At 41.1% G+C, this 71,617-nt stretch overlaps 5 protein-coding genes across 6 annotated transcripts in view; 3 read left to right on the top strand and 2 right to left on the bottom strand.

Annotated features, from left to right (window-relative positions):
• LOC117498476 (26S proteasome regulatory subunit 4) overlaps positions 1–3,763 on the top strand; it is an 8,144-nt gene extending 4,381 nt beyond the window's left edge. The window contains exons 8-11 of the mRNA XM_034150600.1: positions 250–439; positions 933–1,084; positions 1,395–1,549; positions 3,431–3,763. Of these exons, the coding sequence (XP_034006491.1) occupies positions 250–439; positions 933–1,084; positions 1,395–1,549; positions 3,431–3,565 (632 nt within the window). The 3' untranslated portion in view covers positions 3,566–3,763. The remainder of the gene's footprint in view (positions 1–249; positions 440–932; positions 1,085–1,394; positions 1,550–3,430) is intronic.
• Positions 3,764–9,360: 5,597 nt separating this feature from the next.
• On the top strand, positions 9,361–21,149 carry LOC117498375 (calmodulin-1). The gene is made up of 6 exons (XM_034150419.1): positions 9,361–9,489; positions 14,330–14,360; positions 15,191–15,334; positions 18,807–18,913; positions 19,198–19,333; positions 20,083–21,149. The coding sequence occupies exons 1-6, from the start codon at positions 9,487–9,489 to the stop codon at positions 20,109–20,111; spliced, it is 450 nt and encodes a 149-aa protein (XP_034006310.1). The 5' UTR covers positions 9,361–9,486; the 3' UTR covers positions 20,112–21,149.
• Positions 21,150–45,283: 24,134 nt separating this feature from the next.
• Positions 45,284–52,776, bottom strand: LOC117498425 (breast cancer metastasis-suppressor 1-like protein-A). 2 transcript variants are annotated; one of them, XM_034150516.1, is made up of 10 exons: positions 52,512–52,776; positions 52,225–52,315; positions 51,253–51,380; positions 50,808–50,887; positions 50,494–50,590; positions 49,426–49,515; positions 49,228–49,292; positions 49,101–49,140; positions 48,749–48,878; positions 45,284–47,732 (listed from the first exon to the last, which is right to left on the bottom strand). In XM_034150516.1, the coding sequence occupies exons 1-10, from the start codon at positions 52,645–52,647 to the stop codon at positions 47,615–47,617; spliced, it is 975 nt and encodes a 324-aa protein (XP_034006407.1). In that variant the 5' UTR covers positions 52,648–52,776; the 3' UTR covers positions 45,284–47,614. The 2 variants fall into 2 exon arrangements, with proteins under 2 accessions (XP_034006407.1, XP_034006408.1); XM_034150517.1 differs by having other exon boundaries at positions 49,101–49,134.
• A 9,118-nt stretch (positions 52,777–61,894) lies between these two features.
• LOC117498424 (NF-kappa-B inhibitor alpha-like) lies at positions 61,895–64,559 on the top strand. The gene is made up of 6 exons (XM_034150515.1): positions 61,895–62,196; positions 63,045–63,150; positions 63,266–63,473; positions 63,567–63,655; positions 63,768–64,028; positions 64,137–64,559. The coding sequence occupies exons 1-6, from the start codon at positions 61,964–61,966 to the stop codon at positions 64,164–64,166; spliced, it is 927 nt and encodes a 308-aa protein (XP_034006406.1). The 5' UTR covers positions 61,895–61,963; the 3' UTR covers positions 64,167–64,559.
• Positions 64,560–65,883: 1,324 nt separating this feature from the next.
• LOC117498579 (proteasome subunit alpha type-6) lies at positions 65,884–70,430 on the bottom strand. The gene is made up of 7 exons (XM_034150772.1): positions 70,248–70,430; positions 69,439–69,533; positions 68,835–68,916; positions 68,073–68,228; positions 67,804–67,982; positions 67,539–67,633; positions 65,884–66,079 (listed from the first exon to the last, which is right to left on the bottom strand). The coding sequence occupies exons 1-7, from the start codon at positions 70,321–70,323 to the stop codon at positions 66,022–66,024; spliced, it is 741 nt and encodes a 246-aa protein (XP_034006663.1). The 5' UTR covers positions 70,324–70,430; the 3' UTR covers positions 65,884–66,021.
• Between the last annotated feature and the right edge of the window lie 1,187 nt (positions 70,431–71,617).

Genomic DNA, 71,617 nt, shown 5'->3' with positions numbered 1-71,617 from the left:
TCTTATACATATCTTTAATTCAATTGTTAATATTTTATCTTCCGTTGGGCATTTTACTACTTATTTTTATATAAATATTGTATTTTTTCGAGTTATTTTTCATTTGATGTTGTTTTTCAAATGGAGCAACTGTCCCAAAACCCAATTGTGCTTGGGAAAAATAGAATATTCTGATAGTTCTTGTATTGCTTAAGGTACACTTGAGAATGTAGCAAAGAATGACTGTATGTTGTTTTGTGCAATTACCAGGTAAGACTCTGCTCGCCAAGGCCGTGGCCAATCAGACGTCGGCCACCTTCCTGCGCGTGGTGGGCTCCGAGCTGATCCAGAAGTACCTGGGAGACGGGCCCAAGCTGGTCCGAGAGCTGTTCAGGGTGGCAGAGGAGCATGCGCCCTCCATCGTCTTCATCGATGAGATCGACGCCATCGGAACCAAGCGGTATGCAGACGTCTTCTTTAACCTATTTTAGTGCGAGAACGTGAGAGACGGAGATCATCCGAGTGGGGGTGATGCATCACCTTTTGGTGTCTGGGAGTCACAAGTGGGTGACAAGGTGTTGATGTAACAGTTTTATTTTTATTCAGTACTTAACAGCACATTAACAGCTCAGCTAAATTAATGTACTTCATCATAGAACTGAACATGAGCTTAATGATGTAATCCTAATCAACTGAATGTTGTACCTTTTCAATATGTACTTTGCAAGAGTGTTATCCAGGTGGGCATTATGTAAACCTGAAAAAGAGGACAGTTTTAGGACCAGATGCCAAAGAATATCCAAAATGCACCACTCACTCACCAGCAGCTAAATGTAAAGATTCATTGTTAGGTAGGATCTCGGCTGACTTGGCACTAATTAGCCTGGTTGGATCTTAGCAAGAAAGATAAATGAGATCTGAATATAAATGTGTACTTCCTGTCTGTTGTGCAGGTACGACTCTAACTCTGGTGGAGAGAGGGAGATCCAGAGGACCATGCTGGAGCTGCTCAATCAGCTGGACGGCTTCGACTCGCGGGGAGACGTCAAAGTCATCATGGCCACCAATAGGATAGAAACCCTGGACCCCGCCCTCATCAGACCCGGTCAGTGACTGAATCTGTTTCCGCCTCCGTTTTGATTTTTACATCTACAGTATGTCTGATACGGGAAATGGTTTCACTCTGCTGAGTCCTGGCAGGAAATGCTGCTGCTCTTTGAAACCTAGATCCGTGCTACAGGTGGTCACTACCAGATTTGTATTTACTTTAGCAACATAAAACATGTTTTAGTTTGAAAATTCTGCTAATTAAAAAAACATCTTTAGTCATATGACATGTTATTAGTTCATTTAAAGCTGTTGCCAAATCTACCTTAAAACGCTTGACTAAACTACCTCCTCCTCGTCCTCCTCAGGGAGAATCGACCGTAAGATCGAGTTCCCCCTCCCCGATGAGAAGACCAAGAGGAGGATCTTCAATATTCACACCAGCCGCATGACGGTAGCAGATGATGTCACCCTGGATGACCTCATCCTGGCTAAGGACGACCTATCAGGAGCGGACATTAAGGTAAGAGACAGATTAACAAAAATCTACTGGCAGCTCGACTTCTCACTTCTTTATTCACATCAGAAAGAATCTTAAAAACACATGGGTAGGCACATTAAACATTACAATACCCAAAAAACAATGACACGCACTGCATGATGGGTAGAGCTGGTGGTTCAAGTGAGTTGATTATTTTTTCTTTTGAGTTGTTTCTTTACTCCCACATGTGTTACTAACAGTGTCTGTGGGGGTCTTAACATGTGGATTAAGCAGCGAGGTTTTGTCCAATCAGGGTGCATGCTGGCACCGGACCTGCTTTCTGTCTGCTTTCTTAATTTGCCCCGGCCTGCTTCTGTGACCATTTATTGATTGTGTGATTTTGAAAAGGTCTTAGCAGCAAGCCATCTCACACTGGCTCAGCAGGAAAATTCAATGAAGGGGCTGATTTGCTAAGTTATTGTAGCATCAACACTTATTTGTAATTGTGTTAAGTCCTCCAATAAAGAAGATCTGATCCAAAGTTTACTGTAGATTGAACTCTTAGTATCTCACTGACTCAGCTCTGCTGCCCTCATGTGGCGTCTGACAGAACTACACCACGAGTCGGTTTCCAGCGTGCTGTATGCTAAATTACTTTGTAGATTTGAGTTCTTTAACATCCTCAATATTATCAAATACATATTATGACTTAAAGGGTTAGTTCTCACATAAGCCTTTAAGTCAGGGGTGTCAAACTCAAGGCCCGGGGGACAAATCCGGCCCGCAACTTCATTTTATGTGGCCCCACAAGAGCTTGCAAAGAATATAATGTTTATTATACGGTTACATGCTACTTTACAGAAGCACGTTGCCCATAAACGACATGTCCCACAATGCATCTCAAATTTGAATTTTTCTCAGAATTTGAATTTTTGTCATATGATTTTTTTTTCTTAGAATTAGCCTTTTTCTCATAAATAGATTTTTTTTCAAAATGTTACTTTTTCCCCAATATTTCACTTCTCTATTTCAAAATGTCACTTATTTTTTTATTTTTTTTTCAGAATGTGGCTTTTCTTTTAAAATCATATTGGGACATTCTTACTGAAGAGACTGCAATTATTTGCCCTAGACTTCTGCTTTCAGATGTAGTTAATTATGAAGTTATTACCCTATTCGATAATAATCCAATGCAGAGGCAATAATGTAATATAATACATTATTTTATATATATTCAATATTTATATACGTCTTTTTATATAGTCTTAAAGTTACAACCGGCCTTTGAGTGCAACCATAATGCTGATGTGGCCCGTGATGAAATTGAGTTTGACACCCCTGCTTTTAAGTGATTACTCTCTGAATTATAAAACACGCTGGGGGCCAAGAGAGGGATGTTCAGTTCAACCCGTGATCTGAACTGTATGCCTGTTAGAATTATTTAAAAGGTGAGAAGTTGTTATAATTGAATAAAAAGCACCTACAGCCTGGGTTCAAACTACATCCTGAAAGTTAGGGAAATGGCACATTTTAACCATTATGTTTAAAGGTTAGGAATACGCTTGACTTTAAGTATACTCCTTCACATATGCTACATACAAGAGAATCTGATTTCAATTTAGACAATAGTCAGGTTGGTTGTCCTCTGGTGGCAGAAGAATGCAGGGTGGAGATAGGAAAGCCTGAAATAATCATAATGTTAATATGAACATCTGGAAAAATTAACATAGTGACAATATACATTGATACAAAAGATGCTTCTTACATTTTATCATCAGAATACTTAATTTATCCTGGTGGAAATTGGGTTTTGTGACAGTTTCTAAAGAAAAATTCACAGCATTGTCAAATACTTCATGAGCAGTTTACACAATCATTTTCTCTATATAAAAACATGTATTAACTCATTTCCTGTGTCTCCAGGCCATCTGCACAGAAGCCGGCCTCATGGCTCTGCGGGAGCGCCGTATGAAAGTCACCAACGAGGACTTCAAGAAGTCCAAGGAGAACGTGCTGTACAAGAAGCAGGAGGGCACACCGGAGGGGCTTTACCTCTAACCTAAAAACTCTGATGTATCTCTAGCCCTCTCCCCACCAACCTAAGCCCTCTCTATCTATCGCTGTGTGAAAGAGAGGAGGCAGCAGCCGAGTTGTGTGCCTCCCTAGAGAGAGTTTTGATATATTTTCTGCATGTCTTGTATGGCTTTAATCCACTCTCCTGTTACTGTTATGTGAATAAAATAACAAAAGAATATTCGCACTGTGATTTCTGGAGCATTTGTTTGTTGACGTCTGCTTCTCATTAGATGTATATTGAGTTAATCGCTGCTATAATATCTTTATAATCGACCACATTAATTATTCAATTAGTTCAGTCTGTGTGGCTGCCTTGGTGTCGCAAATGGAATTGATCCTAACACGTTCTTCTGCCTTGCTTTTATCGCATACTTCCTGATGATGCGTGTTATTTTCAGAGCTTAGCTACGAGACAGGCCGGAAAGGAATTGCCCCATCCTTTCCCCTTTCAAAAAATTAACATTCTCCACTCATTAGAATAGAATCGGAGGGATGAAGCCCTCTTTAATGGTCACACATGCAGAGCACACACAGTGACATTTGTTCTCTGCTTTTAACCCATCCTAGTACCAGGAGTCTAGTACTAGGAGTGGGGGGGGTGTCCGGTGCCTTGCTCAAGGGCACCACGGCAGGGCAGGAGGTGAACTGGGACCTCTCCAAGTAGCAGTCCACACTCCATATTTAGGTCTGGTCGGGGACTTGAACCGGCGCCCCTACGGCTCACAGTCCAAGCCCCTACTGAATGAGCCACTGCCGGACTATTAGTAGAGTATTTCATACAAGACCCTCACAGTTTGTGACATAATTAAATCTCTGTTACAGAATTGCTTAACACACTGCATTTTAATCGGACATTACCTCCTATCATTGCACTAATGCTTCCCTCTTAAAGGGGTCTAATACAAATGTAAGTGAATTTGGGTTTGTTTTCCGCACATGATCATGAATGTTTTGCAGGGGGATGAGTGCTGTCTTCCATTCAAACGGGCCTTTAGGTTATTACGCCGCAGTTAAGTCGCTCGGAGCTGCCCTTGCTGCAGTCTGACATGCGGAGAACAGCGGCGGTGATTTAATTCCTCTTGATGTGGAGCCATGTGTAACTCAGTGCTCAGCAGAAAGTGGCCCCCATGCAGCAAGCATCGCACCACTGCTGCAGCCCCCCCCCCCCCCTCCTCGTAAAAACACTCTCCTTATTAAATCAGTCACGCATTTCAACTGCAGCTCATACAATTCAGCAAATGGAAGAAGGAAAAAAAACAAAATAGTTTTAAATCAAGCGGGGAGAGTCTTGGAGGGGAACAGGAAGAGGGGTGCGTGTGCTGTAATGAAGCGTTCGCTCAAGGCAAACTGTCCCCCCCCTCCCCCTCAAGGGAGAGCTCAGATACTGATGGGGGATGATACGGCAGGGCGGAACATGGTGTTGGCATTCTCTGAAATGTCACATCCACATGATTGCTTATTCACGATGTGTGCAGATTGTGCTCAGTTTATACGCAAATAAAAGCCTCATTTTCGAGATTATCAACTCTAAAACACATGAAAGAAATGCAAAAGAATACCAAACTGCATAATGTACTCACAATTACCAAGCTTTTTATTTGTATGGGATGGAGATAAATCCTACAACAATCCATTTGTATATTTTAAAGTAGAAAGATACTGACACTGGGACGTACTCCACCTTCATAGCTAAAACCAGCATATTTGTACAGCTGAAAATATTGTATTGAACACACTATTATGCGTTTTTGTAGATATACATTGGATTATGTGCACATGTTTACCTTTACTTCTTGTGCACATGAATATTCTTATATTCTAAAATGGAGCAGAACCCAATTGTACCCAGGATAAATAAAGTATTCTGATCCTGAATCAACCGATTTGCTATAAGTGTTGCATCTGTGCTGACAAATGCCTTTTAGAAACCTGAATGTAATTGACCTTCTATATTGGCAGTCAAGGGTTTGAGACGAGGAAAGGTGACCTGACGCAGGAAAATAAAATACAATGCTCATCCCCCCCCACCTCTGTGACTGCCAAGAGTCAAGCCATTAAAAAAGAAAGTTGTGAGAGTGAATTAGTGACTGGGAGAGACGCAAAGCAGCAAGACAAATCTGCTTATGCAATGTCTAATTTCTCGTGTTAAACAGGGCAACACATCGGACAAATTCAGCAAGAAGTCCCGATTAGTTCCACCAGATTAACAAATAAAACTTGAGTTAGAGTTTTTCTTTAAATGTGCTCCATTGTGCTGAAATGTTCATGGAGATTTTCACATAATGCTACAAGCAAGCTATATCCTCCTGGGGTCCACAGCACAACAAAAAAAAGCCTACTTCATATGATTAATGACAAACACATGAACATAAAAAAGCCACAGCACTGTAATATAATCAGCAGTAATGCAGCATGCACACTATCAAATATGCTGTCAAACAATACAAACAATACACTTTACTATTACATTATATTCTTGTTATAATAAACTATATATATAAATTGTGATGGGTTTGAAAGTCCTTTTTTTAAATGTAATGCTTTAAAACTATAAATTACGATTAAAATGATGTGTAAAGCTGATTACATGTTATTGTTTGTTTGCATAAAAATGTGTGTATATGTTCATAACACACATTTAATGGTAATATCCACTACCTATGAGCATAATGAAGTGTTGGTCAATGTATAATTGTAGAACAATTCATTATGTTTTATATTTCTCATTAAAAAGGCGTTAAGGTAATGAATTTATTTCCGCAGTGTCTCTAAAAAAATTTTTTTAAAGGCGCACATTGATCATTATTTCCAACTGTACAGTGAAATGACATCCTATTTGATATAAAGAGAAAGAATATGTGCATATAATGGTCTTTGTTGTACCATGTTAATACAAATCAAATAAATTCTCCTTCATTTCAGACGACCTTCAAAATATTTATGGCTCATTAGAAATCTGTTTTTCTGATAAATAATGGTAAATTATTCAACAGAAACAAAACAGATGACTTTAAATCATTGGTTTGGGACTGTGGACTAGTGACCTTATTATTCATTTCCACATGTCTAGCTTTAGTGACGCAAACAAACGTTTTACAGCCTTGAATTAGTATTTTAAAATATTATGATGTCCATGGGCACACAGACGCACAGACTTCTTTATGCTTAGGGTTGTTTTTGTGGTGTCTCGTTTTTTGTGTTTTGTGTATTTGTTGTTGGTTTTATGTCTCATTTGGTTGCTCTGCGTGTCATTTTGTGTTTATTTGATCGTTTTGTTTGCTTTGAGTCAATTTGTTTTCATTTTGTGAGTTTTTGAAGAAATGGGTGCTTATTTTTGTTCTGTTACTTTGTGGTAATATACGCCTCTTTGTAGTTATTTTTCGTCTCTTTTAAGTCATATTGTGTCTTTTTTGGTCGTTTTCATGTTTGTCAATTTGTGTTTGTTGTATGTCAAATTGTTGCCCTTTTGTTTGTCTTCGTAGACATTTCGAGTCTTATTTTGTATCACTTTGTGATCACGTATGTCTCTTCGTTTTTTGTCTCATTTTACTAATTTGTGTTTATTTTGTGTCTTTGTTTGTCCTATTGTGTGTCTTTGTTGTAATTTCCTGTCCCTTTTTAAGTCTATTTGTTACAATTTGTTTATGCTTGGTGGCTTAGATGTTCTTAGTATTCATTTTGTGTCTCTTTGTAGTGTTTTTGTCATTCCTTGTGGACATTTTTGCATTACTTTGTGGTGGGAACATGTCTTTTTGAGTGACATTTTGTAGGTGAAGGACAGGGGGTGAGGATGTCACATACATCTGTTTATAATGTTAGTTAAGTCTGAATGTCTTCTATCCTTTGAATAAAACAGAAACAAAGCTATGAATGGAGCCATCAAATGACAGTTACTAACATAAATTGTGTGTGTTATTACACTTTGTCCACTGGGTGGTGCTTGTGTCAGATACACTGACTGCACACACTCATACAGGCTGGAGGATTTATTCAGTATGTGTGTACATTATGACAACACAGCGATGATATCTGCTTCGCCAAATTCTGCGTCGTCATTCTACCAACCGAATTCAAATACCTTTCATTGTAGAGGCCGATATATATCCTTAGTAAATGACACGACTGCTCGTTTTCGACATACAAATGCAACAAACCACCGGTTGTGTATCCACCTACCGCTCAAATAAGTAGGCGCCGTGCTTCATTGTTAATTCCACGTAGGCCTGCACACTTTGTAGTAGCCAATAGTAAATCTGCGCACTTCCCATATCGAGCCTATCAAACATTCACCCCGCACCAATGAAAAGCTGTCGCATTTTCCACCCGTCTCGATCAAATAAATTAAAATAATGTCACACATTCATAAAGCGCTGTAAACACGGCGTTGAATAGTGTGATGGTTTTTAAGTTTCCTTTATTTATATTTATTACATTTTCATCAAGTGCCACTGCCTGGTGCAATGCAGGTCCCGTGTAGCCAATCGATGCGGCCGACACATGGAGTATAATATTGCAGGTCTGCAGCGGCCAATCAGAAACGACATCACACAACGGCAGAGCAAACTCTCCAGTGTCAGCCGGGCTGCTTCCTACACTAGAGATATCCTTCCGCGGCTGAAAACTAGTACTCCGTGTTGGGAGAATCTAACTCTCTTTCTGAAATAATAGGGTGAATGCATTGTAGTTAATGCACATTTGGAGATTTGATATTAATTATGTTAAGTTAATTATTAGATATATTCAGTGAAGTTGAGAATTCTAAAATGTATAGGCTCCAATTTAAAGGCACAGTCTGCATTTTCTTTTCTTTTTTTAAGTTTGATTATGGTGTTCACATTTGCTACAAATGGCTATATAATTACAAATAAACTGGTGGATATTGCCAGATGTAAACTTTAGTTTGTGCAATATTCTTATTTTCTCAAATATATTATCAGTCATGTTGCCAAAAGTGCACCATCTTTCACATTTGTAGCATATTGGTTTTGATTTATTTAGCCATGAAAGAGATTATCCCAATGAAAAATGGCAAGTCTTTGGCATTCCATAATGGCCAATTACTAAAAATGTTTAGTATGCTCTAGTTACATATAGGATGATGAAGATAGTGATTGAGCAATATATTTTGTTTGCCCACTCAAAGTTAATTCTGGTTTATATCTAAAACCAGAATACCACAATAAGTATTTGGTCTTAACTTCATTTTGCAGCTTCATCTAACTGGCCCTAAAAACTCTTCAAGGGGCCTAGAAAACACACACACAAATAGTGCACAAAACACAGAAAAGCTGATAAAAAAAAAAAGAGCCAGAAAATGGCCTCCAGTTGGTGATTAAGTAGAGCAAATATGCATTTGTATAAAAGTGAAATTGAAACAAACATTAATGCTATCTTTAAAGGACCTTATTCTCAAACAACTATGGCACTGTCTCTCAGATGGAGGCCAGTGGTAAACTAAGCAATACAACTTAACCTAAAAAAATATATTATTACATTATATGTTTGATATCAATTTGTAGGCTACTATGTGTTTGGTGTATTTTTATGCATTAATCTATATTGAAAAAGGCCTTCTAAAATGATGACTTTAGCCATAATTAACCAAATATCGACTACATCCTTGTTGAAGTAGTTTAACATGAGTGTACGGGTGCACTCCATGCACTGCAAGCGTTTTTTAGCGCGGTGATTGGCATGTCTCCTGCTGGAGGCCTGCGCCGCTGCAGCAACCCTGAGTTGAAACAAGGAAGTGAGTGATCAGTGCTAGTGTGGCGGAGGGATACACAGGCAATCCCCATTCTGGCCACGGCCAATATACACACTCCTAACCCGCCAGTGGAACTCCATCTAAGGAACGACCACATTCTGCCTCCACAGACCAACAAGCACACAACCCATCCGACATGGTATGTATTGTCATTCATTGTGTGCAGAGAGAACATGTGTTTTAATAGCGTGATAGCATACTTACTACAAGTGTAAACCTGGTTTGTCTTTTCATTCGCTATTCACTCATTGATTCCGCTTACGAGCGATTTGTATGCGTAGAAGAGACGGAAAACACCCGTAAACGGCATTTTACGTTTTCTAGCCATTGCATTGGGATAATGTGACGCAATATTATAGTCTTACTTGCTTCGTTTTGAGTGATATATGCGTGAAATTATGTTCACCTTCACAACGGGACAGTATTTCCTCATAACTGCGCAATTCATACAGCATTATTGTATTTGGTTGGTCGGGCCAAGAAGCTGCTTCACGGCTGCTGCATGGTGCAGCTCGAATTAATTGTTGGACTGCATTTTGTAGTAAGCTATTCTGGGTCATTACAGCGTAATTCTGCAGTCATAAAGGCATTAGGGTGCATTTAACACTCCGACTTAGTAGCACGAGCGTGTTGGGAAGCCTACCTAACGTTATTAGAGCCACGCGCTGACATTTTCACATCAAAGCCGACATGTCTCAAGACGTATGTTCGAGAGATATCCATGTTTTATTCTGTTTCCGCCGGCTGAACACGGTGAACCCGCAACTGACGCCTCCTCTCGTCATGAAAAAAACTGAGCATGCTGCGTTTGGCTTCCTCTTTTTCTATGTTGCACCATCTTGGCTCTCGAGCTGAGCCGTGCCGTGATAGGGGAATGGCACTGCTGTATCTTGTCAGTGTTCCGCAACGGAAACTGACCATAATTGCAATGTTACCTTATCGCGTGGCCATTAAAGTGTACTAATAAAACGATATGGGACGCAGTTCCGCCTTCACTGCAGCCTCTGAGGGGTTTATCTTTGGCTTGGCTTTCTATCTGTGTTATGTCGCCTGATTTGGTTGCCTCTTTGCAAATGTCGATGTTATGCAAATGTGTGCGAGTTGTCCGAGAAGCTCTTTCTGGCACTTGCCACCACAAAACATCAACAGCTGGGAAGTTAGTACATTTTTTCCAAAACAACGTAATGACTATTCTAAAGAGATATATTCCAGGACCAGCACATCCTATACATTTTTTAAAAGGTAACATATTGTTCAGCAGGAAGTCAAGAGAAACCGCAATGTTTCAATAGGCCTCAGTGACTTGCAAAATGTGCATCACAGATTTCTAACACATTTCACCAGATGATTGAGGCACACTTTCACACCAACACTGACATCTGCAAGCAGCTAATGGAACAGAGCTACGTCACATGAGAAGAAAATCTGCATGTGTAAAAGAGGCCTTCAACCCATTGATTATCAAGCCTGATAGATCATTAATGGCCCGAGGGAGTCAAGAAACTGTAAAACTCTTTTCCCCCCTCTACTGTGATCAAATATCCCATATATTGCATCGAGCTGCGATACAGTTTCACGTTGCAATGTGGCACAGTAATTGGAGTGTAAAGCGTGATTGTTATGGAGTTAGTCTGCGTATCAGCATCTCTGAAAAGTTTAATCCACACGCGTAAGCCCCCTGTCTGCAACAATACGGCCATTGAAGTGGAAACAGTCTCCCCCATTGAGGTGGAAGTATCGAATAAGTATTCGGACCTTGCTAGGGACCTATCACATTCCTGTTACACTGTTGTTTGCTGATGCATGTTTAGTAACTTGAAGGACATCCGATCCGCTGCAATGAATAATGAATATGCTTGGCGGAAACACCTAGCCATGCCCCATGTGCCCAGTGTCTCTGAGCGATAAAGTGCTCTCTGTGGTGCGGAGGAGTACCCAGCCACCCACCACCATCAGGCCATATGGTGGACCGGCCTTGTCCGCAGGGTGTGGGGAGGCTGGTGTTGTTTACACCCATCTTTTCTCCTCCCCTCCAGACACAGCCCGGGCCCAGAGGCCTCATTGTCTTTTGTCCAGCCTCAAAGACAAGAGGCGTTCAGGGCTATGTCGAGCTCAGTGCTGCTATAGAAAGGAAGTGTGCGTCCCACACTAACTCTTTGTGTTAGAATGAATGGAAGCGTGTGTGTGCTATTGTGTGTTTGTGTGTGTCACACCCTCTGTCATGGTGACAGCCGGTTGTGCATCTTTCGCTTGGTGACTATAAAGAACCTATATCGGGATTTATGTATCTGGAATCTAAAAGTGAAAGATTATTATAGGGCTTGGCAATATGGGAAAAATGTAATATCACAACCTTTTTATCGATTTGGCAATAATGTCGATTAACCATTGGCGCTTTCACAAAAATATTTACACAATGAGATTTTAAAAAATCATCAGTAATGTGGATATAATGACTAAGTGGGTAAGGGAAATAGAAGAACATCTACAACATTCTGGTTCATGAGTTCATAAAATGAGCAATTTGAAAAGTGCCTACAGCGCTGACAACAGGGTTATTAGGAAGAAGATTAGCGTTCTCTTACACCCTTTTTCATCACCTATCAAATTAAACCAGTGTGAACAGTGAGCGATGCAGTATGTTTATACAAGGGTATCAACTGAGAGCACCAGATATTTCTCACTGCCTCCCACAGTTCTGTTTGGAGCGAATTGCTGGGGCCGGCTTCCCGGGCAACAGTGCGAGTGGTTGACCCACTCGTGCCAGCAAACTGCTGCCAGCAGTGCCCCCCCGCCCCCTACAATCCCCAAACACTCACACTCCGGTTCCTCTACAAGCTGTCATAAGCCTGGCAGTGAAAAGCCCTGTCCAAAGGACAGTGTGTATGGTGAATCACAGGGAGTTTCCTCTGCACAGTATGTCATATATATGGTGAGAGAAACACGCAGAGGGGAAAGGTCTAGAGGAGGAGTTGGTGTAGGCCAAAGTCCAAAGTGCCAGGGAAAGTAGGAAGAAAGATGAAGGGATGGGCCGGTAGCTGGTCTGGTGGTGCAGCAGCACCGTGAGGCCCCAACAGCTTGGGCCTAAGCCAAGGGAGGATCCATAGCACTGAGTCACCAAACCCCACACCCGGTCCACTTAGAGAGACAGCAGGGGACAGAGAGAGGCAACAGGAACGACAAAGCATGACAAAGAGGATGACTAAGGGGAAGATAGGAATGGAGATATCAACAGAGCAAGATTGAGAAATGTACAAAAGATAGAGGCAACACAAAACACGACAGAATATTGGTCGAGCTGGGTGGCATTTTAGCATCGGGAGAACGGCTTTGTCTCTTGACATTTTCCCGATTCTCACGGTGGAAATGGAGAAAGGAAAAGGGTGAATTGAGGGAGAAGAAAAGCATTGAATCATGTCAGCTAATTGTATGAGCGCCACTGATGTTATCCGTGAAAACCCTCGCTGGGCTGGATCAATCCATCCTTTGGCTGCTGCTACTTTAGCCTTCAGCAGAGGCTTTTGTTTTTGACAAGTTAAAGGTCAGCTCGCAGTGTGTCATCTGCTAAATCTTATCCAGTCCAACCCAATCCAGTAATTGAGCAAGAAATTCAATTTACTACCTAGATTTACAGAATAAAATACCCTCACTTCCAAACATAGATTTTACAAGGCTCTGATTTCCATAGCCATGGGCATTGAAGGTTTTCTTGGCAGTATCCACAGCTGCATTGCTTGTTCAAACACACCAATGTGATGGAGGAATTTTCTTTGAGGCAAACTGGCAACTCTGACTAACTCACAGGAAACATGGGGATGGAAAGTGTTGGTGTTGAGGAAAAATGCACCTTAAGCTGGACTGCACACATGTTTGTGTGTGACCTTATGTGCACATCTGCAACTGCTAATGTTTATCTGTGTGTGTTCCTTTGCTGCCAAGTGTGGTCTGCTAACCATAATAATTAAAGAAACTGTCGTTTTACAATATAAGGGATGGGAGGGTACCTGTGGTATTTATTTGCCCCTCAAGCTTTGTATTCAAACTTTACTGCTGAGGGTCTGAAAACAGCTTCACAAAGAAGCTTGATACTTCTATGCAAAAGGCCTGGCAGTGGATGCTCGCCTGCAAGCCATTTAAAGCTTGTGTGAGTCACTATCAGCCGTCGCAAAGCCCCAGCTAGTGAAGGGGAACAGGCTGGGAGGGGAACCAATCTGCGCCAACCCAGCAGGCCGTTTTTCCTGTTGGTCAGCATGACCGTGGAAAACGCTCCCATGCTGATATGTCCCGAAACAACCCCGCCTAAACAGTCCATTCTGGTCTGGAGACAGCACTTCATCCGTTTTATTACAGCATCCCACTGCCGAGCAGTTCCTCTTGGGTGGAGCGCCATGCTGTAGCCTACTTTTCTGACATCGTGTGAGTCAATCCCACAGAGCCACTCATCAGCCGGAAATTGAATTTTGTGCAATTCCATTGTGGAACTCTTTAATGTAGTAGCTTTACGAGACATCTTGATAAGGCTTCGGTTAATTTAGCTGAGTCTGATAACTCATAGTTAGCATCGGACTTGGTTTTAAAACAAATCAACGTCTGCCTGGAGTCAATGTGGAATCCAATTGATTCTAAAATAATACAGGGACAAATGGTTTTGAGTCTGAATAGATACAAACATTTTGAAAATACATTTAAGAAAGTGACATCGAAGCATGCTCTTAACTTGTTGACGCTCCAATGCTAGCATTTGTTGCTAGCTAATGGGGCTAGTAATTCATTTAGGTTATTTTCATTGGTTAACCCGGTCAGATTCAAACACCGAGGCCAGCAGACCCCTAAACACTGTGACCAGTGTTGAGCCGCGTGGTTGTGGTTGAGTGGGGACGATGAGGAATGTAATGACGCAACAGTTCAGCATTTGCAATAGTTGCCTTGTCGAGAAACTTCATTGTTTGTAACCCTCTCCCTTTTTTTTCCTACCACAGGCTGACCAACTAACAGAGGAGCAGATCGCAGGTAAGAACAGAAAGATTTGTTCTCCTAAGATTTGTCCCTCATACCCAAGTCTTGCCTTCACATATCCACATTATCTTATTCCATACAGTATCTTTGTCACATGGCCAAGATAATACATCTCATTAGCTGTTCTGATTGCTTCCACCTCACATATAGAGAGCATGAAATTAAACAGAACATTGAATGATCTGGCAGCCGCCCTCCCTTGGTAGATCATTAGCTTTTCAAAATGAAAGGGAAATAAACGGAAAAAGCATTTACAGTATGTCATGAGTCAGGAGGAAAACACACTGAACAGAGTTTTCCAGGCGAGCTCATGAGAAGTTTCAATCACTAAGGCACCTTGAAATTCTTGATAAATAAATTATGTGGCCCTTGTACTAAAATTGGAGTCTGCACAGTTTCCTCTCAGTCAAACCCCCTCTGTGGCTAATTAGCTTCAGCTAAGGCTCCAAGGCTGATGCTCAATATTGCCTGCGTCTCCCTTGATGGCTTTTTATGGATATGGAAATATTTATATTTAGAAGCACGCTTGTACAAGCCGGTGCAGACAGTTACTACAGTAAATTCACTCAGCTTTCAAAATGATGCACCATTGTTAAGTTTTTCACAGTAGGAGATAAGACTGTGTGTTTTTAGAGCTCAGCTTATTTACAACCTCACCTCTGTGGGTCAGTTAAGAAACAAGCATGGATTTAGTCAACACGGCCGCTTTTAGTAAGGGACTGATTAACCTTTTCGACCCCACTTCAGCGTCCTAACATAACCCTATTTTGCAACCGCAGCGTAACGGATATCTAACGGCTCATTCTTAACTCCGTTCCCCACAGAGTTCAAGGAGGCTTTCTCCTTATTCGACAAGGATGGCGACGGCACCATCACCACCAAAGAGCTGGGCACAGTCATGAGGTCGCTGGGCCAGAACCCCACAGAGGCCGAACTGCAGGACATGATCAACGAGGTGGACGCTGACGGTCAGTAAACATGCTTGATTTACCCATGTAGTTGGGAGTTATTCATTACTGACATGAGTAATTCATAATCAATTCATATCAGGCTTCACATTTGAAAATAATGCTAGTAGATTTCTCTTGACTGGTCCAAAAGAGGTTAACAATCAGAACTACCTACCTTGTCAGATGTCATACAAACACACACTGCTTCAGTAGTTCATATTAGTGGGTTTCACACTATAAACCTAATTTAACACCTAGAGATATACAGTGCTGATAGTCATATTTTCTGCTAAATCATAAAAAGAAAATTGGACTAAATCATCATGTGGTGCTAGAAATGACTTTTTAAAAAGACAGCATGATTTTTTTAATCATTATTTATTTAAGTAGGTGAAAATCTGTCACTGGATATATATACATAATGCTTTAATTGTAGGTAAAATGTAAAAAGATGAATAACTGTAATCACATTTGACAAAATCTATTGTAGGAATGGTTTGACATTTAGGTTTATAAGGTGAGTCAGTTCCTATCAAGTTTAACCTTTCCAGCAAACCCATTTTTAATCAGTGAAATTATTACAGTTTTAGTTCAATACCGTGTGGCACTGTTCTTTGGGCGATTTATCCATTAATGCCAGTCATTTTCGTGGAATAGGACCATAATTCCATGTTGCATTTTGTTGCATGACTTCTGTGATAAAACCTCTGTTACAAATGCATAAGGGATTACGAATGGCATCCATTACAGCCCCATCTAGAAACACATCAGCGGTGCCGATGCCCACCTCCCTCCCCTTTTCCTACCAACTGTCAACCAACTGTCCACGCCAACTGTCTGGCCAGCTTTACTCTCGGATGACGTGTGTCTCTGTGTCAGCAGTTTAGTCACTGTGTGTTCAGCTCCATCAGAGTTGACAAAGTCAGGGAGATGTGTGCGCAGGAGATGCTTTCACTGCTGGTGAGTGGAGCAGGCTAAGTGTCAGAAAGGCTGTCAGCGTCGGCGCCCCACGCTGGGTGCCATAATATGGGCAGATTCTTCACCGAGTCTTTAACCTCCACTGTCTCCAAAAGGCACTGTGATAAGAGAGTGATAGAGAGAATAAAAGGCAGAAGAGAAAGAGAGAGGAGTCAGAGCAGTTGGCCCGTGCTCACCGTCCTTGGGCTGTGGAGTCGAGGATGTGAGCCGTCAGTGGACCTTTACCTCAGCGGTGCTCTGTCAGCTCATAGGATTTTGTTAATGGGACTGCATTGATCAAGAGGAATCAATTGCATCGCAACTTGGCTGCCTCTTTTTTATTGAAACGCCCTCCCAACATCCTCAGCCCCCCCCCCCCCCCTAAGTTTCACCCAAGAGCACACACACCATCACTAACATCCCCTTGTTCAGCCTCTGCCTCCCTTGGCTGATGCAATCTAGGTCAGACAGCAATGAAGCTAGTAATGGAAAATAAAAGTGGTTACATAAGGCCTCTCTTCGCTCTGCACATCCAGTACCCACAATCGGCAGCCATGGGATGTCAGCTGGCCCATTGAAAATCAGCTTTATTTACCAAACAAGGAGGCTGTGGCAAGGAGTTACAATGAATAAAAATGAGCGGATGGAAGGCAGACAGACAGGGAGCCGCTGAAAGAAATAGTCTCGCGGGTGATTTGATTGTAAAAGCCGAGGCGTAATTTATGAGCAGTTTGGGTTACAGTATCGAATGGCATTCCTGCTGTTTATCGCACACAGAAAACCACAGCTGCTTGAAATAATACACTGCCTTCCACATTTCAGTATGTAACAGACCCCACCGAGCTGAAATGTGTCAAAAGATAAATATGGGTGTATGACAAAAGTATTAGCTTTAGTCACAGCAAGTCATCGTTACACAACCCTGCGCTTCATTCTCATCTCAGGGATGGAAGTTGGCTTTATGATGCAGGGAAAGCGATGACCACACGCACAAGTGCGCCGAGATGCCTTTGCCTTCTATAGTTTGCGTCAGCGCCTCTTATGTGTAATCGCACCATCTCCCACTCGGTTCACTCCTTATATTCTCTCCTCTTCACAGCTCCCTCATCTCCATCTCCCTCACTACCGCCCACTCCCTCCCTCCCTCCCTCGCTTTATTCTCTCTCATTCCCTCCCACCATTTCTCTCTTTTCCTCCCTATCTTCATCCCTCCTTGCTTCCATCCCTCCCTCCATCGCAGCAGCAGCTGGCTGGAGGTGCAGTTGAGCAGATATCGCTCGAGGGCTGCTTTTCTAGTCATTGCACCCCCCCCCCCCCCCCTCCCCCTCCCATCGGATGATGGTTGCAGTCCTGCCCTTTTTACAAGACTGGGACAATCCCTCACCCACCCCTGCTCCAACCCCCAGTGGCAGCATGTGTTCCCTCGGTGCTGCTGGCTGTCTCTGTGTGTTAGATAACAGGTCCTTAGATTGTTACCCCGGGCTATGAGATCACCATCTGCCCCATCACATTACTGCATCCCTTTTTACTCGTTCCACACACCACATCCATTCTCGCTCTCTTATTCTGTCTCTATGTAGCTCTGTGACGCATGCGCCACCATTGGTTAATCTGCGTACAATCCCTCTGCCCCCATCAGTCCCACCCCGGGGCTAATCCTCCCGGGTGCTTTGCCCTCGGTGTCCCTGACCTTCTCTTCAATCCCCTGACAATTTTTTTTGTTCGGATTTTAATTATTATACACCGAGATACTCACTCCCAACATTTCCAGTTCTGAAATGTAACCCCACCCTTAGATTAACCAGCAACCCACCCTCCCTCCCTCCCTGTGGTTGCTGTTAGTGAGCTGCTGAGTTCCTCATAGATCCTTCTTCTGTCAGGAGGGTCTGATCCCCTGGTAATCCCGTCTTGACAACAGTAACATGGATATTGATCCGATCGCACGCACACACTCAACCACCAGCACAGCCATTAGCACCACCACAACTCAGTGCAAAATGTTAGAGGGAAAAAGGGACACAAAAAAGGATTGAATGTTGGAGATAAGGGATGGTGCATCTGCATAGAAGCTCCCCTGCTCCCTTTCCCTGCAGCCAGGAACACCAGAAGAGATCCTTTGATTTATCCAGGCTCCTTAGGGCCACTGTATACTATACGTCTACATTATGGATGACTGGCCATGGGTCCCCCCTGCAATCCTGCTGAGCTGTGTATAACATATGCAACATCTTCCAAGGGCTTCCCTGAGGAAGAAAGGGAAACCTCAGCCTGTGGTAGCTGTTTATCACAGGAAGGAAGGTGTATACGAAAACAATTTTAGCGCCGCTCCTCTCAGTTATGGCCAGTACAGTAATGCGATAAACACTAGTGTCATATACACGACAATGAGCACTAAATCCTCTCGGAATATTTTCACTTGGTTGCTTTTCATCAGCTAAATGCCGGGTCACATTATCTCTACTTATCCAAGTTCGCTTTTTAAGTAATTGCCATTTTTGCTGATTAAATGTGCCTCATTGGTCACCCACTGCAGGTAATGGAACCATCGACTTCCCCGAGTTCCTGACCATGATGGCCAGAAAAATGAAGGACACAGACAGCGAGGAGGAGATCCGCGAGGCTTTCCGGGTATTCGATAAGGTAAATAAAGCTTATAAGACTATATTAAAGGGACATTGTTATGTAATATATGTGAATAGTTTCCATTCTTTGCAAAGTAAAGTTTAGCTTTGCTGCCTCGTTAATTTATGTTGATTCAAGTCATGTGATAGTGGTAAAGAGATTTACCCAAGTAATCCGTTTCCAACATCCTGCTCAATTAACACCCAAGGGCCCTCAGGGTCTCCTCATTTATCACCCCGGTGGAAATTAGTCCGATAGGACTTCTGGTTTCACAAATGTAATCCCATGCCGCATGTTTCCAGGATGGAAACGGCTATATCAGCGCCGCAGAGCTCCGTCACGTCATGACGAACCTGGGGGAGAAGCTAACGGACGAGGAGGTGGACGAGATGATCAGAGAAGCAGACATCGATGGAGACGGACAGGTCAACTACGAAGGTAAATTGAAGACAGTCGTAAAAAAGAAAGTAAAGTGTCACGGTGCACAAATAGCTTTAGTTTCTAGGCCACAGTGTAAGCTTTTATTAAACAGGGGGACCAGAGCTCTTCATTTTCCAAGCTGTGTATTTCTCTGAGGGCGCCTGCGAGACAAACCAGCCACACATAATATCAGTTATTAGATAGGGGCTATAGATGGAGCCTGATGAGATGGGAGAAAGCCATCCTTCTGAATTATCATCAGTGTGCTAGGAGCCTTTTCACTCTTTTTTTCTTTTTGTTGCCTTCTCCCTTCCCCCTACATTCGCTCCCTTGGCACATTACACGAGAGACTGCGCTCATTTTCTAGAAGGCTGTTGATATATTATGAACAGTCCATAAGTTTTGTCTGAAAAGTGCCCCACTTCTATACTCCCATTGTACCGCAGACAGAATAAGTAGTCAGACAATGAAAGCCTTCTCTTATTTATTTATTTTATATGTGCGGCGTGCATATCGCTCTACGAAACTGTAAGCACAATGCGACAGCTTTTGAATCAACCGGGTTTAATGAGATGAACATGGAAGCCGTTTAGAAAGGGGACACTAATTAGGATGTGTGTTCTGAACCTGCCTAAGTTGATTAAAAACATTAATAAAGCATTTAACAATTTAGCAGGTGAGTGCTCTTACTGGCAACGGGCTGTGCCAAAGCCTTAAACCCAATGTCCTCATTGTCTTTTGTCTTCTCTCTTTCTCTCTCTCTGCAGAGTTTGTACAGATGATGACTGCAAAGTGAAGCTTGCCCGCCCCGTCCTGTCCCCTCTTAGAAGAAAAAAAAAAGGAAAAAAAAATCAAAATGTTTTACTTACCTCTTGGAAAAAAAATGTTCATTTATTCATACTGTTTCTGTATAGAAAATAATTGAATGTTGAAATAAAATATCCTTCTGTCCACACAGGAAAATATAAAAATATACAAAAAATATCTGCATGAAAATGATGGTTAGTGATCCTGTCCCCTCCCCCCTGGAGATCAGTTTAGCATCAGTACTTAACAAGTAAAATAATAATATCAAGGAACCCTGTAACTACGACCTTCAGACTAAAACAAAAGCACTTGGCGAACTACTTCCAGTTCCATTTGCTAGTGGTAAATGTCTGGACTGGCCATCTCTTCTTTCTCTCTCTGTTTTCTGTTCTTCATGCATGCAGCTTGAGACCGGAGCACTAACCCCCGCCCCCCCATCCCTCCTCCGGGCTACCAGAGCGTGCTGATTCCACTATAAGCTGTCCTCTTGTTGGTTTGGTACAGTTTTTTTGTATTTGGAGAGGAACCCTGTACTGTTAAGATGAGAGTTTACCAGGTTCTAACTCAAGCGTTAAAGTGGAATGGGACTTAATTGTATGCTAGATAAAGAGAAAAAAACAATGTACAAAAAATACATTTTCAAATGTTTGGCATGTTCTTTTGTTTTTGTTATGTTATTTGGACGGCCATCTTAGTAGTTGTGCGTCCCGCCCTTCTTAAACGAGGGGGGACTTAAAGAGTCTTACGGTGAGCTTTCTGTTTCTTTTTCTTTTCTTTTTCTTTCGCTGAGATGGAGCGTCTGTTTCTTGCAAGAGAGAATCACTGGCCTTCACTTTTATTTTTTCTTCTTCTGTTTCTCGACTCAGACAAGAGCATAGTGATGGGTGTACTGTGTTCGCAGTGCATGCTGTTCCGAGTGTCAGCGCACCGCTCTTCGCAACTGTTCGTCTGAGTTCAGTTTACATTCATTCCAAGTTGTACATGCTAGTCTTTATTTTTTTTTTCAAATAAAAGACCATGAACTTTATCACGTCTTATGTCATTTTTCTTATGCATGATCTGTACAAATTATCGCTATTGTGCTGTCAGTTGGCTGTCAGCCTTCAAGCAGAAAAAATGGTCTATGTTTTGCCAACTGGAGAAATGTGTCAATAATAGACGATTACCAGCATAGTCCTCTCCATGTGCAGTGTCATTGGGTGATGTTTAGCAGAAGAGGACTCGCGGTGTGTAATTCTGTGCTCCATTACATGGCAGTGCGGTTGTGGAGAGAGTGAGCTGCTCACACACAGGGGGAGGGAGAGGCAGCAGAGAGTGTTTGCTCTCGCGCTCAGCAGTGAATATACATACACATCTATGACGCTTCTCTTCTCTCAAGTCCCAGCGGGTTGCTAGGCAACAGGAACATGCTGTAACTGGGATGTTTTGTTTTTTTTAAAAGGCAAGTGGGAGTTTGAATAAACCCTCCTGCTTCTGCTGATGTCTCCATGTTGGCTTGTCAAACCAGGCCACAATGCTACTGCCGTGTGCACTTTTTAAACAGCACACAGAGTAGAGCACAGCAAGGTCTCTGCCATGACACTGCACTACCTTAATGTCTTAAAAAGTCAAGTTTACTATATTTGGACTGTAATTTGACCATGTTTAGAAAGGAGCAAAGATAGCCTGAGAAAGCTCTCCGCCCACCTACAGCGTGGAAGGAAGCACTTCCCCTAATCAGAGCTCTAAACATAAGCATACAGTACACACCTTATCCTTTTAACACAGAGATAGGGTGGGTTTCTGCTTTCAGGGAAAAACACTAAACACACTGCATTCCTCATACACTCATTATTTCGATCTGTTTTAAATTAGATGCCATTTACCAACTGTGGAATGAGCCTTGCAGGCATTAATCAGATAAACCGAGGTTCAGTGGAGGAAAATGTGATAAGCAGGAGGGGAAGCCCTGCCCAAATGCTGCCAGTAACTGGGAAGTATGTTTCTCATCCTCTAATTACAGCCCTTTTATTTCTGAAGAAAACCAGGCAAACTAATGCACTCAGCTTTCCTCGCCCCTCCCTGCAGCACCAGAAGAGCCAATAGGAGCAGTTGTGAAGTTGATTGACAGCTGGCCCTGAAGCTCTGCTGTTCTAAGCTACCTCAACTAGGCAGGTGGTCAAACCTGGAAATTAACATAGGAGGGAAAATAGCAGAGCTCTTTTTTGTATCCCTAATGTGTTTAACATTTAAGACATAATTAAATAAACAGTCATATGAATAAATAAAGTGAGATCTACAAATTAACCAATATGTTGCAAATTAATTCAGTTAATTATTCGAACAAAATTGATTTTGTTGTATACTTTTTTGCTTCATGTTGCTTTTTATTTCCTAATTTAACAGCCAGTTGTATGCCCCTTGTCAATGGAAACAAATACAAGACACATTTAAACAGCCACTGAATTACCTACACTATGACTTTTAAACTATTTTACTTTGAAAACAATGTATCTCAATACATTTGTTCTAAATAAACCTCTTTGATCTTAAATGTGACATTTTTGATTTGCAAATAAAAAAAAAAAAATGTTGAATGTTTATCTTGGCCAGCGATCTAGCTGTGAGCCAGAGCTTTGCAGCCAGCTAGCTAGCTAGTTAGCTTGTGTACCAAAAGGAGATAGCTAACCATCATACAACAATAAAAACTGCCTTTTTTCTCTTCACAAAGGGGTGTGTCTTTTTATGTAAGTAAGTTGTTAGAATCACAACAGTAGTTGAATTTTTCAGCTAGCTCCAACTGTCATCACAGGCTCTTCAATTTGTTGCTAAAAAAAACCTCACAACTTAACTAGTTAGCTAGTTCATTTGATGGCAGCTGTGAGCCTGTTAAACTAAATACAAGCAGAATTCCCTGTCTTTGAACTGGGTTATTTTGAGCAGCAGCTAGTTGGTTTAGTTGGAATTAGTTAATACTGTTGCTATCGCTAAGAAGGGCTAGCTAGCTGGTCGCAATGTGGTTTCTGTTGATGAGCCCTACCAAGGGAGGCAGGGGGCTCGGCTAATGTGAAAATGATGAGATGGGCACAGGTGACACCTCTAAGGAATAGCGGCTTTACAAATATACATTTCTACAACTAAATTAAAATCTAGAAAAAGAAGAATGATTTGTATGTCATGTTTAACATGTACGTTTAACATGTTAGTTTCACTACATATTAATTTGAATATTTATTGCATGGCAGAGTACTATCTAAGCTTCTGAAGGACAATCTTGGAGTTCACTGAAATGTGTTTCGCTTACCACCCAACAACTACAGCCATTACTCATTCAAATTATGCATGCTCTGACAGGCATACAGTAGGCATACAGTAAAAGTACATACCAACCCTACAATCACAAGCTCACACATGCACCCAGAGAACAGGTGGGCCCACAATCCAAGGACAAACCCACTTTTTATATGACTCTGCTGGTAGGTTTGTGACTGCTGTTAAATGCAACAACCAACCAATAAGCCACAACCCAAACGCACCCTGTCAACCAATCCCGAGACTGAAAGGTTGTGGTTTGGATGAGACTCCCAGAAAAGGCCTCCCCTCCTCTCTGGTAAGAAGGAAGGGACACTTGAGCACCCTGGGGGTTAAATTAGGAACATCAATATTTCACGTGTAAATGAAGCAGCACACTGTGGAGGCAGTAATGCGAGAAGGATTGACTGGGCTGAGGTATCACGTATCAGCGCCCCTGGAAAGAACAGGCACACGTATGAGACAGGCCTGTGACATACAGCAGGAGTGTGTATGTCCGTGTGTGAGAGGGTGTGTATCCTACATGTGTGTGTGCAGACAGGACATGTGTGCACGGACATGGAGCCCTGTTTGTTTGTTAGTGTCCAGCAGTATTTAGCAAGTTAAGGAAGTGGACGTGGTGAGCTGAGCCAGAAGCAACATCAATATGGGGAAGCTTCTGGCACTTTCTAACACGCACACACACACATAGATACACCCTAAGTCCATTAGCACCAGCTTAATGCGTTTTGGATGTTCTTATAGTGAGTTAAACAAGCATATGATTCTTTCTAGTGGTTGTGAAGGTGTCAACATTTTTAAAGAAATGGACCAAATCTCGCTAAAGTAAATGGTCCAGTGTCAGAAGGGCGGTAATAAAGTACGGCAGAGAATATTTGTTTTAATGGCTTGATCTTCACACTTCGGCACTCATGCTTTGCCTGAACACAAGTACACAATAATCTACTTGAAAATGTCTTTGTATTTCACGCAAGTATGGGCATCACCTGGGGCGACACAGACACCAGAACATTCCTCCCACTCCGTCGCTGAATCTGTACCTATAAAGCCATGCTTTGCTGTTCTTTATTTCACTGTATTATTAATACCAAAAAGCAGAAGCACCTACAGTAATTAGCCATAATGTTTGTGCAGCCTCACTGCTTATTATGGGCTTTGGAGGGTTGTTTTCACCGTGTTGCGCTAATGACGACTGTAGAGGTGGTGGAGCGAAGCACTGCAGGGGGTTTGGCTCTTCTTGCTCCTCGTACTCTGCAATGCAGCGTGTCACCCCCTCCCCACCACCACCATCATCCCAACAAACCCAGTGTAGCTCCCCTCTAAATCAGTCCCAGTGCCTTTTCAATTACTCGGAGCAGCGTGGGTCTCTCACTAACTCTTTCTCTCAACCTCTAATAGCCCATCTCTCGTTCTTTTTATTTTTTATCCCCCCCACTCTGTCATTCCCTCCATCTTGATTTCTCGCTCTGTCTCCCTCCCTTGTCCTCTCCCTCTCCCTCTCTCTTTCCCCCTCATTTGCCCAGCTCTCTCGTCTCTGCCTGCTCCATTTGTCTTACACTGCATTTTCATTTTTATGGACTCCAATCACTCTTCTAGTTCCTTTTCTTCTTCCTACACCCTCCTTTATGGTGCGTCAGTGTCCCCGTCAACGTCTTCGGGCTTTTCCTCACCGGCGCCAGGCCTTCCTCTATTTACCTAGAAGAATAGGCTCATCCATCTTTGATTGTTGTGAAATATTACGGCGGAGTCACGACAACCAAGCCTCCCTGAACCTCATGCAATATTCAGAGGCGATGATATAAGATTCCTGCTAATGAAAAAAACAGCAGGCAATGCAAACAGCCTTTAATAACGGCCTGGCAGAACAGCCTGCTCCCTATTGAGCCTCAGGAGTGCAGTCAGCTGGTTGTGGTCAGAGGCTGAGAGACCCTGTAAATCAACACCGGGCCCCCAGGGTGAAGGCACCGGCCCCCATGGACCTGTTTGCTACATCGGGTCCCACTTGCAGCCGCCATTATCAGCATTGTAGGGGCAATGTTCAGCATGGGAGTTCACTTCCATTCATTGGAAATATATATTGTACTGCTAGGGTTGGGAAACATTGTCAAAGTGACGAAGAGCCAGTGAAGCTAGAATGTCCTGTGCTTGCCTACTGATGCACGAATGCACACACATGCAAAAAGCAAAATACACCCACTCGCATGTATGCACACACTCCATATACACATGAGCAGACCTGAGGGGAGGGGGACTTAGTGGCACTGGATTGCATCAGCAGCTCTACCAATAGGGTTGGGAGAAAAAAAGAAACTGGGGGGAAGAAAAAAAAAGAGTGAGAAATAGCGAGAAAGATCAATGCAGGGGGGACCAATCCAAAGAGACAGGAAAGAGATGCAGAGGGGGGAATATGGAAAAAGGGGGGAGGGTGTGGAAAATGAAGCAGAAGGATGGAAGGAGGTGGGGGGTTGTCAGAGAGAAAGCGCTGAGCTGGGATCCTCCTGCAAGGGATTTCCTCCCTCTGATGTATTTCCCCCCCCTCTTTTTTTTTTACCGCAACGTAATCTTTCCTGGGTTCATTGCATATTCCCTGTCAATACCCAAGTGCTGCTGCACACCGCAACTCTCCCATCAAACACTACTACTACTACTACTACTGCTGCAGACCTCCCGAGTGGTCCCGCCCCGCCCCGGTCCTGCCAAGCCCCTGCAGATTGGAACCACCCTGACATTGGAGAGAGAGATGACGGAGTGGGAAAGGGGAAGGAGATATAAAAGGGCGAGAGAAGAAAGGGGAAGTAGGGGGGTAGTGAAAAGAGGGCCACTCCTGCGGAGGCAATGCAGAGGCAATTCGATGCAAATGCAAGATAATGCAGTGGTGTTGGGGGAGGCATTGCAGATGAGACAGGGCAAGGACAAGCGAGGGAAGGCTGTTACTCCAAGCCCCCATGGGCACGACGGATGATGCTGAAACACACCCTCGACCTTGATGGACGTATACTATGAATTACATATTAGTACGCAATGGAAAATGTGCAACAGTATCCGCAAATGAAAGTGAGAGCTGACAACAGATTGGTTTGGCCTGGCATCCAAATCCAACTTCTACCCTCTCCCGCCTCGAAGCACGCGCATAAACATTTATCAACCCATGCACTCACTCATATAACAATCTACACGACTAACTGCTAAATTATTCATGACCAATATACGCACCGTCTGAACAGAACACAACCGGCTCAAATGTACCTTGACACAAAGGAAGTCATTACAGGAATAGGGTGAGGTTTTAGGTAATGTAGACACGGCAATCTACGCTGACGCAGTTCGGAGTAATGCAATTTTCAGAAGTAATCTTGTTTCAAGTCTTGTTATAGAGCGTACAGTCGGAGCCACAACATGAGTTCCTCCTCCCTCAGTCTGGAGAATGTTCCCTTAAATGTTAACGTCCTCCTTTTTTGATTTAATAATTCAATAAAGCTAAACTTAAAAGGGTCTGCACTCTCTCAGGGCTGCCAGGAACAATTCAATTAACCAAACAACGTGTTGTGACAGCCTGGTTTATGCTTGGATCCTTTATTTGTTGGTTGTATTGTATAACCCCTCAGCCCCAACTACTTCTCCGTCTTTCCCTCCCTCTCTCTTTCTGTCAGTTCGCCCTGCATTGACAGTATATCAGAGCGCAGAGAAAGCCGAGTCAGACTTTTTCTGTCCCGCTGTGACGAGTCGTGGGCCGCATTTTGTGCTGTGGGGGTAACAAAAAAAAGAAAACCTGCTGTCAAGGGGTAGCTGGAAGAGACAACAGGGAGAAATGTGATGGGAATGGAGAGGCTCTGCATTTGTATAATATTGTATGTGAAAGGTGCTGACAGGCGACAGTGTGGGAATGGCAGAGCATTCGTTTCCAGGATGGGTCGGTCAGCCAGCCTTCATCGCAGGCTCATTCACAGCTCTGTTGATTGACAGGGAGCCAACTGTCAGCAAGTGAAAAAGCCTTGGACTCAACACCACACTAAGGCTTTTCTGCACAATAGCATTGCCGGAGAGCAACACTTGTCATGTATAAAGCATCAGGCCTGAAGCAGAAATGGGAGGTGACTATATGCAGGTTAGGAAAGGGCCAAGAATTCAAATGACCACGTACAGTTTTCAATACTCATGTGTCAAGCAAAAATATAAAGTTCTAAGAATAAGGACATCATTATTGTGTAGTCCATTGATTTAAAAAAAAAAAAACAGAGCGCTATCATTTAGAAGAAAGAGGGCTTGAAAGGACTAAAGATAACATCTGTTTGGACTAGCAATGTCCATCAGCACTTACATACAACATACAGTAAGAAAACACTTAAAGTAAGCACAATCTAATACAATACTAGAATATAATACAATGACATGCAATACAATATATTGCTTTGTCTTGTTTTGGTGTTTTTAGTCTTTCACAACTTACGAATATTGGCCTTAAACCGCCAAAAGTAGTACTCGTTCCAAAAAGAAAAGGGGCTAATCTTCCTGGATACTTAAAAGCTTAGAAAATGTTATTTCCATTATCAACAATGAACAAAAAACCCACTGTTGTGGCCTTTACTTGTTGTGTATTTGTTGTTCCTAGATACAATGGAAATGTCATATTTGTGTCGCCCGCCGCCATTTCCTGTTTATCAATCAACTTTGTATGGAATTGCACCGTCCAAATAACCTACCTCTAGTTGGGTCTGAACACACATCAAGAGTCAACAACGATGTTAGCAGCTCTGTGAGTTTGCACTGAGCTAAATGCTAATGTAAGACCAAAACAGAGCTAAAAGAAGAAGGTTGTGTTCTAGTACCCCTGCACTTTTGTGGTTAAAAAAAAAAGATTACTGCTGTCTTAAGACATTACAATGGATTCAAGAGAGGAGCTTAACTAATTTTCAAAAATCTCTAATAATGCAACTGGAGGAAAATGTGAGCATAATAGGCAGCAATACAAATCAAAAACGGATTCTAATACAGAATCTGATCCCGAAGATCTAATCTTTGATTATTTTGTCAGAAATAAAGCTTCAACCCATCAAATTCAAATGGTTGACAATTATTTGCTTATAAATAAATACAATAATTGGAACCCCATAGACTTGTTTTAAGCCTTATGCATATTAAAACAAATGTGTCTGTAGATGCAACCACAGAGACAAGGCTGGAAAGCAGCAGTGTCCTCTCCGCCGTGTCCACCCACACAGAGGCCTAGTCACCAGGTGGGCGGCTGGCAGTCCACTCTCATTGGCCAGCTGAGGCCTCCTGTCCACTGGAAACAGCGAGAGCATGGTTTCCCCAGCCAAAAGGAGATGATTTCCATCTCTTCATCTCCCCACACAAATGTGTCCCTGCTGCAGTGATGAGCAGAGGCTGATTCAGAACAGAGAATTACCTTGATATAAATAGATATGCCATCATCCTCCTTTGATGAGCCTTCGTCTAGGATTTAAAGCGATGGTTTTAGAATATCGAGAAATGTATATGAGTCATACCGAGCTCGGGAGGCCTGTCAGACCTTGGCTCATTCTTAGATCGTTTAAGCAAATGGAAACAGACGCATTATTGCAAAGGGAAGTCAATGGGGTCAAAAACAATAACACAAGGTGGCATTAAAAACAACTCCCTAAGTGGTTTGCTTTATATTAAACATTGCCTTTGGTTGGACAAAAAGTGATTAATCTGACACTTTCATTACCCTGGAAACTTATGAAACTTGAAAAGCACTCAAAATGAGAGGCGTTCTTTTCCTTATTGTTACAAAACCACACATTTTACACACATATTTTTGACACATGTCTTAAATGTATCCTCACATACATAGCAGTGGATCCTGTTAAGCTTTTAAAAAATCCTTTGCAGAATGAAATGCATGTCAAAAGAGGCGGAATGCAATTGCTGCAATCGTCTGGCGCTAGCTTTTTAATTCGCTTTTTCCCTTTGCTACTATCCAAATTGAAACAATAACCAGCACACAAAAAAGGATATATTTGCCTGGATATCTGTTGTTGTATTTTATGCTGGATACACCAGAACCTGCAAAAATATTGGCTGTTTCTACTAAATCGTAAATCAGACCAATAGCGTGGTTCCGAGATTGGACCAAGGAAACCCCATGTTATTTAAAAGTTAGGTACAGTATATCGTTTGTAGCATTACTAGTCCACAATAAAGAATATACTCAATCCCCTACCATAAACCCGATCAAAAAACCCAATGATGTTCAAGTTGATTTTACACAATACATAACATCATACATTCTTCATTAAACCCTCAATACTATACAGTGCCTTGTGCTGAGCAGAGTCAGTCACTTCTTCATCCCTTGTCTTGCTCTCTTTCATTCCCTCTCTCTAATTACTGCCTTGCAAACTAATGAGGAGGATACTTTGGTTAAATGCAAACAGCAGCCTGGCCTTTAATTAGCAGCCTCTCTGGCTTGTTTTTTGAAAACACAGTGGAAGAGAATAGAGCTTCTAATAAAGACTCAGTCCTAGCTGACATCAAGACAAATAAGGGCCTTGCTACCCAACATTAAAATAGGGGGGGAAATCACTGTTTTAGGGAGTGTATGTATATATAATGTGCAGTGTGTAAGAGACATCTTGTGACTCAGTACGCTGTGAAGTACATCATTGTTTGGTGGAATGAATTAACCCTTTACATCCACAAACGTTAAGCTTCATACCTTAAAGATAAGATTTGATGGTCTATACTCAGACAAAAATATGATGTAAGCAGTGTATTCAAGTATCCTTGAATCTGTACAGCAAAAGCAGACAATAAGAAACATAAAAGGTAGACGTCAGAATCATTTTGTCATGGATATCTTTTTGAGGGAAATCTTAGGCTGTTATAATTCTCTGTTCATTGTTAAAGCTACAAAAATAAGTGCACTATCATTTGTGTATACCCCAAATAATCATAATCCAGTACATGCAGGTCTAGGTAGATAGGCACTCCAAAATTATCCAATACTTATACCCAGGAGACTGCTATTGGTGTCCTGTGTGAAATCAAAAGTCACAGGGAGTTATTTTGACGTACTTTTGTTACTACGACCAGTACGTAAATTACGCAACATACATAGGCTTCATATTTCAACCCAAAGGTCAATCATTTCCTAAAGCTAACAGTAGTTATGTTTCTTGTACTGGGTGGGTTTACGCAGAGGACTCATCAAACATGTTGCTGGACATGCAAAAAAAAACTGAAAGCAGCAATGAACGCATCAACGTGCGTTGGGGGTCATGATAGGTAGCCCGTTACTGCTGCACTGCATTATGGTGACTGTTGGCGAATTGCATGGGGTGTGATTGTGCTCAAATTGAGTTCTTTACACACAGTGGCGGCGCCAGATATTTTCTTTTGGGGGTGCTGTGGGGTAGCTTGACGTTTCATAGAGGGTGCTCAAACATTTAGGGTTTCCCATTAATGTCCCAGGCGCTACAGTTGCATTTTCTACTGCAACACTCCCCACACGCACATACACAGTATACCCGCGACAGTTACAATGAAGGCTCGATAATCAGCTCACGGCATATAGGTGTAAGCAGGGGTAAAGTGCTATTTTTTGTATAAGTGGGGGGTGGACCTAACATAGGGGGGTCCGGGGGCATGCTCCCCCAGGAAGATTTGTTTTTAAATATTGAAATTAAATGCATCAATCTGGTGCACTTTGAAAGCAAAATGAAGAGATCTATGGATACATCTCAACATCCATATGAAACAGAACTGTAAACAGATTTACTTTTTCTTTATGGATATTTTACAAATCACTCCCCTTTTAAACTGTATTCTTGTTTTACTGTCATATAGTATTTCATACCTGTTTTTCATTTATGCTCTTATTTTTTTATACCTATAATGATCATATAAACGTGTGCCTCAGAAATACTTATTTACATTAATCGTGACCAAACCGTTTTGAGACCCACTGAGATCACTTAGACTAAAGTTAACTATCTAAACACTGAGAGAGTCCTTTACTTCACCTGAGCTGAGGTTATCTGAGACTCTCAGTCTGACAGGAAGAGTTCTCCCTCCACAATTGTTGTTGAAAAAGCTCCTTATATCCGTTAGCGTAGCTAGCACCAGATGCTAACCACAACGATCTCTAGTACCGGTGCGCTCTCTCGCGCACGCACACAAAATGGCTCGTGCCACACACACACAGAGCAGAGCTTGAATGAAACACAGAGACACAGAAGTACTTGTAACTGTACTGTAGCATATTATTTTCGAATCAATCCTTTTTCAAATGATGAATTTCACACATAATAATTTCCGCCGGAGCACCCGTGGGTAGCCTCTCTGACGCCGGCCAATCACAACGGCTTGCCCGGCGCCGACTGGCGAATGACAGACGGCCAAGGATCAATCGGTCGAGAGAGGGCAGCGGGTGGTGTCCCGCTGAAGTCACAAAAGCAATATTTGAGGCAGCTGAATGGACCACTAATGAGACATTGGATCCTAAATGATAACAGAATGTTTATGGGAGGTCACCGGAGATGGCTGATGAATAATAAAGGGGGTTGGAGCTTGGTGAGGGCAGGTGAACTCACCGGGCTGTGGTTAGCGCTCAGCTCAGGGCCGGAGCAGCTACAGGCCAACGTTTAGAGGCTCCGTCAGCCTCAGGAGAGGGGCATCGAGTGAGAGGGGCAAACAAATGCCAACAGGCACAGAGCCCGGGACAGCACCTGGCACCCGGCAGGACCAGGGTCACCGACACATAACTGGGATAATGAGACCCAGTAGTATGAAGGGCCGCAAACAACAAAAAATGGCACCAGAAGATGGAGGCATTGAAGCTCTAGTTGTTGGTAGTAATGGAAATGTGCGCTCATATACAGTATAGTAAGATAGTTCCTGATTTAAAATTAGAAAAATTAATTGAATTTTATTAAGTTCATTTAAAGCAATATAGCAACTTATGACACTTTTTAACATGTATGTGCTTCTCCTAGAAGAAAATGTCAATGTGTGCTTGAAAATTGCAAGAGCCATTTCTTTTCAGTGAAGATCACTATAAGTCCACTGTTTCCAAAGCAAAGTCTTTAAATTGTCATCCAAGCTCCAAGATTTTTTTAAGTTATTGCAAATGCTCACATTGATAAGCTCAACTAGCTTTTTAAAGGATAGATCATCTACAAAATAATGTTAAATGTGTTGATTTCTGCTATTTACTGAGGATTCTCAGCACTGCACCCAAACCTTCATACTTGCATCTTATTGAGAAATATTTTCCAATTCAGCTCACACTATTGCTATATTCAGGGGTGCACATAACTGGTACGCAGGTACGCATGCGCGGCAACAATCTGAAATGCGTACCGTCACTTGTGTCACAAAGCGCATTTGCGTACCGACGTACTTGTGAAGCTTTTCCAGAAGGCGGTTAGATCACCGGACGACAGAGTCGGTCTCCGTGTGCACAGACAGGGCTGCTGTTAACGTCGGTCTGTACAGCAGCCCTGCGCTAAAACAGCTGATCACAACGTCCACACGCTCCGCGGTCATGAAGCTCTGACCGCCCCCGTTGGCAATCGCGAAGCGCTGTGCTCCACTATCACCCCCCCCCCTTGACAATCGCCAGAAGTTGGAGTACCAAACACTGACTCCAGGTACTCATCTGAGTAACTCACTGAGAAAGTTGTGTGCACCCCTGGCTATATTGTCTTACACATGACACCTGAAGCAAATGAGCAGGTATGCTTAACCCTGACCGACCCCATGTAACATTAATGAGGGCAGGTGTACTCTTAATAACCCCACTGGAACTGGAATCTCAACCTTTTTGGAAGTGCACACTCCAATTATTATAATGCTGCAATAAAACATAGTTACATGAGTCTGTCTACGGTTAAAATTGCCTCGGAAGCAGAGCAAATGTGTTGCTATATAAAGCAGATTTGTCTTGATTTGGCTGGATGATAGTGAATTCCATTAGTGCCTCCTCTCTTTTAACTGCCTTTTCCTGCTTATGTAGTCTCCCTCCCCCTCCAACCCATTAAAGTTTGCACCCATTTCACAATAAAAGCCCTTTTTCCCCCCCTTCCCCATCCCGCTGCATTAGCCCGCTGACAGATAAAGGGAACAGAGCGTTGCCTTCCAAAGAAAACGCAGACACATCAGCCTATTCTGCTTAAAACATGCATGTGGATGAATGGGTCAGGTGGAGCTTTGCGCGGAGGGCGCTATGTCTTTATGTATGTTCCAGTGTGCAGTCTGCGGGGCTTAACACGCCCCCCCGGGCATCTCTGAGGCTCAATGAAGCCAGCACATAAGAGCCTGCTCCTCTGCTCGCCCTCCTTCTGAGGGTTACATAAGAATGGAAGACGCAGGCATACCGGTGCTGTTGCAGCCGGAGGTGAAAGTAGGCCTGTTAAGCCAAAGGGGTGATGGTTGCATATCTGTGTGTGTTAGAGGAAAAAACAGCTTGAAGCGGTGGGCTGGGCTGACGCAAATGGAGCCACTGCTGGACAGGAAATTCTATTTACTTATTCATAAACTCAGCGCTCGAGGGCTGCTTTTCAACACATGGTGTGTTGGCTTTTTAAAATGTAAAGCAGAAATAATTATCCACACGTGTACATGAGGAATACATCAGGTAACAGGTGAAATGTAGAACACATCATTGTCCATATCTTCTCATTGTAAGCTTGATAGAGGCAACGCTTGTATGCACAATGTAAATGCTTCCTGCACGGTCTTGAGTGACACGACCTCTCCCAGGTCCCCCAGATGCCACGAGGTGAGCCTGCTATGAAACATTGATTCACCTCAGCGGTGCACACGAAGCCTGCACCCCCACTGACCGCCCCTCCGGCAAGCCCCTGTGCAACAACACGAGGCTTTTACCAAAGACAAGAGGACCTCATGAATATTCATGTCACCAACACTGCTGGAGACGCAACAGAATTTGCTGAGATCAGCGCCGAGAAATCCCCATCGTGCGAAAACACACAAGTACACCAGTGCAGTACAGTATGCATGCATGGTGGTGCTGCTATCTCTCTATTTCTCTGTCTTTCTCTGACACACTGCCCGCCCACACACATCCAAATGTCGAAACGTACGCACGTGCAAACGCACAGACTTCCACCTACATGCTTTCATGTTTACGCGGTCTGGAATACTGTGGTCTTCTCCTCTTCATTATGAGCTCCTCCTTCCTAACACAGGATCATTTGTGTGTCACATTTCAGAAGCAAGATGAAATTCAAATGTGTAAGTGAATTATTTGTGATGAATCCATATTTCAAAAGCTGCTTCTTCTCTTTATTTATATCTGCCTATAAAGCGCTCACATGCTAGATTTGCAGCGAGACTGACCTCTGCACAACCCAATGATTGATTTGGGAAGGCGTAGCAGCACTTGGACAAATTCACACTGCGTTCCCCCTCGTGTTCATGAGTCAGTGCTTCCCATCATGTCCTCGCCTGGCTCCGCGCACCACGTGTTCAACACCTGCCTTTCAACTTCACAGTTAGCAAGTTGCTACAGTAGCTTCAACAGTACGGAGGCAGAGACTCTTGATGATAAGAGGAGATGACAGCGCATCTGATGGCAGCTTTTGAGAGTTGTGACGAGGTCGAACCTATGGGCCCAGACAGTGATGAGGACCCTCGTATTACTGCTGTATTCTGTGATCCCCTGGCAGCGCGGCTCAGCTCACAGCTGGCCATTTGGTTTGGTGTTTAAGTCAAATGTGGGTGAGACAAAAGGTCACATTTGGAAATCAACGATATACTGTTTCAAGTTGTCATTAATCTAATTGGTTTATCTAAGATTTATTTCTGAGGGCATGGGTCAGAGGACGGTTTCAACATATTGACTGGATGTGTAAAAAGTGTACTTCCTACCTAGCCTATAATCTACTGTTCTTAACAGTTAATTTGTTTGGTGCTGCTGGAAAGCATTCCTTGAGCTTTAATCATTTTCAGCAGTGTCAGCATTAATATGTGTTACTGTACAAGAGAGATTAAACAATCCGTTGATTAATCTGCAACTATCAATCAACAAGCAGCCACGCTAGCAGCTTTTAAGGCTGCACTTAGCACAGCTGTGCTTTGTCGTCGTGCCAAACGTCACATGCTAACTTTGACAAGGCTAACGTGCCGATGTTTACCAGGTTTGCCATTAGTGAATTATGTTAGCATGCTAGCATTTAAACACAAAGTACAGCTTATGGTGGGAGATGAAAGGTCAAAGAATCATAAATTGTAACTCATGCTAAAGGGGACTTGAATATTACAAAACATTATCGAAACATTACACTAAATACCACAATTGGCAACTTCGTAAAGAAACAAGAAGAAAAGTCAGAGGATCACCAAATTAATTTGGATTCATCTTGTTAGAACCATAAATGGCTCTGCAAAATGTAATGACACCAATGTAATAGTTGTTATGATATATGTCAGGTTACCAAGTGGTGGACCGACATTGCTTCCCCAACATCCATGCTGCGAGCTTGGCTTAAAACAATTGCATCTACTCTGATTCCTTGCATTTTTCTAAGCAAAAATGGCAAACATTCTCTAGTTTTAACTCACATATCAATATTTGTTGCAATTCTTTTTCGTTTGGGAAAGTAAAGGAATACTTTGGAGATTGGACACAAGTTAAGTAATCTCATTCATCTTTAGAAAACTTTGATTCTTCACAATTTCCGTTTATTATTCTTGAATAACTAGTGGAATCATCACCAGGCCTCATCATAAAGATGATGTTCAGCATTGTCATATAGAAGATAACGAGCTGTTGTGACTAGAGTGAGGCCAACTGAGGCCAACCTCAATGGAAAACATGCAAAGATGGTGTAGTATAACTTGTGTAAGCCATTGTTTATGGCCACATCTATTTAAATCTAGGAGCTCTGGTGCAAACCTATTTTAAAGCATGTGTGGTAGACACAAAACAGAGTTTCAGAATGGAGGGAATACAAAACACTGGTGATTACTAATGCTAAATGCTTAATTCATGTTATTTACCCAATTTCCCTTCTTTCTTTCATGGCACACACACATTTCACACTGAATAATTTGTTCTATATCATGAGCAGATGCCATATTTATCGCTGCTAGATTTCCAAATGAAAACCTAAAAAACACATATATCTTAAAAGAAAATAAAAGCAAAAAATCACCAACAACATTATGCTATTAGATCCGTTGGGTTCACAGTAACAGCTCAGAGCGTTATTAAAATTAACATTTGAAAATGCTACTCTATGTAAAGAAACATGAGATCAAGCTATTTCCTCTCTTATAGTCAGTAAATGAACTGCTAAAGACCCAAATAAAAGCTTTGAATCCATGAGCTTCTGTTTATTTTTGGTGGCTACGTCATACAAAAAAAAAGTACATCCTATCTGACAAAGGTGGGCTTCACTTATAAACGTAACATGTCAAGAGGGGCTAAGGCTTAGTGAAAGAGGGTGTAAGAAAGAGAAGAAGTGATGTAACATTAAATAGGCAGGCATAAAGAGGGAGCATAATAGCAAGAAAGGAGAAATAGACTGTACTTTAAAATGCCGGGTCAACCCTGATGGGTCTGTGACGCTGGTCTGCCTCCCTGCCTGCACTCAGCCTCACAGCACTTTCAACTTTTAAACTCTCCCTCCAGTTTAAGGGATTTATTAACGCTTCATCTACTCTCAATGCTGGGTTCACCACAAGCCTCAGATTTGTTTCTCTCCTCTCCTTCTCCTTCGATATGTTCTGGTGTCATAGTACATACTGTATATTTTGATCATAAGGAAATTCAGCATTTTATTTTCAGGCCATGATAAACTATTATTTAATCCATCATTTATTGTATTTTAGCTATTATTGTTGTGAATAACTTACCAACAAGACAAAGAGTCTACAAGCTATGACTCTGTAAGGATTGAATGTGCAGAGATCCTAATACACGCCTTTCTATCAACCAGACTTATTGTAGTTTTATCAGGCCCACTGCATGCTAGTACTAAAATACTTCAAATAGTTCAGAATGGTGCAGCAAGAATCCAACTAAAACTAAAAAAGTACTAAATTGCTAATGAGCAGGGTACCTATTTATTAACGAAATAAAAAATCTCGAAAATCTAAAACTTATCTTTTTCTTAAGTTTCAATTAGTTTATTTTCTAACATTATGTCGCTGGAGGCTTGGTCTCGGCCTCATTGTATAATTTAAGGCTAGTAGATGCATATGAGAATTATATAAACTTAATATTAATAATAATATTAATGTTAACTTGACGTGTAAAAAAACATTGCATTTTTAATAACCCCTTTTTTGTTTGTGTTACACAAGCACTACTATGCGTCTCTCTTTGCCTTTTTTTCTTTCTTTTAACTCAGGCTTCAGCTATGGAGGCCTAATATAGTGTCTATATTCTATTTTTGATTATGTTTATCAGGACTATTCTGTACGCACACAATCTATTGCACGTCCTTCCGTCTTTCAAGAGGGATTCCTCCTTAGTTACTCTTCCTGAGGGTCCTGCCATCCCCCCTGTTAAATGACTATACAGATTGTAAAGCCCCCTGAGGCTTAATTGTGATTTGTAATATCGGTAAAAATTGACTTGTGACATAACTTCACATCAAGTGTACACAATAGGAAAGGCCAGCTGAAGGGACCTCGTATTAAGTTAATGTATTTGTGAATTATGAGTAGAAAAAGTGCATTAACTGATATCATTGTGAGCCACCGAAGTGCTGGATAAAAGCAGCCCGAGGCGGCAATCTTTACCGTCTTTAGACATGGTTCATTTCAGTTGTTGCTTTACTGCACCTCCCCCTCTTTCACTTGAATCCCAGTGGTGCTTGCTGTCCATCAAAAGCCCTGTGTGAGTGATTGAAGTATGCCATTATGAAGAGTGGTACTATTGGTTATAGAACCCAAGGCGTTTGTATTTTTCCATTTAAGTGTGAAGCTGATTAGCAGGTGAGTATATATATAAGTATATTATACACAAAATAAATTCCAGTAGTAAAATGCGTCTAACAGACATTAGGTAGTCAAGCAGGTCACTGAGCAGGAAACACCCAGGCCAGATAAGAGGCAGAGAACACTCTCATTAAGGCTGGGCTATCTCCAGCCTCCGCATTCCCTTTTTATTGTATCCAAACACAAGAAAAACAAGCTTTGTAACTTGTCAAAGGGCAGCACTTAAGATTATTTTTTTCATGCCTTGAAATGAGTAGAGCTGGGAATTCCTCCAAGGAAATACTTTCACAAACCCAGAAGATGAAACGGAGAGAAACAGAGTACCTGTCGTTGCGATGTGCTCTGTCAGCATCTTGTCAACAGCACACAGCCAATTAGGACTGCAGCCAAATGCCTGGGTGAGCTTTCTGTTTTCTCACTCCACTGATTCTGCATCAAGCACAAACATACACACCCTCATATGCACATACACATATGCAATAAACAGGGCTGCCCAAATGAAACACGTATATGTGTCTTTGTTTACACACACATATATGCACTTGTTTTTTTTTTACAGTAAACCAACACAGCCTACATTCTAAAAGAAATTAAGCCTAAATGGTTATTGCAGGAGAATCACCCTGACTACCACGTCTCTGTAGTCACTTATCCTGTCGCTGATGCCAGTTGGCCATTTGACTACATTTCCATATTGAGCCTGCACTTGAGGCTGAGCCTGCAAGAGGAGGATAAGGTGTGTGTTAATCTGCTTGGGGTGCATGGTGATGCCGAACTCGATACCCTCTCTATGTAAAATCATAGCTAAAGAGCTGCCACTGGCTGGGGAGCCCATCCAGACACACAAATACAGACAGAGGAGGACGTACAACACACAGCCTTGCTTGTGCACAAACACACAAACATTGCCCCTGTCTGCCTCTGCCATGCTACAGTGGTTCCTGGGGCTACTTTGCATATCATACTTGACATAATGAGGAGATACTGTACAGTGTCTGAGGACAGTGGGTGTGGAGGTGGAAGGTGATCCTGCCACCACGTCTGGTCAGATAAACAACCCTAACACGTAGACTCCTGCCAGCTTTTTGGAGCCCTAAGCTATCAAGTCAAAAAATATAACTCTTGAAATGAATGATCGCAGTTATATTTCAGATATATGAATTATTTCCAAAGGGAGTTAGGGGTGATTACTTTTAAGTTGTAGGCAAAGGCAACAGTCAGAGTTCTAATATCAGAACATAGATCCAAAACAAACATTCGATTATTGGTCATCCATATTTTCTGCTACAATATCCAATGATGGATACACATTTTGACATGTCCTCTAAGCACTATCCCTGAAACAGGGCCCTAACAGCCTGGCCACTTGTCATCCTGGATATCTGCATTTCAAATTTGCATGAAGGCAAGTAGCTCCAACCTATCTAATTGGTGAAAGGAGTAGGAGGATGTATTCCCCTACACCAAGTGATGACGCTGCACCAACTGTTTATGAGGCAGTAGTTTGATCAAGTTGAATGGTACACCTCACCTGCCTGTGCTGCAAGTCTGGTCAAATACCATGGTAATGTCCTCTGTACAGAAAGGACAGAGGGATAGCTGGCTGAAAGCAATTCATGTAGACATTAACAGTTCTTTGAAACCACTACCAACAGTTAAAGCCTAAGGACAAATGCAAGACCTCAACCAACTGTAGATGCTAACATACAGATGACCTCAACAGATGTTCCACTGAGTAAGGCTGCTTTTGCACTTCTTGTTGAGTGTACACAGACAGCAGACAAGATACCCTTGCACAGCCAATGGGTGAGCCTTAAGGCCGCTACACACCAAACTGACACCAAAGAACACGTCCCGACGGACCCGACTGTTGTGTCGCCTCACGTCCCCTGCGTCTTGGACAAACAGTCGCACTGGAACACACCGCAAAGACTTCAGCCGACGGCCAAGTAGTACGTACCCACTGCGCATGCATGAGTCGTAATAACTCTCCTTGCCAGCAGGCGGCGGTAGTGTGTATTCGTCATTCAAAAGAGGCAACCAGAAGACAGACTGCGACAGCTCGAGCCAAGCAGCACAGGGATGAACTATGCCAATATTTAAACAGTATTGGTGCAGTGCCTTTTCAGTGGGGAAAGATATAGCAAATATGTGTGCCTATCCTGCTATTTGTGTTTATTCTTTTAAATCACACAGCGTTAAGATGAAATAAAAATGTGCCTACATAACTGTCAGTTGCAGCCGTAGCATTATTATTGGTTTAACTAGCCTAACAGTATATTTTTAAATGACCATCTTGAACAGCTACAACATTAAAATACTTCTAGGCAGATTGTGGACAGTAACAAAGTACATTTATTTAAGTACTGTACTGCTCCACTCCCATTCAGGCAAATAGTGTTTCGCTAAGCTGAACAGCCAATCGGAGTGATTTATTTAGCCGACGGCCTTTTACCGACAGCCTCCCGATTCAACATGTCGAATCGGCGGAGGAAGGTGTCGGCACGGCCGAAATCGGCCCGGTGTGTAGCGGCCTTAAAGTCCCTTACACACCAAGCCGATTTCGGCCGTCGATAGATGTCGGGCCGTCGATGAGCGTCGTGTCGCCCTACTCAGATTGGTGTGTCTTGGTGTGTCCCGCACCGTAGTGTCTTTTCGGCCGTGCCGACACCTTCCGCCGTCGATTCGACATGTTGAATCGGGAGGCTGTCGGCTAAAGGCCGTCGGCCAAAGAAATCACTCTGATTGGCTGTTCAGCTTAGCGAATCAGTGCATGAGAAGCGAAACGGAAGTGAGGGACCCAAACAAACAATTAAGAAGGCAAATCTGAGATTTCATTTAACTCCAGCTCTCGGCACAGGTTCGGGAAAGCCCCATGAGCTTCTCGTTGGAGAGTGAAAATGGAACGCACACGCTATTTGTTGTTTGTTTATATCACGCAGTCTGTTCTTCTTCTCTCAGTGTATCACGCAGTCTGTCTTCCGGTTGTTGCCTCTTTTGAATGACGAATACACACTACAGCCGCCTGCTGGTAAGGAGAGTTATTGCCACTCACGCATGCGCAGTTCGTACGTGCTACTTGGCCGTCGGCTGAAGTCTTTGCGGTGTGTTCCAGTGCGACTGTTGGCCAAGACGCAGGAGACGTGAGGCGACGTTCCGTCGGGACGTGTTCTTTGGTGTCAGTAGGGGCAATATATACTTTTTCTGGTCACCTCTAGGGTCATGATTTAAGAGCACTGAACCTGGAAAAAATGTCGCCTGAAAAACGTTTAATATTCACTGCCTAAAAGGTATTCTGTCTGAAGGTAGCGCCTCTCAAGGCCCCTAAATGGACCACACAACTTGTTCACCTTTTTGGATGTTGTCAGAACACATAGCAATGCTTTCTTGATGGATGTACAGCTTCAAAGGTGCATCCCTAGTGGGTATAACCGGGCAATTTCTACTGAGGGGGAAAGGAGTGTACCACAGGATGCAGCCACCTCAGAGAAATTTAGTAGAGGGTGGTTAAAAATAAACTCTCTCCAAACCCTAAATGAGAGGAAAGAGATCACTGATGCATACACCTTTATAGAGGAGAATGTAACAGACAGGAAAGAGAGAAATATAACAGATTGGGAAACTCTCCAGGTCAACTCCCCGTCCTCACAGCAATCCTGTTGAGGTTGTCCGGAGTTGGGCACTGTGCCAGTCATGCTATTCGACAAGATCCCCCAGTATTAGGGATTTTAGCTTGCGTTAGCTGGGATACCTCAGCATATCATAAACCTTTTGCCCAGGACAAGAGATTGAAAGGCAGTTCCTCCTGCCTGAGTCTCTGACAGCTAAAGAATAAAGATGGAGGGCATGCAGCTTTGGTCATGTAGGCTCATCTTGACTGGTATCTTGACTAGTAAGTTCTGCGTAAAGGTTTAGCAATCAAAGACAAAAACTGCTCGGTTGCATTCCTTGAAATTGAAATTAACAGCCATTTTTCTGGCTCTGACTGTCTTCGGTCGCCAAGGATTCTCTCAGGAGTTAGTAGGGGACCTCAAAATACTTTGCTATCCTCCTGCTGTAAGGGCTCAGGTCCTGCCAGACCTTAGATACTCTAATAGTAGTTTGCGGTTTGAGAGTAGCTATAACTGTCATTTCAGCCTGTCATCTAAGCCACTGTGCAGAATTTAAGAATCAGTTTCTGAAAGGGATCTGTTGCTGAAACAAAGGCTTTTTATTTGGATATGCCAAAACTTGTTGTTTGCTGCAATTCCTGACTTCATTTCAAAGAAGATATTGTTGGCTGCGGTTACATCTTCTTTTTCTTGGTTGTTCTTGCAGAAGTAAGTATTTGGACTCCAGAACCAAGTGGGATTTCAGGGGTGCGTTGCAGATGCCAAGAAACAGTAGCAAAGCACCATCAAGTGGATAGTTTTGTTGTTCAGCTGTCAAGTCCAGGAAACTCGAGATGAGGGCAAAGGTTGTCAAACTTTATAGACTTGCTGGGAAACAGTCTAACCAGGAATAGGGCTGGTGGGTCATGCACAGGAGCCGATACATACAGTCCAGATGTATTTTTTTCTCCTGCTCACTCTCAATCATGAGTGCCATCTGAAGTTGACGAATGCACCTTCTATACAAAACATTGTAAATGTTGTCCTTTACTAAGTGCTTGCATTATTGATTCCAACTTGAATTTGACATTTCTGTTCACCAGACATTTGTCACCCTGTGGGAGAAAAAGTTTCTTTATTTATGATTGAATTTCCCAAGAGTGAATCACTTAACATCTTTACTGGAAAATGGATTTAGTGTGGATGTCTACCCACAGCTTTGTGTCACTTGCTACACTCCAACCCTTTCAGTCAGCCAGCTCACGTGGAATAGATATTATGTAAATGTAGAGTACGTACAGTATATTTGGCCTCCAGGCTATGACCTAGTCACCCCCCACAAAAATACTTCAGGGAGTACAAAGTGACTGGACGAAACTCAACCCTTACGGCAAACTTGATTTAGAGGCTATGGTGGATGCTTAGGTTAAGGTGGCTTTTGAAATGCAGCAAAGCACTGGTGCCTTGAGAAATGAAGGTGAGCGTATCAGGGGACATTTCCAAAGGATATTCTTGTTTCAAAATTAGTCTTCAGGTATTAAAAAGGTTAATAAAATGTAACTGATACAATAGACTGCATGTAAACAGTATAGGATGAATAATCGGCTAAACCCTCAGTGCTAATGAATCATAGGCCCCTGGTTCACCAGGTGACGCCAGGCTCATTCAGAACCCAGGTTGCAGGTTGCAGCAGCATCAACTTGAATCCACCTCGCTCTCGCCTCTCCTCGTACTCCCGATGACGAGCAGCTTGCCTCATCCCTTTCATGTTAACTTATGGATGTATGCATTTAACATTCTCTTACACAATCAGCATCAAAGGTACACACCCACGCACAGGGCCCGGCACACAGCACATGCATGCATGCATGCACAAAGAGACCCAGATACACAGTCTAACTCTCTTGAAAACACATAGCGATGCACATACATCGCACAGCAGAGGGGCCGGGATATAAGTAATTTAGCACAGTGTGACACTTTCACAGTCTAATTAGCCCCTGTGTTGCAGTAAACACGTCCCAATGACCATCCAGTTCTGGTTACTCATTAAGTATAGATTGGGCAGAAGATTGCCAGAACCTAGTATCCAGATTCAACCAACATCATTAGATGTAAAACCAACAAGGAAACCCTTTCCTTTGAGGCATGCATCGTGTACACGTTGACAGGACTGTGTGAAGCTGATTCAAGGAAAGCTCTAGAGAGATGCTGTAAGGCGTGTAAAGAGACAGACAGCCCTGTTGCTAGCTGCCGCTGCTGCCTTTGACGCGGTGATGGGGATTTTCCTCTTTTCCTGCTCTCCCTCTCTCTGTTGCGGTAGCAGACGTGGCCAGCGAGCTGTGATCAAACTGTGCCTTCATCCCTCCTCTTTTCTCTCTCGCTCTCTCATCAGCTGGAGGGCTTCAGCAGCAGGGTGCCCCAGATTCACAAACCACCTCCCTCCTCCGATGGAGTGCAGAGGCCGATTCCTCTCCAATGTAGAGCACTACTGACACCTTCTGGCCAGGAGTATGGCATGCAACAAAGAAATGCAAGGAGGGCTTATGTGAAAATTGACATATATTCTCTATCATAACTTCATGGTATTGAGCTAGTGTCACCAAAGGGTAAATTCCACAAAAATAAAATGTAATTACAACACCAGTTTTGGTTAAAAAGCTCTACCTAAAAGGCACAATTTAACTAATTTCAATTGAATCCTTTGAATTTGTGGCCACCCTACCGGTTCTGATCAATATTGCCAATAGATTGATCAAAGGTTGAAGCGGTTCTGCAGGAGGTGTTGCAGAGGCCAGAGGCTAGGCAGAGGGACAGTCAAGGGGGGCAAAAAATTGTACATCAGCGTAGATCCTGAATCAATACCTGTGCGTGGAGTTAATCTAGTGAGTGTCCCTCTGGCAGAAATAAGTGACTGAGAGGTTGAACAGCAAAGCAGACCAAAGAGCCATTATCAAATAGGACTAGCTCAGCATTTTTCTCCTAAATAAGCTACTTTATTTTGGTTGGGGAGTGTAGCCAGGATTCAGCAGACCTCAGGGTTGACTTTGGGTTGAGCATAGTCAGGGACTTTCTCCCTTTGTACACCGGGGTATTATATAAGATTGTATCTGGGCTTCTCTTTGCATGATTGGCCACATCCAAAAGGATATCTAAGTTCTATGCAAAGCTGGGATATTTTTTATCGAAAGCTCTCGCGTCCAAGTAAGGTAAATTAGCATGACGCTGCATGTTGATACTGTAATCACCTAAATGCACACCTTTTATTTTTTGCTAAAATTGCTGGCAGAAAGTATTTTAAAAGTCAAATGGAAATACAAATGTTCTTTTTTCTGGATATTATTGAAAAGTTTATGTGCAGGGTTGACTCTATAAATGATACAAACAAAAATCTTTAATCAGCTGTACATGCGTTGGCACAAAGTCACATTTGTTTCTGTTTATCCGAAATGGTGAAAGGAACAATAACACATAAAAAGGTAAAAACAAGCAGAAACAACCTATCAAAAGTTATACTGAGTTGATGCCTTACCAGGCTTTACAGACACTTTGTTCCTGTTCATGATATAATGTTCTGAGCACCTCTCTTCACAACACTGTTGGCAGGTAATACTTGCAATGCATTGCTGAAAATATAAAGCACCGTACAACATAGAGAAAGATTCCATTGATTGAATCTAGCAAAATCTACACATACGATTGGACGGATTTTACACAAATAAAATCCCTTAGCCTTGATATCCCATTGTTCTGTAAATACATCAATGTTAAGAATCAAGTTTTACTGTCAGCTAGAAAGATAATGGGATATAGGTCAAAAGAAGCGCCATTTGATAGGGGAGTAACACAAACCAGAAGAAAAGACAGAGAATGGGAGATACTTTGGATCTTTCCGATGAAACACTTACACTGCAGGACTTCACCCATCCTTCCAGTTGGGTTAAGTCCAGTTACAAAGTAGAATAAAGATAAAAATACCCTGAAAAATGGCACTATGAATTATAAATGTGAGGCGAATATGAGCCCACCACCACAGACTAGGAGTCAGTTCAAACTGGTGGTGTACAGCAACTTGAAGGGATAGTTCGGATTGTTAAAGTGGTTTGAGGTACTTTTATAAGTACAAGTGTATTACCTACTGCAGATGGCAAACGGAATATGCCCAGCAAGACAGGTATACTGGCACAGAAGCTAAATATTGTACTGCAGTGGACAGGGAAAATGTATTGTAGCCACTTAAAATAAAGGCCCACCTAAAACAATCAATATCAATGTTCATAAGTGTATTTTTAGAATATTTGTACCTTACCTTGCCATCACAGCCATTTTGATGAGAAATTAAAGCCACTGGTTGGTTTTCTTCAAAGCCTCCACAGTCCATTAATAAAAACTGTTATTTAACCACGCAAAACACGGAAGCTGCTGCTCTACAATGGCTAGTTTGTTCGTGACATTGTATGACCTTAGCGGTTTATAGGCTATAGAGTTCGGATTCGCTTAAGGAAAGATGCTGAAAATATTACATACACACTACTTGGGATTATTTCAGGTGGTTAAAACACATTTTGATGCTGCCACTGTCCACAGCAATACATAGCTTAGCTTCCATGCAAGTACTTCTGTTGGTTTCTCGAAACCTTTGGCATGCTAACTGTCATCTACTGCTAGTAATACACTGACTATGGACGAGTATATTATACAAACCTACTTGAAAAACTATCCCTTTAATCCTTATCCCTGCCTCTAATGTTTGATCAACAGTAGGCACTATGAGAGGCATGAGAACATGATAAGAGACGGAGGGAAGTATCAGAGTGACGGAAAGACATTCATCTCTATATACAGGGCACCTTACATTACTGTATTTCAAAAATACAGATTGTTATCTTTAAAGTTGTTTTAGTGCATTGAATTGGCCTTGGTTTGAACTTAAAACATTATAATTCTCAGAAAATGACACTAAAAACACCTAAAAGGTAATTTAGTACAGCAGCCCCCCAAAGTATCAACAATACCCGCTTGGGGTCCTTGAATAATTCTCATTATGTTCACAATAAAATCACTCAAAATTGATTGATCATTATCCATCACAATATTAACACTTGTGCAACTTTTTTTTACGAAATGTTCTCAAACTGGGATCCCGATACGGATTAATTCGGCTCTATAGAGACATTCAAGTCTATACGGCGCGTCCGGAGAGGCAAATCAAACACACCTCTGACGACATCCTTACCTGGATCGGTTAAGGGGGGGGGACATTGACCCACTTCAGTTCTCTCGGTGTTTACACAGTACAGCGTAAGGCTTCACTGCATCGATATTGATAGTTCGGGACAGGCATCGTCTGCTCAGAAAGGCACGTTCCGCAATCAAAGTTCTCTACCGCTCCGATTCCTTGACCTTCGTGGTTTTGTTTTTTTAGCAGCACTTTGCATTGATCTCCGTTCCAGAGAAAATGACACTTTGTGACCTTGTTGATAATATCCACATACATACATATTTACAGAGAAGTTAGAGTCTCCATAGACTGATATCTGTTTGAATACACGTGGTTTGATGTGTGACTGTACATATGGCAAGAATGTAGAAATATACTAAAAGGAGATGAATATAAACAGCAGAGATGACGGTTCTTGTCTGTATGCATGTGTTTTTACGAGTGCTTGATGGTGTATTTGCCTTTCTGCAGCTGGGAGATGTACAGCTTTGACTTGGTCCCGTCGAGTCGTTTGAACCACACCTCGTCGTTGTTGATGGTGGTGATGATGGCACTGCGGGACACAAACATAGGACAATGTTAGCGTGACATCAATACCACATCATTCCGCGTGACATCACGATAGGCAGAGGTAACTGCAGTCATGTATCAACATCATGTATTCATAGGGGAAAATAACACTGTGCACCTAAGTGTTAAACGATCATGAAGGTGTACCCTGTGTTCACTGAGCATGGTGTACGGACACACAGGGCAGGACGCACAAAGAGCAGAATGTGGAATCACAATGATTCCAGCCTAAAGCCACAGTGTCTCTTTGTTTGAATCCATCCATAATCATTTCCATTACGAATGAATCCACCATGTGACCACTGTGTCACACATCTGGCCTCATTGAGCAACATGCTCTTTAATCTGATGTTGAATATAGATGCAGCAAACATTCTCAAACATCAACATTTGCTTTTTGGTATCCAACTGATTAATCCCACTTGTTCATAAATAAGAAGCATCTGGCAGATTGTTGATTGTTAACATAGGTAACGCCCACTAAACTATACTAAGGGCAGGTGTTGTGCTGTGTGCAAATACTCTGGCACATGCCCAAGAATTAAAGATGGAACTGCAAGAAGAATGAAATGAAAGAAAGAAATTAACTTTAACAAATTAGATTTGTCAGAGCATAAACACTGGTGTGGAAGAAAAAGAAAAAAAAAGCACCTCAGAGTAGTAGGAAAACTAATCATTATAATTAATCCAAAACATTTAATAATCAACATTTTGAGATATAGTATCTGTGTTATTTTTACTTTTACTTTTGACAAACAAATTGTTGGCTGTAAAAAAAAAGTTGTTTCTTGCTCTTGAACACTTTATTAAGAATGTTCTATTACCCAGGATGAGAATAAATCGTGGATATATAACAATATAAGAGGAAATGTGGTCTTATATTGCTTTCAATATGAGGCCCAATGTATTAGAAATAAGAAATTGGATGAGAACACACATTATTGAGCATCATAGCATCAGCTTTTGTTATTACAAAGACTAAAATAAACCCACACACACCTCGCTGGGTACTCGTCCTTCCTGTTGATGCAGATGGCCTGGCCCCTGCAGTACCACTGGTTGTCGTAGAAAAGTCGCCCTTCCTCGAAGCGCGCCACGTGGTGATGTCTGTCCGGCTTCACTGCAGGGACTGGAGGGAGAGAATGAGGTGGAAAAAGGGGAGAATAATAGAGAACGATTATATAAAAAAGTATGTGGAACAAGGACAAAGACAGACGAGGAGGTAGCATTTGTCTCCTTTCCACTGTGAGCACTTTTTATCTGACAGTATTGAGTCTCCGGTGAGCGTGCGGGTCGATGGCTGCACTCAGCCAGGTATTGAATGTAACAGAGGACGAGGAGAGGCTCTTACCGTCCACCTTCACCCTGTGTGGCCCCAGTGATGCCATCGCCTGCGGGGGAAAGGAAACAGACACAACTAAAAGGTCGAATCACAACACAGAGTTATTCACCGAACACTGTCCTCGTTTCCAAAATACCTTTCTAATCGCAGTCCAGTCTTCCAGGATATCAAGATCCTGCAGCATGTAGACGATATAAGGCCGTGGAAATTGGAGGTTAAGGAGGAACACACAGCGAGGTGACAGGGAACATCGGTGTTAATAACATGGGGAAATGTTCTGCAGCTGAATGATGGGAGCAATAAGACGAGGAGAGGACTAAAGGGAAAAGGATATCAGACACAACAACAGGCTTCTTCTTCTTGACAGGGCAGAACGGGTCCTTTTTCTTGTTTTTCCGCGAGTGCAATCCATCATTCCACAACTCTGGAAAGGAAAGAGGAAAAATTAGAAAGGAGAGCTTCTGTGGGAAATTCCTTTTCAATTTGAATGCCCTTTTTTTTAGATCACAAGTGGACATGTTGCATTATGTTGGCATTCTTCATATTCTTGAAATTGCAACATTTACTCACTGCTTCCTCACTAACAATACTGATTGTTCCCCTTATCAGAGGTAGGTTAGAACTTGAAATATACAATTCATTAACAGGCTTGTCAGTTGACAGTTTCTAATTTGATAAATAAATGATTTGAGCTTTACAAAATGTCATTATTTTTGTATCAAAAGCTTTTATTGATGTATTTTGAATTACCCTAAAAATGTTTTAAAAGTCTCAGAAGTAAAACCTCAACTAACGAATTCCAGAAATGAAAGAGCCATTTAAAACTTAACTAGGCTTTTTGTACTGTTTCTGTTTCTGATTTTATGTAAAGCGTCTTTGAGCACTAGGAAAAGCGCTATAAAAATTAAATTTATTATTATTATTATAATATACTGGGGCTTGGTCCACGGGCGGAGGACCCCGGTTCAAATCCTGCCTGGGATCCTTTGCTGCGTGTCATCCTCTCTGTCTACCCTTTTCAATTCTCTACAATACTACACTGGTTGCATAAAACAATCTTGAATCAAGAAGATTTTGGTTTGACTATTAAAAATGATTACACCCATCTTTTTGATATCAATGTTAACATTCAGACTTTACAACATTCTGGAGTTATTGGAAATCTTTGGATCCCAGAAGTCAGAAAAACGTCTATGTCACCACCTATGTCAAGAATTTCATTATACAAGTATTATAACACAATCATTCAAATGTAGATTTTGAATAAAAATGTTATAATTGAAAGCTTGAAGCTCCAAACTATTCAGTACAACACTATTAACTTTTCTCTATTTTTCACAACCGTATATCCTAATAGTGTGTATTAATAGGGACTCTGAACAGGATGTGACTGTACTTGTACCTGAAGTGATGTCAATACTGTGTCTGTCCTCCTCCAGTCTTCGTATCTTCTCCTCCAGTTCGCTCTGCACAGTGTCGAACAGCAGCAGCTTCTCACTCTGGGAGGCAGAAACAGGGGGGGCAGACACACACGTTAGAAAATTATCATTAAAACGTTTTTTCCAGAAAAGCAGACTGGGGTTTAATTCAGTACTGTGGCAAAAACCCAAACTCAGAAAATTACAATATATATCCCACATTGTAGAGGCAGTAATTTATTTGAGCATAATGTGTTTTGACGAAAAAGCAAACCTAAGTCATTCGTTGAGCTCTCACCTCCCAGTGTTGGCACGCGGCCTGGATCTCACACTCATACTTGTTCTTCACTGAATCCAAACAGAGCTCCCTGTAGATCCCTGAGAGGAGCATTCAAACAAGAAATCATTATGAGGCAGCCAGCAGTAAAGAATATATATATATATATATGTTTCAATATATGTGGCTATATAGCCTTTAAACTGCAAAAAAACGAACATTTAGTTTAATTCCATAGGAGTCAAATGACGAGGTATGACACCTAAAATATATTTAACACAGTATCCTTTGCTTTTACCACAATAAGGTTTATTTAATTTAATTTAAGGTTTAATTTTATACACATAACAAGTCATCCTAACATTCTCGGCACCATAGGTGGCTGACATGAACAGTCAAAGGCATTCATCCAGATCTAAATATGTAAGTATATCCCAGTAAAGCCGGTAATATTACATTGACCTACCAGCCACTTTGGTTCTGATCTGCATGTTCTCCTGCAGGTTGGCTAGAGGCTCCAGGTACTCTTGTGCACAGCCAGCCATCACCTCCTGCAGCTTGATGTCCACCTGGCTCAGGCGCTCCTTGTACAGCCTGAACAGGGAAAAATATGAGGCAAAGAAAAACGATTCATAAACATAAACTGTCTGGGGAAATGTTGTGGTTATTACCAATTTCACTTCGCACATATAAGCATATTTAAATCATTGGTAATAAATAAGGAATTTGAATGAAACTCAACAGGTCTTTAGAAAGTCTAGGCCATGAGGTAATCAGAGACCAAATTAGAATCTAATATCCCAACTCTCTGGTGTTTCTTCAGTTTGCCCAGTCCCAGGCTCCTTCAACAATAAATATAAGTATACTGTATAAAAGACATAAAACATTAGAACATGTTCAAAACAGAATTAAATAATTTAAAAAAAAATCAAAATTGCTTGGAGAGATTTTATCTAACCCAAAAAGATTTAAAAGAATAACATCTGTTTTTTTGAAATACTTAATTTGTTGTTTAGGGGGAATTGGATTCATAACAGGACCATCAAAAAATATTGAAGTAAAAGAAAAATGTGTACTACAAAACATAATAAAAATAAATATGTAAAAATGTATATATTCCAATATATACAGTAGGGTATTACTATTGTTTGTGATTGTAATGTAAAGTTTAAAAAGGGATAATGCCAAGTAATGTTTGAACATCTGTATTTTCTATTGTAGTTTGTATAGAGAATATGGATGACTATCACTCAGAAAAAGGTCCCACATCCCAAGAATCCCAAGTAATAACATGGCAATAATCTCAAGGTTTCTAGCAAGAACTTTAGTAAAAGTTCAACTTCATTAAGAAGTGTGTTGTTGTTGTTGTCTCAGATCAGACAGCAGTAGGTGGAGGCTAGCCTGTATTTTGTTGGGAACAACAGAGGGAGGAACTCACTGCTCCTTCAGGTCAGTGAACTGTTTCTCCAGGGTGGTCATCTCATCCAGGCACTCCATCCTCCTCCTCTCACAGTCCTCATCATCCATCTCTGTTGTCATAAACACAGACAGCTCTGTCAACACCTCCATACCTGCTGCTTCTCTTTTCAACACCCAACCCCATACTGTAGGTTAGTCAAAATGTCAGCAGCTGCAACATGTCATTATGAACACATATGTCTGACAGACAAGCATATTTCTCTACTATTTATCTGTGGGTGGATATTTAAGGCCTTATTTTCCTACCAGAGCTGTCTCCATCTTCAGACACAGACGAGCTAACAGTGTCCTCCTCGTCTGTGCTGCTGCCGTCTTGCTCGGGAAAGTCCACCTCCATTTCTTCGTGGTTACTTTCTTTCTTCTCCCGGGAGTGAACCGGCATTGCGACTTCCAAATAATCAGTTTTTAACGGGGGTGGGAGGGCTGTTTGTTAATGTAATACCCCGAAAAAAGAGGCAAATGTAACTCAGACAGCTAACCGGTTAGCTAGCCAGCATCTAGACAGCTGGAAATGCAAACATGGTCCCTGTCGGCCAATCACAGCGAGCTTTACTGAGTCTGTCCAATCAAATGTTAGCAGGGTATGTCCTTGCTACGCAAATAATTTAGGGACTTGTAGTTTCTTAAACTTTTTCTTCAACAACGTAGGCCTACTGTTTGTGAAGGTATACACCTAAATAGATGTTTTTGGACATCATTTTATAATAATATATATTGCTTGGTTTGTTTTCCTGAGCTTATCAGCACAATACTGAACCATTATTATATTATCGGTAGTACTTTTCTAAATCCTCATAAGATATAAATGTTATTTTTTGTAATAATTAAAACATGGGACATTAATAATAACATAGCCTAATAACAATTTATTATAGAAGGGCTTCGTATCAACGTTTATTATCATAGTTTATTATCCTTTATCATTGCATATTAACATTAATAATAATAATAATAATAATAATAATAATAATAATAATAATAATACATGATAAAGCTTTTCCTGGTGCTCAAAGCGTTGTATGAGCTCTGTCATAATGGCAGAGAGACGTTTTACAAACAAACTCGCATTTGTTGTTATTGATTCAAGTTATAAATAATCAATAAAGCATCTGTAATTGATTTATACCACTAATTAAGTCATTTATTACAATTTATAAAGGTTGGCTTATAGAACGTGGTACAGTTTTGGGGTTATTGTCTTGTTACTTACTACTTGCTACATACTGATATTCTGTACAAACTGTGAAGTCCACTTAGACAAATGTAACATTTGTGATATTGGGCTATATAAATAAACATTGATTGATTGATTGATTGATTGATTGATTGATTGATTGATTACTTGTGCAAATCAAGACTGAACCTTCATAAGGGCATCGCTAATGATCTTTAAAACTGAAACAAAATGTTGCTTTAACATCAGTACATGATATGGAAGCAATATTAATACTAATACATCTACAGTAGACAGTTATTACTGCTGAAGATGATGTGGAGGAATGAGGAGAGGTAGACAGCGTACCACAGAGGAGGAATCTCATGTTCTGACTGCTGACTCGTGATGAGAATGTGTTAGTCCTGCAGGTCCAGACTGCAACACATGCTGTCATTGCATCATCACCGTCAGTCTGGGAACTTTTTTTTGGCAGTGGAAGCAGACAGCAGGTTTTTCTCAGTGTGCAGCTGCAGGGGTATGAGGAAGAGGTGCCAGAGAGCTTCTGCTCGCTGACTGGCAGATGATCGGAGCACCTCAGGGCCAAAGCTGTCAGCGCTTGCTTCTCGAGTCTTTTCTCACTCACCTGGGTGTCACTGATGGACAGACTGAGGGGTGGGGGGAGGCTGGAGCCTTGGGGTTGCCTACCAGTGTGATTGACAGTTTGAAGTGTGTGCATGCGTGTGCAGTCTTTCACTCAATATTAGGCCTTTTGCAGCGCTTTGATTAAATAACTAAATAACATTCCTTTATTCCAGCACAGCATTCTTGTGTAAATGGTAAGTATGCCTTCTAGTCAAAACAATTAAATAATATAAAATCCTAAAATGAGTAAAAAAATGAAATACATATTATGCCTAATTTGCATAATTAAACATAACATTGCTGAAAATGTGTAACACAAGACATTGTCTTAATATAAGTAAAACATAGGATGGTTTTGTGGTATGTACTGTGATCAATGTAATAAAGTAGCTTTGTTGTTGTGAAATTTCTTGGCTGGTTATCCCATCAACATTTTCCAGAAAGAGTACTATATTGCAATAGAGATTGAGGTACTTGTACTTTACTTGAGCATTTACATTACTTATTAGGCAACAGACAGGTAGATGGAGCTGCGATCCCATTGTCTGCAATCCACAGTACAACCACATGGGGGCGACATATACTTTGATAGGTGGTAGCTCTGACTATAATGCTCAAAATTGAGTATAGGCCTATTCTAGTATTGCAACATCATCATCATCAGCTTTATTTAAAGAGACTCTTGGTTCATTATTAAAAGACATACAACACTCAAATATAAATAAAAAAAAGACAGTTATACCAATGTTTCCACAGAGGTGACTGGTATCGTATAGCACTGAGACACGGATTTGAAAGCAGCATAATGACAGAGTTTTGAGAAACATTCAATCGACAGATGAATTTATACATCAGATTTCTCAAGAGAGCATGGAACGTGTTGATTCGTGCATTACAAAACATTTCACTTGCACTGCACCACCTTGGTTTCCTAAGCAGTATACGCAAACAATCATTATAAGCAACCTGGAGCTTCTTGAGGCTCGCCTTCTTAAACTTGACCCACAAGGGGGCAGTATAGAGAGGAGTACAATACGCTCTAAAGAGGTTCACCTTAACCTTATCTGAACACCAAGAGAGCCAACATGTTAGCTTGTGTATAAGACACACCAATGTCTATACATGTCATCATCATCAGCCATTTCCTCTGTAATGATGTGTCCCAGATACTTAGTTTTACAGCAAACAGACAGCACCTGTCCTGACAGATAGAATGTTGGAAAACCAAGGTTCTTATCCCCGTTTGCTCTGCAGATCATTACAGCGCTCTTCTTAGCATTGTATTTAACATACAATTTGACACCATAATCAACAGAAATCATTCCTAGTATTGATAGGATAACTTCTTAAGGAACTGGATTTTTGGTTGGATGACTGGATATATGAATACAAGGGGGAATGAAAATACTTTGATGATGAACATAAATACTTTCTTGCTATAACAAGACACTTAAGATTAATGTGTTGCTCAATTTAAGTCTATAAGTTAAAATGTGTTGTCATCATAAGACAAAACAGGAAGCTGACTTTTGAATTGTTACACATGAGCTGACAGACCTGCTCAGAAATCGCAGAACGCAAAAATGAATATGAGAATATGAATTAGTGATAGATTTTTCTCAGTCGATTTGTGGTTTGTCTTGTAGCCTCATTATTTCCTTGGTCTGTTTCACGCTGCCAGTCAGAATCAATTTTCACACCGCTGTAAGTGTGTCAGGAAACTTTGCTTATCTCATTTGTATTTGGGGCAGTACAGTCTGCTCGCAGAAAGTGTGAGTTGGTTGTGGTTTATTTCATAACACTGAGCTTTTTTTAGTCTCACACAGTCCGGAGTGGAGACTGCTGCTGACACAATGGAGACCATTAATAAAGTTGCACACAGAGCAACGTAGGAGAACGAGAAGACACCTTACTTCCAACCACATGTTCAACTGGCCTGTTTTTCAAGTATCTCTGCAACGCTTTTTGATTTGTTTTTACTGCTTTGCATTTGCACTTACACGAGATTCCGCACTGTGATAACAATGTGCTAGCAATGTACATCTTTGACCACAAAACATACTTACGTAACCCAGACCGCACACCCTATCTTTTTTTCTCTGAGATCTTTTTAGTCTTGCAGTTTCGAAAATACAGTTTCATTTAGCTGTGACTTCATTTGAAACACTATGTATTCTTAGAATTCGATGATCTATCGATTCAATTCAATTCAACATGCTTTATTGGCATGAAAGTAACAAGTGTGTCCAAAGTGTCAGATAATAATAAATATACAATGTGAACGAAAATAACATTGTACAATTAAAAAATCAAGAAAATAGCAAAACAACTATTCACATTTGCCCTGTCAATCTTTCGCATCAAACCCATTGGTTAGATTATCATATCAAGTTTTAAAGAGAAGAGATGCAAGTGAAGACTTGCTTCCTACACTTGAAAAATGATCAATCAAAAAATATGTTGAAGTGGGTCTCTGAAGCTTTTATCTCATATTCTTTGAACTAAGGCAGACTCCCTTACATTTTCTAACTTGTTCAATATGCAGCAGCATGTATTTGAATTAGGGCCAAGTTAAAAGTGTTTGTAAACCCCCAACATTAGCAATCTGCATACCAATAAATGATATCCAAATTTCAACGATCATGTTTAACCCCTTAAGTCCATTACAGAGCTCTTGGTATGTGCAGAGCCTAACAAAGATCCTGCATCCCTTGTGGCTCAATACTTTATTATCAACTTCATTTTGATTTTGATTTGAATGTGTTTTAAAAGGTTAAATTCAAACACAAATGAACCCCACACTATGCTCAAACCTTTAAAGAATAGTGGAAGTATGATAATTGGCTTTCTTGCCGTAAGTTGAATAAAAACATAAACAAAATCTATTTATTTTTTAGGTAAATATGATCCATAGCTTAGCATACAAAACTAGAAACCGCTAACGTGGTTCACTTCAAATCTAATAAACTACTCTCTACTGTACGAGCACCCATAAAGCTCACAAATCAATATGTTATAAGTTTCTTAGTAAATGTAAAACTATCAAGTTCTGGTTTCAAGAAGAGTACAGAAGTGCTGGAACTATTTCTTGACTGTCTTGCTCTTTGTCGCTATCACAATAAAACCACATATTTTCAAGCTTTTTAACACCTTTGTTGAATTGGACCGAGCCAGGTTAGCTCTTCCCCTCTGTTTCCAGTCTTTTTGCACCTGCTAACACCGTGGGAATGCCTGGGGAGAGAAATAAAGGTATTACCCCTTCTCAGAAAAACACCTACGTTTACCCGAAATAATATGCATTTGCACATTCAGCGTGAAACCGAGGCAACGAAGGGGAGGACCTCACCTCAGTTTGAAAGTTTCAATCAAGCTTTGGCAAAAGGACAATTTTGAAACACAATTTTCCCACCACAAAATCGCAACACCATTGAATGCCATTGAAAGGGAACAGTTATTTTATTTGTACAGAGTTTTGTGTTTGTTCTTGGAAACACACTTTATTAATGGCCTTCCTTGTACTTTTATCCATGCTACATATTGAATGAGATCATGGGACTAGGTCACAAAAATAAAGGGCACACACACTATGACTTCCATTCATGTCATTTCCTTATGTAAATCACAACAAATGTGAATTGAAAGGCATGTTAATATAATTATACCAGATAACAATCACATTAACTGTTATCTTTTCATAAAGTATGGTTGTGGTGAAAATCCCTCTGACAAATAGACCTGACTCATATCCTCAAACAGCAAGCATGCCTACCCATTATTTAATGCAAACCATAGGAAACAGCAATGTGTGAACATGTCATAGTAAAATACACATTATTTCACCAAGCCACACGTAGTAAAGTGAAAACATAGTGGTTGAAGTTTGTGTAACATTTTGGTGTAGAGCTGCTGTGTCACATAGCCCACACAAAATGTTATATATTAATTGAGTGATTACTGTAACAATGGAGTTATCGCTTCCTTCTGTAACAGGAGGGAAGTAGTCATGAATGACACGGGGACATCTGGGAACCTGAAGCTATATTTAGACAGCTGAGTCGTAAGCAGATCAAAAATGCAAACTGCTGACCTTTAAATTACAGATTTAAAATGTTATCACCTGAATGTGTGCCTTACGTGACCCTTTAACATGTGTCTAAACAAGAGATATATAATTTAAGGGAGAATTTTAGAAAGATAGTTCTATGTTAAAATGTGCTTTCCTGTCACTCGATGATAAAATCAATATCTATTGTCTGTGTGCTAGTCATGTCAGAGACAGGGTGCTATTCGCTTAAAGACTGGAAGCATGTGGAAACGGCTAACGTTAGTCAGCCCCTCTTTGTAACATTGTAAAAACTTTAGTTTGGTCGGTACAAAAAGGGACAAGTAAGATACATCTATGCATGATAATGAAGAAATTAGAGCTAGGAAGCTATGATAGCTTAACTTAGCTTAGAAACCGAAAGCAGTCAAAATAAGCTAGCCAGCTCTGTAAAAAGATTAAAATAATAATACACATACCAGCACTTCTTAAACCCCAGTAATACAATAGATCGCTAATTGTTTAATCTTTACTCAAAAAGGCACAAGTGAAATCAGTATGCTAATTGGATATGAATATAGGCTAGATGGAGGTGGCTAAAAACTTAGCAGCTGAAAACTGTAACCAGGCAGAAACAGCTGGCTGAACTATTTTAGTAGTTTAACAATATGCCTTCATACTTCACTAGATAACATATTCTGTTCATATTAAAAGTTAAACAAAGTAGATATGTGATATATGGTGCTTGTATTCTTTCTTCCCATTCACAGAGCCAGGCTAGCTGTGTCCCCCTGTAGGCCTACTATTTTAATGCTAGGCTAAGCTAATTGTCTCCAGGCTGTAGCTCCATAATTAGGCTACAGTATATCAATCTTCTAATCTAACTCTCGACAAAAGTGAATAAGCATATGTCCAAAACTGTCAAACTATTCCCTGAAAAGTGTAGGCCTAAGTGCCTTCCAGAAATTACAAGTGTTTCAGTTTAACAATGTAACCATGATGTCATTTCAGTGTTATCAATGCTTTATTTTACTTCCTCATCATCAGTATGTTAACCTGATGATAAACCCTTGCTAAATAATAAAAAACAAACTGAAATACCATTAACTTCCTTAAAACAAATGATGTCATTATGTTATTTGGTTCATTTATAATAAGCACAAATGTTTTATTATGAATTCAGTTACCAGTTTATTGTGTACAGGTAAAAAATATCCAACCGAATACAACGATGCAGTCTAATACAACAGCTCTGTATCAAATCATACTCATTATGGCTATAATGTTACATTTTTTTATTTGTATTTGTTTAATCAAATAATGGTCACTTACTTAGGCTGCCGTTGCATTAAACTGATGGGATTAGTAATGATATTTCCTCAGTTTATTTCAATAAGGGTAGACGTAGCAACATCGTACAATTCACCAACAACACTGGCTACAAACTCCAAAGTCGTCATACATTTGAATCAACACTAAATGTCTGAACCAAAACTTAACATAACCCTCTTGATTAAAGATCTGTTGTGTTAGACGGCATCGGTTTTCCTTGTTAATAAACTGGCAGTGTACCAGCAAAGCATAACAGCCTTAGATCCCAAATGAGGGTGAGGTTGGTGTTAGCTGATCAATACAGAAAAGGGGAGAGTTTCATGACTTTAGCACTTCACCAACAGGGTGTAATGCCGCCTGAGGCTAACACTGACGCAGATAAGTGGTACTTTTCCATCACACAGACAGAGGGCAATGTACAGCACTTGACACTGAACTGGTTTCTCAGCAGTTGTTGTCCATAGCAACTTGCTGTAAACAGAAGTCAAGTGCAGACATGAAGACTTGCACAAAAAAGAAAATCTCAAGGATGTAAAGTGGAAGTCCCAGTATTTCCTGTGTGGGGTAAATATCTGGCCATATATACACACAAGCACGCAATCTTAGCAACAAGATTTAAAAAAAAGGAACAGTTTGTACTAAGATGCCTCCTTGCGATACTTGCCTCAGATTAAAGTACGTTTGGAATTCAACAAATCAGTCTGATGTGACGCATTCATGGGCATAGAGATAAGTGGGCTGCATTTGAAGTGACATCACATGACATCAGAGACATGCTGGGAGTGTATTTTTCTGGGTATCGCCCCGTAGAGGTGTGAATATGGCACTGCTCTTGGATACCGTTGCTATTTATTCACCAAGCCTACCTTTACTATGTAAACAAAAGCAATCCTGGGAGTTTTTTTTATCTTAAATGTCAGGGCAGCACAGGTAGCTCTGTCACGCACTTTGCTATCATGTTGTGCAACAGAAAGGAAATTCCTCCTTAAGACTTGCCTCAAAGCAACAATAGGACAAAATGCAAATTAGGTAACAGGAATAAGGAAAGTCACCGTTAAAACAAAAATATTGAAAATTCCTATCAAATCTCATGCATTTTCTCAATAAAAAAGTGTTTTCTGGGATTTTTGTGCAGAAATTCATCTCCATGAGGGTGTTTTTTATGATGTGCAATGCTAGACGGGTAAATCCAGAACATTGTATTGTGGAACATGCAGTGTTGGTTTCATAAGGGAGTCTCCACAAGGAAACTCTAGATTATTCCCCCTCTTCTCCATGTGCTGCTTAAATTCGCATTCTAGTGTGCAGACACAAGTTTTGAAATCCTGGCAGCTTTCTTTCTCTTACCATGTTGTGTGAATTATATTGTGTTTTCACCACATGCACTATTGTCATTTATGCAAATCCTATTCATATACAGGTCACATATTTTCTGTTAGAACATAATTTGCCTCAGGACAAAGGGACGCTGTTGTGTGCCAGATCTAATCATAATAAGGATATTATTTGGTTGCATGTTCCAAAATCACCCCAATTATGTCATGCTTTTCTTACTAATCTAAGAGACTGATAAAAAACAATCCCCGTTAACGTATTTTATCGTAATTTAAAATAATTGTATTCATGTTTTCAATGTATTCATTTAAGTTGACTTACAGTTTGGAAATGACCCCTTTATTTTTAGTATATTTACTTTTTTATCAAATATAAATAAATATGAAGATGCTTATGCTTGTGTTGACTGTTGCACAATCATACAATACATTGAATTGAAGGAAATAAAACAAACAACAACAACCTTTGGAGACTGTAAAAGTATTTAATGGTGACAAAGAATGCAAATAACAAAGGACAACATTTTAGTTAAATAACATGTATTGCTTACATTTTGTGATATGAGACTGTAGTTACATATAAATATGCTTTACAAGTAAAGTTAATTTTATTTTGTTAGGACAGCCACAGTTATATTTTAACCCAATGTGGTAAATAGTGGGCCATAGTTCATATTCAGTGTAAATAGTGAACTGAATTTTCTATTGGAAACTTTTCTCTTTTTAGAACAAGTTTAAATGAGCCAAATCAGGCCAAAAGTAAGTCAATGGAAACTATATTTAAAAAGTAATTCTAATTTGGTTAGCCACCTAAATTAGATAATTCCCCCAACGCAGGAGGGAATTCTTGAAGAACCTTTTAGGGGCTGTCTCCCTCTCATTCATACCCATGGTGTATCATTCATTGGCACAAAAAACGACATGTCCCCTAACCTACATCACAGGTGAAAATGGTGTCTAATAGGAAACTACAGGTTTTCATTCTGAGTCTTTAGGGGGGGATTTTTCTTACAAAAGCACAAGCCCTGTGTGATTTCCCTTGCTTTTTCTAAGATAAGTCAATTGGAAATCCCCACTGAAGCCCCGCCCCGACCGAATTGCACAAAACCGAGTGCGCCTCCTTCAGCGGCACCACTCTTCCCTGACCTTTGGACACAACGGAGCTGTGTCTTCTGACAGTCGCAAAGTAAACATGGACATTCACAGAGTTTCGAACCAAAACCAAATGGATTATAACTTCGACAACACGGAGCCCAAGCACGGCAAAATGCTGCCGTGCCAGGAGGACCGTTTTGACAGCGGCCTGGATTCCCTGAAGGAGGACGAGCTGGTGAGCGACTTTGAGGGGATGTCTGTACACACAAGCGAGGAGATCCAACAGGAATATGAGCCGTGGAGAACTGCAGTGACCGAGGATGGTGACACGTAAGTTCTTTTTTCTGTAGATTATTAATTATGCAAGTACGCATTTCTTCTCTGTGCTTACATCAAGTCAGAGTTTTGCAATCGAACGCAGCATATTAAGTTTAAACTTCATGCATTGGAAAAGCTGCAAAAGGAAGCATGAAATTCTCGAAAGTTGCACAAAAACTAGAGGCCTTTAAAAGTGTATGCAGCAAAGCGCGTACCCTGTGTGTGTGTGTGTGTGTGTGTGTGTGTGTGTGTGTGTGTGTGTGTGTGTGTGTGTGTGTGTGTGTGTGTGTGTGTGTGTGTGTGTGTGTGTGTGTGTGTGTGTGTGTGTGTGTGTGTGTGTGTGTGTGTGTGTGTGTGTGTGTGTGTGTGTGTGTGTGTGTGTGTGTGTGTGTGTGTGTGTGTGTGTGTTGTGTGTGTGTGTGTGTGTGTGTGTGTGTGTGTGTGTGTGTGTGTGTGTGTGTGTGTGTGTGTGTGTGTGTGTGTGTGTGTGTGTGTGTGTGTGTGTGTGTGTGTGTGTGTGTGTGTGTGTGTGTGTGTGTGTGTGTGTGTGTGTGTGTGTGTGTGTGTGTGTGCGTGTGTTCTTTGGCTGAGAGCGCAGTCTGGGCGGTGCTAAAGTCCGCTGTGCGCGTTCAGGAAAGTCCCTGGCGCTCTGCCAGGAACTGATAAAGCATCAGATGTGTCAAGCCACAACTGGTGGAAATAACCCGACAAAACTCCAGTCTTGCGAAACCATCCACTGCTGGCGCTTTGTTCTTTCTCATTTGGCTGAAACCACTTCCTCTGAGCGTGCATTTCTTGATTTTATTTTATAAAAGGCACTATTTTAACTAACCAATCTCTCTTTTTTTCTGTACCCACAGGCTTCTTCACTTGGCCATCATTCATGAATCCACAGAACATGCGCATCAGATTATCAAACTGTCTCACAATCACCCCTTCCTCAACACACAGAACCACCAGAGACAGGTAAATTCAAAATGATTGATTACCAGCTGAACAAAAACACTCCTTATCACACACACATTCCCTTTTTAAAGTCAAGATAATGATGAAACCTAACTTGTAAATGTAATTTCTGCAGACTGCTCTCCACCTGGCAGTGATCACCGAGCAGCCTCAGTTAGTGGAGCGGCTCCTGAAGGCCGGATGTGACCCGTGTGTGGCCGACGACAGCGGCAACACCGCGCTGCACATCGCCTGCAAGAGAGGCTCTCTCGCCTGCTTCGGGGTCATCACACAGAACTGCCAACGCCAAATCGCCTCCATGGTTTCCTTTCCCAACTACAATGGTAAGTTAAAATAGAACCCTTAAAGACACATTTATAATTTTTCACTTAAGCAGTTCTTGAATTGGTTAACGAAATGTTCTCTCCTCTTCACAGGACATAACTGTCTCCACATGGCGTCCATTAACGGCTACATTTCATTGGTTGAAAGCCTTGTTCAGCTGGGAGCAGATATTAACGCACAGGTAGGTTTCATTAGCACTAAAGGAAGCAAGTTTTGAAGATGGTTTTCTTCAGCAAAAACTCAGTAAGAAGCACAAGAAATCTAACTTTTTTTCTCTATGTTGTTTCTTTCAGGAACAATGCAGTGGTCGTACGTCGCTTCACTTGGCGGTGGATCTCCAGAACCCCGCTCTGGTCCGCCGCCTCCTTGAACTCGGCGCCGATGTTAACTGCTTAAACTACGGAGGTTTCACACCCTACCACCTCACATATGGGCGCCACAACGAAGAGATCCGCAGCCAGCTTTACGAGAAAACGGCGCAATACCTGAGGGAACTGCCCGAAAGCGAATCAGAAGTGAGCGATATGGAGGATCTGGACACATCGGAAGATGAGGTACGTTTCTGAATCAGGCTCCTCAGAGGATATACCACCTGAAGATTTCATATAATGTTGTCTTCAACAGAATGGGTTCCTAACGTCTTTTTTTTTTCTTTCCCACAGTTGTACGATGACATAAAGTTCGGAAAGTAAACTTCCCGTCCGATCAGTGGTGAGAACCACAAGTGAAGCTGCTACTGGGTCGCCCAGCCACGCCCCCCCCCCCCCGGACGAGGGACAAATCAGCCCCCCGTCCAGGCCCATGTCCAAAAAGCCTGGTCCCGGGATCAAAAGAACATGGATGGAGACGTCGAACGATTGGTCCGGATCGCAGAACGATCTGCGCCCCAAACACAGCGCGACCACGTCCTCCATATTCTTCTTACTGTATAAATATATACCAATGTGTATATTCCAGACAAGACGTGTGTAATATATTGTAAATACAGAGATATTATTTTTGTACCTGTACATAATGTTGTGTGAATTTAAACACTATTTACAAGAAAATGTTCCGAATAAAAAAGAATGTTATGAATATAAACAGCTATGACTGGTTTGATTTCCTTCCACGGGCTTTCCACATTGTCAAAAAATAAGTACAATTTCTCCCTTGCACAAAAGTGACAGAGATAAGAGTCATCACCCAGACTTGAGAAAGACACAGAGAACATTCACTTTGAAACAGTCTGGGATTTCCTTGTTGGGGCGAGGTCACTGTGTCTATGAGTCAGCGCGTTATAAGAGGAACATAATGTGCTTAAATATTCCACCCTTACCGCTGAATAGCAGTTGGAACTTGCTAAAAAAGTACCCAGGAACTTTAGTGAGTAGGAAGTGTCTTTTACAGAGAAGGGAAATTAGCCAGACATAGTATAACTGCTGTGTCACAACCACCAGGAAACTTTGCAGGGAAGTACAAGATTTCCCAGTCTGCTGATAGATCTGCGCATGATAGCTGGGGAATTTTTCTGAAATTACCTTAAATAACCAGGAACAAGCTCTAATTCCCGCTATGAAGTTAAACTGGAGCCAGCGCTTATCCCAAAATGTCCCTGAGTGATTAGGTTTAATAGCAGTGCGTACTGTCTGTAGCCTGTAATTGTTTTCATGGCTGTAAACATTAACCAGGTTGTAGACCTGAGGACTGCAGGGGGGGTTTCCAAGGACTTTTTAAAGTTAATTAAGGACAGGGGAAAATACCAAGGAGACTTTAAACAAGTTTAAGAAAATGACAGAAAACATCACTAAATATAACATTAAAAAAAACTATTTTAACTGAATTTCTGATTTAAAAAAAAGCTGCTAATAGAGAGAAGTTGGTTGGATTTAGTCCAAATGAGGGTGAAAATGTGTGATCATCAGTTCTAGTCACATGTTGATGACAAATCCTTTAAAATGCTGAGCTGGAAGGGGTCATTGACTAGAATACTCAGCCAGTTCCCCCCACCCTGACACTCACCAAATGTCAGCTTGGTCAAAACCAGTTAGAGGGGGAAAACATTTTCCCTTAGCAAAAGAGAAACTACTCGTATGATACATCCGGTGGGGGGTTGAAGTATGCTATTTCTGACAAGCGACATCTGCGTAATAAAAGCAAAAATGTAGAGAAAATTAGGTCAAATCAGGTCTACATCACTGTGTAGTAAAAGAACCTCTCCGCAGCACCTCGGCATGTCATGTGATTCTTGTGCAGAGCCACAACAGGAAGCTCAGAGGTAAAGTCTGCACAATCTCATGTTCCAGTAAACGACTACTTGACACATGAAAACAAAGCTCAGGAGTTTAACATCTAACATACTCATATTTACTTTGACATCAAATGCAAACAGCTCTGTGTGCAAAACAAGTAGGGATACAAAGACAACGGTTACTCGAAAAACTTTTTTTTATTGTTGAATGAAACAGTGGGGGGTAAATGTACAGCAAACAAAGATAGCCTCCATCTGGGAACTGTATATCCCATCATGCTCTAACTTAATCCAACAGGGGACGTGTCTCTGCTCGCTCAGTCCCGCTCGGCCAGGGCCATCAGGTGGACGTCCACCTCCCCCTCCGTCAGAATCCTGCAGAAACACACAGGGGCATGATTCTGATATCAAACATGTATTTCAACCACAATTAGCAACATGAATAAAGGAGTTAAATGACTGTCAGAAAAGGGGTGTTTAATGCTTTTCTTGGCATCAATGATAGTATCTGGATTGTTAAAGGGTTGATTTAATAATGGAGCAATTTGAGTACACCCACTTATGCTGTTGGTAGTTAAAATCTACATTTTACAGTTAGAAAGCAAACAATTATTTCTTCTTTCACCTGGTAAAATGCATATTTATTGTAATTTACAAAACAGTGATTTACAACAAACGTAACTAATACTTACAACTAATAATATAATTAAAGGGGAATAAATGGCAGATCGATCGATAATAAAAATAATTGATTAATGTAAAAAAATGAAAAATGTAGTTTCCCAATAGCATATGTGGTTATTTAAAGGTGGGGTAGGTAAGTTTGAGAAACCGGCTCGAGATACACTTTTTGTTATATTCCATGGAATGTTCTTAACATCCCGATAGCAATGAATATCTTAAGAGCTTTGACAAAAAATCCATAAAAAAATTTCATCTGTGGAAGCTGTAATACTGTAAAAAGCACGACCAATCATTTTAGCCGGCCCGGCTAAAATAACTGGATGGCCTACCTGCCTGTCAGCCTTCCATCTGTGCACAAACTTATGTCGTGCCCTCATTGGTCATGTGCGCGTTCGTGTGTGTTGGAGGAGGGGCTCTGTAAGGAAGTGGCAGATTTCTTCCGGCTGTGTATTTTCAAATTCTAGCGATCTCGAGCCAGTTTCTCCAACTTACCTACCCCACCTTTAAGTAACCATTAAAATGCTATTATACATTTTTTCCATGGAGCATATTAAATTGAAAATGCAATATAAACAATGTTACCGGATTTTCAATTTATGCAAGCAATATTAAAAGGAATGTCAAATAGCATTTTCATTTGCAAAAATTGCATTTAAATTGTGGCTGAAAGAATGATTCCACATTTAAAAAAAATTAGGCTTCACTGACTTTTATTTAACATTACTGTACACAAGGCCATTCTTGATTTTCAAATTGTGAGAAAATTGCATTTTGGCTTTAATAACTGAAGTGTCCACTGTACGTTGGGGTATAACTTTAAAATTAAATGTCAAATGCATTAATTTAATTGTAATTAATTGTTTATATTGCATTGCAATTTCATTCTAATATAGTCAATGCAAAAATGGGTTAAAAGCATTGCTCAAATAATAAGTATATATATATGTGGAAAATGATAATGCTGTTGCAGAATTACACATTTATTTTTCCAGTATAATTATGTTTCCTAAAGCAGTCTCCCTGAGAGCTTAGACGCTGAATGTGAGCTGTAATAATGGAAAACTTTTGGTTGATTGCTTTTCATATCATAATTATAACTCCAATAAAAATGTTTTTTTTTATAAATCATTGTGCATTTTTGGTCTTTTACCTGAACTTGGGGTCCTGTAATGTGACAACTCCCACCTCCAGCTCAGAGGGCTTGAAGTCGATGGAGAGAACCGTCGACAGACAAGAGATTGCGGTCTGCAGGGAAAAAACAAAGAGATAATGTTACATCCTAATAATAATTTGCTTAACATTCAAATAAATGCAAAATTAGAACCCGCAGCTGGAAAGCACCTCTGAGATTACTTTCACTTCCATGTTCCGCCCTTATCAACCTGTGTACCATCCTTTAAAGACTTTAGTCTCACCTCAATAGTTTGCTCAAAGGTCCAGTCCAGCTTCTTTTTTACTTTCTTCTCCAGGAAGCTGGTGGCTTCTGTCTGCTTCACTCCGGAGGCGGTGGCCTTGAAGCCGCAGTAGTAGCCTGCGGGGTCGTTTTTGTAAACCTGGGGCCCGTGCTCATCGTCGATGCCGATCATGATCATACCTGTAGGAGACAGCAATTGGCGTCAGAGTTTTACGCCTATAGATTTGCCAAAACACATCTTTACCCCCTCTAAATTTGAATAATACGTACAGCAGCCCAGTGGTCGCATCTCGGCGTTCTGCGTGTAGACTTGTGAGATGTCAGCGAGTCTCTTGCACAGCATGTCCACTGGAATTTCGTAACCGTACTTGTACTGCCAGTTGGCGGCCTCGTAGCGAGCTCGCTGGACTTGGGACCTGCTGTCAGCTGGAGGAGATAGAGGAGGTGGGAGAAGTGGGCGATAAGTTAAAAGCATTCATTTAACTGTCACTCAGTCATGTTGGTACTTCTAGAATCTATTTGCAATGTTGAAATGAGATCCACAGAAAGCTGATGTTGACGGTAGGAGTTCTTTGGAAAGAAGAAGCATTTTTAACAGTTAATGTTGTGACTGAGTATGATGTGAAATGATCCGCAACACTCATCACTTTGAACTGAAAATAATTGGAATTTTCAAAAGATAGGGTTTTAACTGGATTTCATAGATTATTTTCCCGATATAATGAAAAATTACAGCATTTCTTGCTGCAAGGCATGCCCCCAACCTACTATTACTGTGACAAGTTTACACCAGGCAACACTCAGAATGGTTACAGAATATGAAAAGTAACAGATTTACTTCAAAGTGTTTAGGCTGAAATGGGTATTGTCCAAAATCCAATGTTCCTACCTTTAATATTTAAAATAGACACACCGATTTGTTGAAATCCTTTATGATTGATGATGATAAATCAAAAACCTGACTTAGTGTTAAATGCAAATAATCTCTGGTTGTGTCCCCTCTCAAAACACGACCCAGCGTATTTTTCTTACCCGTCATCCCGGACATTACGCATCCAATATGGTCTGTTATTCTGAAAAGGTGCGTCACTGTGCCTGCATCCAGGAGCTTGTCCTGTTGTCAAGAAAGAAAAGGTTTAAAATGAATAAATGTGGGACAGCTGCCTCATTATTTGGTGTCATTAATGCATCAAAAAGATGTTTGAGACAAGGAGAAACATTAATAGATAGAAATATTACATGTAAACAGACATACATGCTTTTACATCTTCCGCCAATAAAAACAAAGTAGATTTAAATGAATCATTTATGTATTTTACCAAACTTTTCCTGGTTAAATCTCTAAATTGTGAATACATGTACGAGTAGTTTAACTTCAGCAGAGAACTCTGGTACATCATAGAGCTTTTCACTTAGACAATAGACATATTGATCACGGACACAGGATATACATTTGCTCACTGTTGACAAATAAAGGATATCCAGCTTGCAAAAAATATGCAATACTTTCCGATGTTAAGAGCTTTATAATGAATATATTTAAATATCAGTATGGGTGTTGGTACACTTTATTCACCAGTTTAGAATGTTCACAGTGCTTCAACAGTGTGAAATCAAACACCTGATAAGAACTCACCGGTACTTTTTTCTGTGTTACGACGATTGCGCAGTCCTTCCCCCTGATTGCTACTGATGTGAGTCCACCTTGGTTTATGGCCTTGAAAGCATATTCTGCAGGTTAACAGCAAAAGAGGGTTTCTTAGATGTTGCATGATCAGACATCAGCGGAAAGAATGTAATGGATTAATAAAAACAAGCACAGCGTTCAATTATGTTGTACTAGAGTCTATATGCACCAACACACAGCAGTTTCCCTTCAGCAGTACAACAAGAAGTTGGTGTCATCTGATTGGCCAGCATGACATAATCATTGACTGAGGGTTGCATCCCAAAAAGAAACCCTTGTCACATCAACAAGCCCTGTCCATGTGTAGAGTATATCCTATGACAATATAGGATCAGTTTCACAAGCTATAACTTAGCTGCAAACAGCAGAGAACACTTATTTGGTTCATATATTGGGTGGAAATAAAACATTTTAAAACAATTAAAAGCAGCCTTAACATTTGACTCAATGGCATGTACACGCAATGAATCAGCTCCCCAGACTGCATTGCTAAACATGCTAACTAGCATACTAGCCAGCTAGCTATTGTCAATTGCGCCTTTTGTTCAATTAAAGCATGAGTAAAACACACGTACAAATAACAGGTTTCAAGCAACAAACACGACTTTAATGTTTCCATTTGATACCACTTTCACTTTTGCGCGGTGTCATTTATCAGTTAGAAGCCAGGCTAAACGAACCATGACAGAGCATTTAGCTAGCTAGCTAACAAGTGAGCCTGCCACCCGGCTTTTGTCTGGACAGATCCACATACTGACCGACTTGATAGAGCCTTCCTTCGGGAGAGAAGATGGTGATGTGTCGATCAAACCCTGCACTCGAGCCTCGAGACATTTTACAAGGTAAAGTTGGCCGAAAAGTTCGCCAAATGAATTTGCAAGCAGATTTTTACTTCATGCACAATGTTTTCCCCGGAAGTTGAACTGATGGTAACGGAACTACATCCGGTGTCAGCGGTCTGCTTCGTTACCATGGTGATATAACACACGCTGTATCTGAAATGGTTTTGTTAATGCTTTTATCGCCCACTTCATTTTAAAGAAAATGATATAACTTGACTACTTGACAGTTGTAAATATTACATACATTTCACATTTATGTTTAAAAAAAGTTAAAGTCTACTTGTTTGGCTTTATGTTTAACTTCTCAACAGTAGCCTAAATAAAGAAGGCTACAATCAGCTACCCCTTTAGGGTACTAGCTTCAACATAAACATGCTATTTCCCTTAAATGCAATAGTAATAATATAAATAATAGAAAACATAGTTTTAAAATTAATATGTTGATTCAACTCAAGCATAAATAAGGTCAGCTTTATCAAATGTGCACGTCCAGTTATGGGCAAGTATTATCAGAATATTGGAGAAAAATAAAAATATTTTTGATTTTGCAGATATATAATAAATAATGATATATAATACATTTTTAAAATGTCCTGTTTGTATAAAACAGTAGGCTACATTACTGCAAAACAGTACCTGCAAGTAGGCTACATTGTAATGGGCCTATTGGGTACTTTCATGATGACTCGTGAAGTTTTATTGTCAAGTGTCCCAGTAAGGTTCAGGGTATTTTATTTGTTCCTGTAGGCAGATTTGGTTTGCAGTTAAAGGACAAGGTATCCATTGTGACACACGCTTCAAAAAACACAGACAAGACAAACCGCCATGAAAAGGGTGACAGAGATCCAGCTTTCACAATACCTTGAGAGAATTATTCATTTTATTATGTACAATTTTCCTGCTGTCAAAAAGCGTCCCATAAAACCCCCCCGTACATGCTGACCCATAACCCACATGGCTAACTAGAACATTACATGGAAAGGTGCCATCATTATTGTCATTAGTCACACCTGTGCTTCCCCTCCAATGACAAGTCAAAATACCTGCTGCGGAAATGGCTTTTATTACCTTTTATAGTCGTGTTAAGTGCCTGGCTCCATTGTTATAATGCCAAATAACAGTAACAGTTTCAGTTACATGGTTATAATAGCTAACTATTTTGCTACTTTTCTCTAAAATAAGCAGCTTCCTTTTACCTGCAATAGACGCCAACAAGATTTTCACCTAGGACCTAGACCATAGGGAAGCTAAAATTGTAACTAATACAGTGACAAAATGCAAACATA

The sequence above is a fragment of the Trematomus bernacchii genome, unplaced genomic scaffold (assembly GCF_902827165.1).
Source record: "Trematomus bernacchii unplaced genomic scaffold, fTreBer1.1, whole genome shotgun sequence".
Taxonomy (NCBI): Eukaryota; Metazoa; Chordata; class Actinopteri; order Perciformes; family Nototheniidae; genus Trematomus; species Trematomus bernacchii.
Note: the sequence above shows the minus strand (reverse complement) of the source record. Positions and strands in the feature narration are given on the sequence as shown.

Bases quoted from the DNA above. Each gene is read 5' to 3' on its own strand.
- LOC117498425 (XM_034150516.1), bottom strand. From the start codon at position 52,647: ATGCCGGTTCACTCCCGGGAGAAGAAAGAAAGTAACCACGAAGAAATG. The intron at 50,591-50,807 runs GTGAGAGCTCAA...TCTGCCTCCCAG, and splicing joins CCGCGTGCCAACACTGGGAG to AGTGAGAAGCTGCTGCTGTT. The intron at 49,293-49,425 runs ATATCCTTTTCC...TCCAATTTCCAC, and splicing joins GAAGCCTGTTGTTGTGTCTG to GGCCTTATATCGTCTACATG.
- LOC117498375 (XM_034150419.1), top strand. The intron at 14,361-15,190 runs GTAAGAACAGAA...CGTTCCCCACAG, and splicing joins AACAGAGGAGCAGATCGCAG to AGTTCAAGGAGGCTTTCTCC. The intron at 18,914-19,197 runs GTAAATAAAGCT...GCATGTTTCCAG, and splicing joins CTTTCCGGGTATTCGATAAG to GATGGAAACGGCTATATCAG.
- LOC117498579 (XM_034150772.1), bottom strand. From the start codon at position 70,323: ATGTCTCGAGGCTCGAGTGCAGGGTTTGATCGACACATCACCATCTTC. The intron at 68,917-69,438 runs GTGAGTTCTTAT...TCTTGACAACAG, and splicing joins TAACACAGAAAAAAGTACCG to GACAAGCTCCTGGATGCAGG. The intron at 66,080-67,538 runs GTAAAAGACCAA...GTGTTTCTGCAG, and splicing joins TTACAGGACCCCAAGTTCAG to GATTCTGACGGAGGGGGAGG.
- LOC117498424 (XM_034150515.1), top strand. From the start codon at position 61,964: ATGGACATTCACAGAGTTTCGAACCAAAACCAAATGGATTATAACTTC. The intron at 63,151-63,265 runs GTAAATTCAAAA...TAATTTCTGCAG, and splicing joins CACAGAACCACCAGAGACAG to ACTGCTCTCCACCTGGCAGT. The intron at 63,474-63,566 runs GTAAGTTAAAAT...TCCTCTTCACAG, and splicing joins TTCCTTTCCCAACTACAATG to GACATAACTGTCTCCACATG.